This window comes from Apium graveolens, chromosome 6 (genome assembly GCF_009905375.1).
Source record: "Apium graveolens cultivar Ventura chromosome 6, ASM990537v1, whole genome shotgun sequence".
In the NCBI taxonomy this organism is placed as follows: domain Eukaryota; kingdom Viridiplantae; phylum Streptophyta; class Magnoliopsida; order Apiales; family Apiaceae; genus Apium; species Apium graveolens.
This window is the reverse complement of record NC_133652.1, coordinates 69264938-69337026: the sequence shown is the minus strand read 5'-3', so window position 1 is coordinate 69337026 and position 72089 is coordinate 69264938. Positions and strand designations below refer to the sequence as shown.

The 72089-nt window shown below is 36.4% G+C and overlaps 3 protein-coding genes and 1 pseudogene across 4 annotated transcripts; 1 reads left to right on the top strand and 3 right to left on the bottom strand.

The window, feature by feature from the left end:
• The first annotated feature begins 28839 nt into the window (after window positions 1-28839).
• On the top strand, window positions 28840-32581 carry LOC141663562 (putative inactive ATP-dependent zinc metalloprotease FTSHI 1, chloroplastic). Of its 2 annotated transcripts, XM_074469344.1 has the most exons (5): window positions 28840-28969; window positions 30104-30223; window positions 31201-31396; window positions 31941-32055; window positions 32259-32581. In XM_074469344.1, exons 1-5 carry the CDS (start codon window positions 28941-28943, stop codon window positions 32279-32281), a joined length of 483 nt encoding a protein of 160 aa, XP_074325445.1. In that variant the 5' UTR covers window positions 28840-28940; the 3' UTR covers window positions 32282-32581. The 2 variants fall into 2 exon arrangements, with proteins under 2 accessions (XP_074325445.1, XP_074325444.1); XM_074469343.1 differs by lacking the exon at window positions 31941-32055.
• Window positions 32582-38091: 5510 nt separating this feature from the next.
• Window positions 38092-40242, bottom strand: LOC141665218 (uncharacterized). Its single transcript, XM_074471196.1, has 3 exons — window positions 39787-40242; window positions 38516-39735; window positions 38092-38434 (listed from the first exon to the last, which is right to left on the bottom strand). Exons 1-3 carry the CDS (start codon window positions 40240-40242, stop codon window positions 38092-38094), a joined length of 2019 nt encoding a protein of 672 aa, XP_074327297.1.
• A 6862-nt stretch (window positions 40243-47104) lies between these two features.
• On the bottom strand, window positions 47105-48898 carry LOC141668497 (transcription factor bHLH87-like). The gene is made up of 3 exons (XM_074475385.1): window positions 48686-48898; window positions 48444-48575; window positions 47105-48354 (listed from the first exon to the last, which is right to left on the bottom strand). Exon 3 carries the CDS (start codon window positions 48333-48335, stop codon window positions 47127-47129), a length of 1209 nt encoding a protein of 402 aa, XP_074331486.1. The 5' UTR covers window positions 48336-48354; window positions 48444-48575; window positions 48686-48898; the 3' UTR covers window positions 47105-47126.
• Window positions 48899-49935: 1037 nt separating this feature from the next.
• LOC141665217 (uncharacterized) lies at window positions 49936-64679 on the bottom strand (annotated as a pseudogene).
• Window positions 64680-72089: the final 7410 nt, after the last annotated feature.

Below are 72089 nucleotides of genomic sequence, written 5' to 3'. Positions count from 1 at the left end.
ATTTAAATATGTAATTGTGGAAGTATTAATTAAATAAAATATGTGTCATGGTTTTGGCAGAAGTATGTTGATATATACTATTTGTCTGTGATTTATTGGTGTAAAGGATTGGAATGTGTAGTTAAAGATTGAGTTATATTGTTCTGTATTATTTTTAAAGGTGATTTTATTATAGTTTTAAATCCGTAAATATTTGGATTGTCTCTAAAATTAGTTTTATGATTTTATAATTTCAATAATTATTTTTGAGATTTTACAAAATTTAAAAATTAATATTTTATCAATTATTTAATCCTGAATGATTTTCTGATTACATTTAATTGTAAAATCCGTATTTAATTTTAGAATTTTTCAAAAATCACAAAATTCATATTTTTCTAAGTTTATAATATTCTGAGAATTTTAAAATTATTTTGGTAATTTTCGGGATTAATTTCACCCGCGCGTTGTTTCGTTAATTATTAAAAAGTGGGTATAAAGTGCACATCGAAAATGGTTTTAAAATTTTGAAAGTTACGTTTTTATAAACTTCGGGATATTTCTAACATTTTAAGACTATTTCCGTGATTTTCTGAAATTGTTTTACGTGCAGCTCGGATCGTTAATTGTTAAATGCGGGTACGAGTTGCATTTCGAAAATGCTTTAAAATTTTGGAATTTTATCCTATTAGTTTCGAAATTCTTTTAGGAAATTTTAGTAGTATTTTTGGTTCATTCTGATTAATATTTATTTGCAAGTTATGCCGTTAAGTTATTAAAATCGATCCATAATTGGGCTTCCAATCGGGGAAACGGGACACTTGTTTTATTCTGAAAGATCAGGCAGATACGTGGCAAAATTTCTACATCTCATTTTTTTTCTTATTTATTTCATTTTACTTCCTCCCTATCTCTTCCATGGCATTAACATCAATTTCCCCTCTCGGTTTTCCGATTCTATATCTCTCGAATCTCGTTGTTCTTTCTCTGCTTCCCCGGAATTACTGCGTTTCGATCTCTCTTGTTTCCCTGGTTGCAACACCTCCGCCGCTGCTTATTTCCGGTTGGGTTCTAGTCATCGCCTTGGATTTTAATTTCTGTTTGCTTTGCTAATATATATATACACGTACGTATATGTGTACGCCTGTGTGTATGTATTGTGATGCCTGGGTTCTATTTTTTTGATTTGCCACTTGCTCTGTTCTGATTCCGGCGACCCTGTTACCGCTGTCGCGCGTGTATGCGCGTGCTGGTGGCGCGTGTATAGGTCAGTCGGTGGTCTGGATTGTTGGATTGCTGCTGCGATTCTGTTATGCATAATCTGATTGAATTATTGGATATTATTGCAGGGAATTAATTGATAAATATTTATGAAATATATATGTTCCGTGTGGGTTAAATTTTCAGTTATCGGTAGAATTTATTCGGAAACCCGAATATTTTTAGGCACTAATAAATTTTACCGCCGTCGGCGATGAGCCTTGGCGAGCCGACGGTGGATAGTGATGAATCATTTCTGAGTCCTAATTTAATAAACAAATGTAAAATGCGAATAATAATTAATAGTAGTGTTGAATTGGTGTTTGGGAAATTATAGATGTTGGTTGTTATGATTATGAATTGTTGTGGTAAATTGACGTCGATTGTATTCGACGGGTAGTCCGATAAATGAAGGAAACGCTGCCCGATTTCCGGAAAACTATGTAAATACGGGAACGTATCCGATGATTATCGGGATGTCGAGTGACTATATATATATGTGTATGTGTTTTATACGAACTTGGTTACATGATGTGATGAAATATTTTGCCAAATCGATAACCCTGACTTCGTAAAATAAAGAGTATATGTATTTCCCGAAAACGAACACCGAACCGATTTTTCGAGATTGTGAACCCTACTTGTTGTGTGTATTATTATAATATAAATAATTATGAGTCGGGTTTGAATATCGCTGGGTAAAATTGGTATCGAGGATATGTCAAGCATACCTAAACGTCTAACGTAGGGTATTTCAACCCTGTAGGTTATAGTCGGAAACCTAGAAGTGGACGGGACTAGAGATGACCTAGTAGTCAGTCGACGAGCTCAGTAGAGTTTCAACAGAAAAACTTGAGTATCAAAGTCGAATCCAATGGGATCTAGTGGATAGACAATAAAGCCTGAGCGACAGAGTCCGCTCAGAGTCGATCAGTAATAGTTGTAAAGCCCTATAAGGCAAGTACTTCTGAACTTTTCTTCAAGATATATCTCAAATATTTTTGAACTGTTTCATAATATGTCGCTATTATTCAAAATAACTCATGTTTTATATTGCAAGTATTCTAAACTATTTACCCTTGAACCCTGATTTTCTTGATCTTGAGCCATAAGCCTTATTCTTTGTAAACCATCCTTTGTTGATCCTCAGATACCAAATCACACAAATGTGATACTACTCCCCAAATGTATAAATACCAAACACCAAACACTAGAACAAAATTGTTTGAAAACACAGAAACTTTTATACTCCAACCACTCTTTATAACATCAAAGAACTATACCTTAAAAAATCACTATTTGTCTAATACCTGATTCTTTTACAGATTAAGAGCCGTTTCTTTTAAATACCCTGATATACCCTTGTGATATCCACGAGTTTCCTTACATTTTATTCAAATGTTTAATCATCATTGATTATGATCTTGTGTTATCGAATTATATTATTTATCATATTGAACTGCTTTAGGATTGGATAGTTTTTATATATGTGGACCAGATTCGTGGTCAGACCATACCAATGGTCAAGTTAGGCCAATGTGTGTCTTGGATCCAGCAATTAGAGCAGTACTGTGTGCTTTGCTCGGGGTTAGTGCGTGACTGATCAGCAGCCTAACCTTGGTTTTAAAACTTAAAATGAATATCCAATTCTAATGATTGTTTAACAATGAACTTGATTCCTCTGAATCATCTCGTTTGATCATTGATTAATCTCAATTTTTGTCATGGTGACTTGCTGAGCTAGTTAGCTCACTCTTGCGAATCTTTTTATGTATTCTACAGTTAAAGAAGGATACAGTTGATAGCGAGGTTTCCCGGTTCAATGAACGAGCTAGGACCCCAGATTGAGTTGGATCGAGCTAGCAGGAGCTTATTGCGGTAGTGAGATAGTAGGATTGTAAGAATAATTACATTATCAGTTGTAAATTAAATTAGTTGGGATTTGGTACATTGTAATAAAAGTTAAGGTTGTGGCTTGTTTTCATACTTTAACCTGTTGCGATCCGTGGTTATGTAAAGCAGGGTCATTGTAAATAATATTTCTTATACAGGTTTTTATATGGTGTATTTGTCGTGGACCCCAAACCTCTTACCCGGGTTTGGAGGGCGTCACAGGTTGGTATTAGAGCTACAGGTTATAAGTCATTAAAACAAGCCTAGATTGTCGGGATTGGGTAGAGGGTTAGGATTAGGAATAGGAAATAGAAAGATAAGACGTTGTGAGGTTGAGTGCGATTTTATAGTAGGTCTCCGGTGCAGTTCATAGTGCGATTTGGGATTCTTAGCTTGCGACGTGATTTCCAGACAATGGCAATGCCAGATCCCGATTTCCCTGTATTGTTTGATCGTTTGGAGCTTTCTGTTCGAGGATCGGCATCTTCTCTCAGATTTGATTTACATCTTGTTCCTCCGTCAGTATTAATAGTACTACCTTTTGTTATGACAGTTGCACCTTTTCAAGTTATTCTACGCTATTCTACCACCTCTTGATACGAGACTACCTATTTAAGAACCTCCATCTGTTTATTCTTGTTTTACTAGACATTCGGCTGTAAGTGTATCTCATCCATTTACCCTACATCCTGTTCTATACCCTAGTTTAAAACTTGTCCTATGAAGCAATAGTACCTACTAGGATGGATTTGAGAGCTGCAATAAATGGTGAGCACCTGAGATATAGATAAAGGTGAGAAGAAGATTAGAAAGAAGATTTAAGTGTTTCGGAGGATAGTTGCTACCATATTAAAAGAAGCCATTAGTGACCAAGCCACTCGTGATTAGTTGTGGGATGGATTAGATGAATTTTGAAAAGCTAGAGAGAAAAGTATAAATCTGGAATTTTTGTAAAATTAAATGATGGTGCTATGATAAATGCGATATGTAAAGTAGTGATGTGATGTGATATGAGGAAATTTTGTTTTATGAACTAGACTTGTTGACTATTGGATAACCTGTTATACTTAACGACTGCAAAGTTAATGACGGGAGCATTACCAGTATGGAAGTTTTGATATGAAGCTACGAATACGATAACACGCAACGACAATTGAAGTGATCGTTGATTAAGGAAGGCAAATGGACCTAATAAAGGAGAGAAGGTAGATTGAAGTGAGTGGACCTTTACATGATCGTTCCTTTAATTTGGTACCTTATTATAGGTCGAAAGGACAACAACCAACTCATATAGTAAGGACAACCAAATTTATGATTTTCAAAATTTTAACAAGTTTTCGAAAAAGATTTTTTTCCTTACAAAATTTCTAAAAGCCTTTTTGAATAAAAATAAGTTTTAAACATTGGTTGTCAAGTTACTACTTGAGTTTCTTATTTGTCAAAAGACTCGGATTAGTTGGAAGGATACTTATTTTAGATTTAGTATTGTTAATTCAGAAGACAAAGTGATCTGTGATTATGAAGAAGTTGGTTATTCCTAACAGAAAGGTACTATTGTTTGATAAGAGTAACAACAGAATCAGCGTACGGAGCAATTACTCATCCAACTATAGGACTATCCAAGTTCAAAGAATTCATTGATCAAACAGAAGCCAGAGTATGACTGAAGGAGATTGAGAAGATTTCCAGATTTTCCTAAAAGAAGAATATTATTAACAAAAGGATCACTATGTTGAATGATTCGGGGTTATTCTAAATTGAAAGAGGAAACTCGAGGTTATCTGGTAGGGACACCATTATGATCAAATTGTTAAAGTATTCTACGTATAGGTGCGATGTTAAAGACGCAAGACCTAAAGTGTAAGGATCTACCATAATGCTTAGTTTGCGAAGGCATTCCAGCGTACTTTCTAAAGTTGACATATGACACAATTGGGATATGATCGAACACGCTCGAAAGATGAATATAAGTGAAATGTGGATGGTGACCAATGGTATCGTTCTTGTCTTCAATATTACATCGTATATTCCTTTTTAATTCCTTAAAATGTATGAACTTCTTTTCTTAATAAACTCCTTATGATGATACCAAAAAGGAGGATATTGCATTCCTCTCAAATTTAATTGTTCCCCTCAAGTTTTGCTCCCTGATTGGGACAAACAGTGTTATGGTGAGACGCTTTGTTGGGATATCGAAGAGTCGGGTGGGACGTCATCTAATCATGTGTTGTATGCCATATGGTATGAAAGACGGGCCATCTTAAGTACCAATGTGGTTGTCTTATTCATATCCAAATCATCACTTCTTCTTTCTTTCCAACTCTAAGTTTATTAAAACCGTGAATCCTTCTAGTTGTTCTGTCGTACTGTTGTTCTTTGCGAAAAGTTTTTTTTCAAGTAAAAATGAACGTATTCTGAACCAAGCGGGCAAAGTTCCATCTACCTCTCATGCATGGAAAGGAAACAAGGGCATATGGAGAGGATTGCAAACCACTAGCCCCAGTCAGGGATACACTAAGAGTCAAGAGAATCTACTCCAATAAGGAATACGTCTCCGAGAACGAGAATTTGCGATTTTCTTGTGAAATATGTTATTTAGAATACAGATGTGGTGATATGAATGATTATTGCGGATACCTTATGCGTTAAATTATTAAAAAATATGAGAGCAACTTGATCGTTTATCTCTCAAGGTGTTGTTAATAAGATGAACTACCATGTTGGATTGATAAGATTACGACTAAATGGCTAGTAAATCAAGAACGTGTAATTTTTAAATAAGTAAGTACCAATGGTGGATTTGAGATTAGAATAGATTAACTATTTAAGCGTGATGCCCAGATAGACCATCGTGATAGAAGATAGTTCCGAAGATGCCAAATGAGAAAATGATGAGGTTTAGAGGACGAAGGAAGGTAAAGAACTTGTTAACAATGATTTAAGTTAAGAGGTTACAGTAACCAAGACGTAAGCGCTATGGCGACTATAAATAAAATCCAGGAGCACACAGAACTTGAAGATTTTATAGTTTCAAGGTATGTTTCCAGATGAGTTATCAACATTTCCTCCAGATAGGGAAATGAAGCTCGCGATTGACTTAGCACCTGAGACGAAGCCAGTAACCAAGGCCTTACACAAAATGGCACCAGTTAAAATGAGGAAGTTAGCAAAGTAGATGCAAGAGATGTTCGAAGAAGAAACGATTAGATCCAGCATATCCTATAAGGTGCACCGGTACTAATTGTTAATAAGAAAAGGGAAGTGTGAGATTATGCGTCGACTAGAGAAAGCTCAATAAGTTTATTATCAAGAGTAAGTATCAGTTACCTCGAACTAATGATTTATTTGATCAGTTGAAAGAAGCAGAGTATTTTCTAAGATAATTTAAGCTTTGGATTTTATCAATTGGAGATTGAACCTATGAACATATCAAGGATAATTTCCAGAACTAAGTACTGTTGCTATAAAATTCTAGTGAGGTCATTTGGATTAACCAATATACCAGTAATATTTGAACTTGATGGACAGAATCTTTAAGGAATATCTGGATAAGTTGTAGTTGTGATACTTAAAGTCAACGGAGGACCGTGCAAAGTATTAAATGATAACTGGGAAGTTGGAAAAGAAAGAAGTTGTATAAAGTAAAGTTCTTAGCATAAATAGTCAATGTGGAGAAGATCAAAAGAGATTCAGCAGAAATTAAAGTTACTATAAATGAAAATAGACCAGAAACACCAACAAAAGTAAGAAGTTTTATCGTGGCCGGTTACTATCGAAAATTTGTGAAAGATTTCTTGAAAGTTGCAACATCTTGGACGAAGCTAACCAGGAAGAGCAAAAAGTTAATATGAAGTAGAGAAGGGTGAAGAAAGTTTTACGGAGTTAAATGAAAGAATCGTTACAACATCTGCTTTATCATTTTGAAAGTACTAAGGAAATTTGGTAGTTTACAGTGATGTTTCTCATAAGGGAGTAGGATGTGTGTTGATGCAGCACAATAAAGTTATTGTATATGCACCCAGACAACCGAAACCTTATGAGCAGAAGTATCCTACTCATAATCGGGACGAACAGTAATAATATTTGTTTTGAAAGATTGGGAAACATGATATGTATGGAGAAAGGTGTAAGATCTATACGGACCATAAGAGATTGAAATATGTATTCACGAGGAAAAGCAAATAAAGTGGCTAGCGATAAGCAAAAAGGAGAGAACGAACATAGAGACTACACCAGAAGAATTAACTATAGAATTCTAGAAGTTAGAATTGGAAGCTAAAGTTCATAGTCCAAAAGGAAGAAAGATGGATAGTGTGACCTTTCAGTTGAAGTTGTGAAGGAAAAGATAAGATGTCAAAAGAAGATAATGAATTACGATGTTAGTAGTTAGTAAAAGGAAATTTATGCGCCCAGGAGAACGATCACGATATCCCCAGGTTTTCTTCCAGCACTTGGATGTTATAAGTAAAAGGGTTAAGAACTGAGATCCCACGGGAAATTCACAATATAAAGAATTTTATTTACTGAAGAAATGCCAAGACATGCGAGAATTTAAAGAAAAATAGTGATAACCAAGTACAAGAAGGAAATTTCAAAATGGATTAAGAAGTGATGGATATGTTAAAGAATTAAGACGAAGTATCGGAGGCCTAGTGGACAAGGAAGACCAAAGAGTGGTTTTACAAGAAGCGAATCGTAAGATGTACCAGTAATGTTGATAAAGAAAAGGAATGAAATTATGAGATTATGTACGGCTTATCGGGAGTTTAACAAAATAGCGAATAAGAAAAAGTGACCCCTATAAAGAAATAATTACTTACAAGACCTAATTCAAGAAGTATGTTACGTTTCGGGGATTAATTTAAGATCCGACTTGAGAACATATCAGAGATTACGATTAAAGTGAGTTATGAACATTGCAAGCTCTGGTGATATTAGGTGAAATAACAAGTGTATCAGTTGTCTATAAGGAATTAAGGAACATGTTGTATTAGGAGTATTCAGATAAGTGAATTGTATTTAATGATAACATCTTTAGCTATTCGGGGAACTATACGTTGAGTCTTCAAGAATGAAATTTTGAATAAGGTTAACAAAAGATTCTGAATTAATCCATTAACAACTACTTAAGCAAAGCCGTATGATAACAGATGCCTGATGCTGACAGAAAGGATTGGATGTAATTAAGATCACCGAGGAGTTAATAAATGAATTGGAAAGAGTGGAATCTAAAATCCAAATACTTAAAGGTGATAATACGTGAATCTATGAGATTACTTTGCAGCCCTAACTGATGAAAAAGAGTAAGAGATATTTAAATGTTTGGAAACCAAGTTAAAAATGAGCACCGCCTATCATACTTAAACGGAAAGTCAAAGTACGGAAGTGATTCAGGAAATATAAAGTATGTTGAGAGGTTGAATGTTAAGAAAAACTGGGATGATCATTTATCATCAATGTCAGCTTTAGAATGCTACTTTACTAAGCCTTATATGGACGCAAGTGTAGGTCCCCACTTTATTGACATAAAGTGGGAGAAGGAAGTCGTCAATTCCTAAGTTAATTCAGCACACTAAGGGTGTAGTGATATTGATTGAAATTGTATCGAGAAAGAGTATGAATATAGAAATAGGGCCAGTAGTGTTAGTAAAAGTGTCGTCATGAAAGAGATTGGATAAGTTTGAGTAGAAGGGACAAGTTAAGTCCTAAATTTAGTAAACAATTCAAGGTATTGATAAAAATAGATAAAGTTGTTCTTGAATTGATGTTACCATCACACTAGTATGTACATATAATATGTTCTGTGTGTCAATATTAAGGTGATAAATATTTGATTCGAATCAAGTATGAAAGGCATATGTCATAGCCTACTCGTTTATTCGAGTATTTAACTCAACTCAAATAAGAATGTAATAAGTAAATAGTGGATCAAGCATCAGAGAGATCTCACAAAGTAACATCTATCAAAGAATAAAGGAACATTGTTCATCTGCAGACTTGAAGATTCACTGGAAGAAGTTCAAGAATTTGATCATGCCTCAGTGATATAAATCAAGATCGTGGATTTAATCAAGTGACAGAGATCTCGTCAAGGTATCATTTATTACAAGGATTCAATCAGAACAACAAAGTCAAGACATGAAGAAACGTCACGAAAGTTAGTCACTCATGAACCAGACAGTACATCGAGTGTCAGCATTGAAGTGGCGGAATTGATTCATAAGTCTCAGTGACTTTCAGAAGATTGTCAGAAGAATGGATGCTGCTCAGGGTTAGTATTAATTCTCTATTAATTAATTAAGTCATATAATTTAATTAAGAAAATAAATTATATCTGTAAGGATTAATTTATTGTTTAATTGAATTAAATTGATTAATTAATTTAGAATTAATATTAAGGATTTTCAGAATGTTAATTGATTAAAATCTGTGATAATTCTAAGTAAGACAACTGATTGTACTAGTATGACAATCGGTATGACAATTGATAGTCATACCGAATGTCATGCTAATTCAGTTGATTGTATTGATAGAATTATTATTTAGATTAAAATCGATTATTAATTCAGTAAAACAATTTCATTTGAACTAATATGACAATCGGTATGACAATCAATAGTCATACCGAAAGTCTTGCTAGTTCATTTTAATTGTCTTGCTAGCTCTAATAGATTGTCTCACCGAAAGTCTTTCAAGCTAAAAAGGATTGTCATTCCAGTTCTTTTTCTCTCGGTTGGATTGTTAAATAGAAGCAGAAGCAGCAATTCACAATATCAATCAATCATACAGAACAAGAGAACACAGCAGAGAACAAAAGAAAAATATTTCATCATCCATCTGCTTATTCAAGATCAAATATTCTAGTTTGTTAATGTTAAATCCAAACCACTAGAATTACTTATCTTGTTCTTGTATATCTATCTAGCGGATTAAAATCCCTAGAACTTAATCTCAAATCGCTTTTAGCATTTGATCTTTTAATTACAAAAATAGAAAAAGTTCATGTCGAATTTATTCTAAATTTGTAATAATTGATTTGAGATTAATCCCTTGTAACCGATACCGTAGTTGTAACACCTTTCAAGTTTAATAAAAGTTTTATTTAACTTGAATTTGTTTCACAATTTTATTCCGTATTTTATTTGAAGAAACGGTATTGTTTGCATTCAACCCCCCCTTCTACAAACAAATTGGGACCTAACAATTGGTATCAGAGCCTTCTGATTAACGTACAAATCAAGATCCTAGACTTTTGTGTTTCTTTCACTTCTTGAATTTTTATTCACTCAAAAATTCATAATGACTACACAAAAAGTTGGAACCGTTAAAATTCCACTTTTCGATAAAGAAAATTATGTGATGTGGAAGAAGAAGATGCTACTGTTTTTACAGGTTGCTAATCCCAAATATTTGCAAGTGTTGAAGAAGGGTCCAAAAATTCCTATGGTTATTGAACCAGAGGTAATAGAGAATGATGTGGTGATCACCAAAGCGAGAACTTATGTGAAGGATCCTGAGGACTTCTCTCCTGCTGAAATAGAAGATGCTTCCCTGGATGCTAGCCTTCAATTAATCTTAGTAGATTCCCTTAATCCCCTAATGAACAGACATGTGATGAATTGTAAAGATTCTAAACATATCTGGGAAACTATTGAGATTATTAATGAAGGCACAGAGGAAGTTAGGGAGAACAAACTAGAAATCCTAACCTCTGAGTATGAATACTTTAAATCCAATCCAGGAGAAGGAATCACTGAAGTGTTTGAGAGGTACAATGCATTGATCAACAACCTGAACATTAATGGTAAATACTATTCCATCAGGGAGGTCAATAAAAAGTTCCTTTTAACACTGCCAACTCATCTCGAACATAGAATCACTGCCATAAGAGAAGCAAGAGATCTGAGTGAGATTTCTTTGGAAAGGCTATATGGTGTGTTAAAGACTTATGAGTTGGAGCAGATTCAGCAGAAGGAAGTTTACGGGAAAGGAAGAGTGGTCAGCACGTCTACTGCTCTGGTAGCTGATGAACAACAACAACAACCACTATATCAACAACAATCTCAACAGTCAGATAGAATGGTACAGTCTTCCAAGGTTGAAGATAATGTGATAGTAGCAGAATTTGATTCTCCTACTACAAATCAATCAGGAGATGATTATTATTCCTTGGAAGAACTGGAGCAATTGGAGGATGAGTCAATGGCCCTGATTGTCAAGAGATTCTCAAATGTCAGATTCAAAAGGAATCCCAAGTTCAAGTACAAGTCCAACTACAACAGATTCCAGAAAGGTGGATCTTCATCCTCTAACACCAGCAGTGGTGGGTATAAAACAGGGATGGTTGATCGAAGCACCATTCGATGCTTCAACTGTAATGAGTTGGGACACTTTGCCACAGAATGCAGGAAGCCAAAACAAGCAAGGAAGAACTCTTACGATTCTAATCAGAAGAGTAAATCTGAAAGGGCGTACCTGGCAAAGGGAAGAAGCTGGGATGATACTGACAGTGAAGATGAAGAAGTTGGGAATCTTGCTCTCATGGCTAGTGATGCAAGCACCTCATCGTCAAGAAAAGAGGTAAAACTTTCTGATGCTGAAATGGTTTATCATCTAAGAGGTAACTTAGATTGTGCTCGTCGTGATAATGAATTGTTAAATCAACAAATCAAAGACCTTGAGAAAGAGGTCAATGAATTAAGACTTGTGCACATTAATCAAGATAAACTTAAAGACCAAGTATCTTTTCTAGAGAATAGAGTTGACTGTTATAGACAACTCGAAACTATTCTCAAAGACAAGATCACCGGTCTTGAGGCTAAGGTTAAAGCTTACTTTAATTCTTGTTCGAAGTCCAAAGAGTTTTACAATAAGCAAGCTGTTAATCAAACACATGGAATAGGTTATGATTACAATGCTGCTATTGGAAAATTAGGCATAAACTCCCCTCCTCATGTATGTGCTAAAGGCAGGGAAGTACCACATGTGCTTAAGGGTGTTGATGAACCCCTCTATAAGGAATCAATTGCTGAACCGTTTGATGAGACCTCTTTTATTATTCAAGAAGAAATCCGTGCTGAAGATAATGCTAATGGGAAAGCTGTCTCCAAGTCAAGTGTGTCAAAAGTTCCAGTCAAGGTTGTGAAAGCAACTGAGACTAACTCAGACATACATGAGTTGGATAACACAAATGCCATGTCTACCATGCATAAGTTGCCTATTGTTAATCCTTCTCATAAAGCATGTGGTGTTCCTGATTGTATGTCTTGTGCTTTTAATCTGTTGTTTGCTTATTTTAATGGTAAGCATGCTTCTAATGATAAGACTACTCCTCGTCAGCATGTGAATAATAGAAAGCATGATAGGTCTAAGACTGCTAGTCCTCCTAAAGCTAGAAAGGAGACATTTGTGCCTAAGCCTAAACATAAATCTGATAAGGCTGTTTTAAAGGTCAAATGTTCAGTCATTGAGAATGTTGAGAATAGTGAAATTAAGAATGTTGTTTTGCCTGATAAAGGCCAATTTTACAAGTATGCCGGACCCAGCCAAACTTGGGTTCCGAAGAAGTTCTAATCCATTTGTATTGCAGGGCATTAAACAGGTACAACCGGTAGTGTGGATTCTTGACAGTGGATCGTCAAGACATATGACTGGAGATAGAGCCCTGCTATCAAATGTGGTTGAGAAAGCTGGCCCAGTGGTTACCTTTGGAGATAACAGCAAAGGTTTAACGGAGGGATATGGCTGTTTGCAAGCTGGAAATGTTATCATTGAAAATGTATATCTTGTGCAAGGACTTGAACACAATCTGCTTAGCATTAGTCAGTTCTGTGACAACGGCTACAATGTTTTATTCGACAAGCTGAAGTGTCAGATTCTGCACAAGAAAAGTGAAAAACCCTCCTTAATGGGAATACGGAAAGGAAATCTGTTCGTAGCTGACATGAACTCTGGAAGCAATCTTGAAGTCAATTGTTTCAATGCAAAAGCATCGTCAAATGAGAGTTGGCTATGGCACAAGAGACTTTCCCATCTCAATTTCAAGACAATGAATTCTCTTGTCAAAAGAGAATTGGTAAGAGGTCTGCCTCAGCTGGAATTCTCTCCAGAAGGACTATGTGAGGCTTGCCAGAAAGGAAAGTCAAAGAAAGCAAGTCACAAAGGCACTGACACATCTTCCATAACTGGTGTTCTGCAATTATTGCACATGGATTTATTTGGTCCAGTTAATATTCTTTCTATGTCAAAGAAGTGTTACTGTCTTGTGATAGTTGATGACTATTCCAAGTATACGTGGGTTTTATTTCTTCACTCTAAGGATGAAACACCACAAGTTGTGATTGATCATATCAAGATGATTGAGTTAGATTCTAACGTCCCTGTTAGAGCAATAAGGTCAGATAATGGAACAGAATTCAAGAATGCACTTCTAAATGGATTCTGTACAGACAAAGGGATTACCAGACAATTTTCAGCTCCTAGAACCCCTCAGCAAAATGGAGTGGTAGAAAGGAAGAATCGTACATTGATTGAAGCTGCAAGAACGATGTTAAATGAATCAGGTCTTCCAATGTACTTTTGGGCTGAAGCTGTCAATACTGCATGTTATACTCAGAATCGAACTCTAATCAACAAAGACTTCATGAAAACTCCTTATGAGATTTTGAATGAACAGAAACCTTCTATCAAATACTTTCATGTATTTGGTGCCAGATGCTTCGTGCTCAAGGATGGAGATGATCGTCGTGGTAAGTTCGAGGCAAAGGCATATGAGGGTATTTTTGTTGGATATGGAAGAAGATCATATAGAGTGTATATCATTGATCAACACAAAGTAACTGAAAGTGTCAATGTTACATTTGATGACACTAAACTCCCTAGTATCCAAACTGAAGATCCTTCTGAGAAACTGAAGTTTGATGATACGTCAGATTCAGAGTCAGAACATGGTCAAGAACCTGAGGTTGTTGCTGTTGAAGAACCTGTTAATCCTGATAATACTCAAGGTAATAGTGATGGAAACTCTGGAAACAATGGAGATACCACTGCTACTGACGGAGAATCTTCAAGTCAACATGGCAACAACTCAGGGGGAGATGCTGAAGGATCATCTAGTAGGACACAACATCACAATGAATTTCAAGGCGAATCATCAAGATCAAATCTTCCAAGACAGACTGTCTGGAATAAAGCTCACCCTTTTGAGTTGATTATTGGTGATCCAGATGTTGGAGTCAGAACTTGACGTGCTACTCAAAATGAGTGTCTGTTCTCAGGATTTCTTTCTGAGATGGAACCTAAGAAAATTGAAGAAGCACTGACTGATCCAGATTGGGTGATTGCTATGCAAGATGAACTCAATCAGTTTGAAAGTCAACAAGTCTGGAAACTGGTACCTAGGCCTGTACACAAGAAAGCTGTTGGTACAAGGTGGGTATTCAGGAATAAACTAGATGAAGATGGTGTGGTTACAAGAAACAAGGCAAGACTGGTAGCTAAAGGGTATTCTCAAGCTGAAGGTATTGATTATGATGAAACCTATGCTCCAGTGGCTAGACTTGAGGCCATCAGGATATTTCTGGCATTCGCAGCATTTTCAAACTTTAAAGTTTATCAAATGGATGTCAAGAGCGCCTTTCTGAATGGAAAGCTGGATGAAGAGGTATATGTAGAGCAACCTCCTGGTTTTGAAGATCCAGATCATATGGATTTTGTCTTCTTTCTTTTCAAGGCTATCTATGGGCTAAAACAGTCACCAAGAAAATGGTATGACACTCTCTCTGAATTTCTTATTGAAAATAGCTTTATTAGAGGTGTCATAGACAAAACTCTCTTTTCTAAAAAAACATAAGAATGATACTATATTAGTCCAAGTCTATGTGGATGATATAATATTTGGGTCTACTAATGATAATCTCTGTAAGAGATTTGCTAAGTTAATGCACAGCAAGTTTGAAATGAGCATGATGGGAGAGCTGAAGTTCTTTCTTGGATTACAAGTAAATCAAAGGTTAGATGGAACATTTATTTGTCAATCCAAGTATCTCAAGGAACTCCTCAAAAGATACAATCTAGAGGATTCTGCATCAGCAAGGACTCCATCAACTACAGCTGTCAAGCTTGGACCATGTGAAAACTCCATTAAGGTAGATGTCACAAGCTACAGAGGTATGATTGGCTCGTTACTCTATCTTACTGCAAGTAGACCAGATATTATGTATGCTACATGTTTATGTGCAAGGTTCCAAGCGGATCCTAGAGATATTCATCTCGTTGCTGTTAAACGAATCTTAAGATATCTTAAGGGAACACCAAATCTAGGTATTTGGTACCCTAAAGAATCTGGTTTTAACCTTGTCGGATATACAGATTCAGATTATGCAGGAAGTGTTGTTGATAGGAAAAGCACCTCAGGAAGTTGTCAATTCTTAGGAAGCAGGCTAGTCTCATGGTACAGCAAGAAACAGCAAACAGTTTCCAACTCAACGGCCGAGGCTGAATATATTGCTGCTGGAAGCTGCTGTGCTCAGATCTTGTGGATTAGGAACCAACTACGAGACTATGGCTCTGTATTGAACAAGATTCCTATTTTATGTGACAATACAAGTGCAATAGCCATCACCAACAACCCTGTGCAGCACTCGAGGACAAAGCACATTGACATCAGGTATCATTTTATTAGAGAGCACGTCATGAATGGTACTGTTGAACTATTTTTTGTTCCAACAGAAGAACAAATAGCAGATATTTTCACTAAACCACTTGACGAATCCACATTTACCAGATTAGTTGGTAAATTGGGCATGTTAAATAGTTTTAGTGATTAACTTAATTAATATCTGGAATCTGTTCTTGAATGAATTTACAAATGAATTTTTCATAAATGAAAAATTCATTTGCAAATTTATTTTATCATTTTATCATATTTCTTGCTTATTTCTATGTAATATATATTATCTTATCTATGTTATTTACTCTACTTGTTAATTTAAAATATCTCAGAATATTTTATTTCCTCTAAAGATATTTTTCTATGAATTTTATTTGCTAAAATTCAACAGAAATCTATTTTTGGAATAAAAATAATTAATTCTGAAATATTGTCTTTGTCTCTGTGAAAATTTTAAGTGTTTATTTCAGTTGTACTATTTTGAAATATAGCTTCAGTACATAATTAGAGGTCTGTACATATTTATTTTGTTTTTCTACTGCAAAGACAATCGGCAAGACAATTAAAATTGTCTTGCTGAAAATCATTTCAGTAAACATGTAAATATAAATCTGTTAATGCTTATTTTATCTTATTCTAGAAAGACAATCGGCAAGACAATTAAAATTGTCTTGCTGAAAGTCATTTTAGTAATAATGATTGCTTATTTTAAAAATCAGATTAATTTTATAACTGGCAAGACAATCGGTATGACTATTGATTGTCATGCCAGTAATAAAATTAATATCAGAATTATATTGTTTTATTTTGTACTGGTATGACAATCGGTATGACTATCAGATTGTCATACCAGTTATTTATTTTTATTTGTTTCTTTTCCTTCTTTTGCCTGGTATGACAATCGGTATGACAATCCCGGATTGTCATACCAGCTGTTATATAAAGGCTGTTGCTGTTTTGTTTTAACCCATTTCAACATAGCAGTTCATTTCAAAAAAATTTGAACAGTTTTTCACTCCCATTTTCTCTCTTCTCTCTCCTCGAACAAACAAAAAAAAAAACAGTCACCATATTTCCTTGCTCGAGTTTTCACTCAGCAAACTTAATCATCACTTTAGTGATATATACTTACAAGTATATATATAAAGAGATGCTGTTGAATTTTTCTTAAATAAAAATTATTATAAAAAACGCAAAAACAAATTAAAATCAGTTTGCCCCTTCAAATTCCATTTGTGTTATTGAATTTGAACTTTTAATTTTAATTTTAATTTCTTATTTGTGTCTTTTGATTTGTCAAAACTGTGTTAGTGATTTAAGAATTTTAACGAGATACATTTCTGTCTAAATTTTTCGATTATAATTAATTTAATTCGAATTATTAAATTAATTTAATTAATTTGAATTTTCTTAAAAATATTCTTAAAATTCTGAAAAGCTTGTGTCTTATTATTATTCTTTAAAAAAATGGCTCTCAATTTCCAAATTGTCGCGCATAATCAGGTTGGTTATTTTAATCCGGAAAAATGTGATGTTGAAAAATTTAAGCCTTGGATTAGATTTTTAAATGATCATTCGATTGTTAGCTCTGCTATTAAATCAAATGTGATTTTAAACGTCGATCTACTTAGACTGATTTGCACAACTTCTACTGTGGCCGATGATTCAAAATCTTTCTCATTCACCATCGCAAACACACAGTATGTAGTTGATGAAACAGTCGTCAATCGTGCGTTAAATTTTCCACTAGACAATTTCTGTAATTTACCCTCTGAAAATGATATCACAAATTTTTTCAATGCCATTCACTATCAGGGGGTGATCAATTTAACCAAACTTTCTAAATCAAATTTGGTGTCTGAATGGGATATATTCTTCGATACACTTTCCAAAGTGTTTGCCAACTGCACAAAATCTAATTTTCATAACATTACTTCCACCCTGCAGTATATTGGTCTTGCGGTTGTTTTCAATCAAAGGATCAATTTTGGCAAACTACTTTTTCCCATTCTCTTGAGACGTCTAACTTCTGCTTTACGTGATCATTCTACAAATCGTAGGGTATCATGTTACTATGCTCGTTTTCTTATGCTTATAGCAGATCATCTACTCACCCCTGAACACAAAGCACTTTTTGCTAACTCTGCTGTAACCGAACCCCCACCAGTTAGCAAAAAGATTTACACTCGTCAAGACACAACCTTCAAATTTATGCAAGTACCAGTACTTGTATCTGCTTTCATGGCCAATTATATTCCCTTACCTATTTTTAATCTACCCGGCCATGAACAGCAACCTCAACCTCCAGTGGTACAAGCCACCCAGACTCTTCCATTACAGGTAGTAATTCCTCTCTCTCACTCTCTTCCTACTTCTGTTAACAGACCCTCAGTGGTTGATAGGGCTGACCATGAAGTTGTAGAATCACAGCTTCAATCCCAGGTCATAGAGCCAAACACAGAGTCTCATTCTATCTCAACCTTTCCCCCACTGTCTAAAATGTTACCCAGAAGATTACTAGGAAGTAGTACAATGTCAAATATGAGTGAACCCTCAGCTCTGCCTCCTCCTAAGAAAAGAAAAACCTATTCTGAGGCATCTGAAAGCCCATCCTTGTCCTCCCAACAGGACATGGACTTTGAAATGGCCAATGAACAGTCACTAGAGGCATTCTCTCAACAGGATGCATCTATTGAAATTCGCCATAGGGCCATGGCATCTTGTACTGAGTCAAGCACAATTCCATTACTCACAATGGAACCATACACTTCCCCAGATAATACTCAGGACACACAGCGAGGAGTGCACGTAGAGTCGGTTATAGTGCCTGCCATAGTTACGGCAGAAGAGCAGTCACATGCTTCAGAGGGAAAATCTGACTCTCCGCCATCTTTAATAGAGTCATTTTCTCCCCTCCCAGATCCAACAACTCTGGCTCCCTTATGGGATTCTCCACTCGCAGATTTATCTGGAGAAAGTGGAGGGCAACTCGGTCAATCTATCCCTGAAGCAATTCAGACATCTATTCCAAAAGATTTGATAGCATTGACTGAGGATCGGGACTCGCGAATTCCCATTGCACCACCACTGACCTCTCTTGAAGAGGCTAGGGTGATTTTTAATGCAGGTACACAAGAACAGCAATTGGAAGACTCCTCACGAGCAATCATATTGAGAGAAACACATGCACGTGAGATGAGTGAACCAAACACGAGTGAACTTCAGGTGAGAGCACACACAGACACTGATACTGTCAACCTGTTAGCTCAGATTGCTGCCCTGAAAGAAGAACTTGCTAAAAGTCAAGCTGAAGCTCAAGCATTCAAAGCACAAGTGGTTGAACGGTCTTCTTCTTCCACCTCTGTCGACAATCAGCTTGCAATCATAAGGAATGACATCTCAGATTTAAAAACTACTGTAATACCAAAGCTCAATTCTATTCAGGACACTCCAAATTTATCAGCTGATGACATATCCAACTTCTGCTCCCTACATACAAGAATGACTTCTCTTGAAGACCTCGTTGAGATGAATCATTCACTGGACAACTCAAGATTTCTAAAGATAGAGACGGGCATGGAACATCTAAATGAAGGCATGAAGCACTTATATTACATGATCAAGAATTCTCATTGCCCTAATGAAGAACAAAGAGCTTATTTTGAAGGACCGTCTGGTGGAGGATCAGGCTCTGGAAGTGGTGGAGGTTTCAAAGGAAAGTCAGCAGAGGATCCCTCAACTAAGGGGGAGAAGAAAGGGAGTAGTTTCAAAGGGAAAGAAAAAGATACTTCTGCTGGAGATAAAGGAAAGGCTGATGATGCCTACTACAGTGGAGAACAGGATGACTTCGATATTTTTGACATTCCCACTGAACCAGTTCAGGAAGATAAAGATGGGTTATTTGAAGCTGAAGAAGAAAGTGATTTTGAAGATTGGGAAGAAGAAGATACAGTGGATCCTAGGTTTGAGAAAGAATTTCAGAAAGAGCAGTCAGAGATGCAAAGAAAAGAAGCTGAACTCAAGAAGGTCTCACAGATCATTGATAGGAGAAAAGACATACAAAGAACAGAAACTCTTCAAAAGCAACGTCTTCATGACATTAAAGCTCAAGAAAGGAGAAGAGATGTCAGACTAAAGATTGGTGAAAAGTGGGATGAAGCTAGGAGAGTACTCGATATGCCTCAGCTATGCACTAACAATGATAGGCAGTTCTTACATCTTCTTGACAAGCTGGAAATCTCAAATCCTAACAATGACATGTACATGAATGCTATCAAGACTGAAGTCTCAAGGATCACAGCTGCTTTTGATAGATCCCTAAATGAGATGAGCATTTTTGTATATTGTCAGAGTGAAGGATCATTCAAGGTGTCACTTCATCTATTTGAGAATCGTTCGTTGTCAGAGATTTGGGTTCTTTTAAACAAAGTGAAAAGAAGCTCAGAGTTGAATGAAGTTCTTCGGGAAAGGCTTAAAGAGTTTGCCAGCAGGGCTAGTCCTCAAGTGGTCAACAATCCTCATCAAGTGAGATTCTTTAAGTCTGATTGTCTTCAAATCTGTCAGCTAGATGTACAATCTCTTAAAGACTACTCAGCTAAGCATCTGGTCTGGATGGAACATCATTTGAGAACTGCTGGATATTCATCCATGTTGAAGACTCAAGCTGCTGACTTGATTCAAGCTTATTGTGAAAAGAATGTTAAAAGGTACAATCAACTCAAGAATAAGCTGAAGTCAGTTGGAATTCAACCAGTCAGACCTGCAAGCTTCACTTCAGAAAAAGATCGTATCTTTGACAAGGAATTGCTTCAAGATTTAGAAGAAGGTGAAGTCAGAAGAGAAGACAACTAAAGTCAATTAGCTCAAAACTCAATGTAATATGATTAGAGCGTTATGAATCAAGATAGACTAATATAGTTATATGTTCAGGCTAGAGGAACATCTATCTTGTATTCACTTGTAAATTTCATTTGGAATCTGGAAAATGTTAAATATAATCCAGAACTTTTCTGCTATTTACTTTACATTACTGTTTATATCTTTTTCTTATTTGTTAGTTGAGTTATCCTCTAGGTATTTGTTGTTATTGTCTAACAAGCAAATAGGGGGAGATTGAAAGGCATATGTCATAGCCTACTCGTTTATTCGAGTATTTAACTCAACTCAAATAAGAATGTAATAAGTAAATAGTGGATCAAGCATCAGAGAGATCTCACAAAGTAACATCTGTCAAAGAATAAAGGAACATTGTTCATCTGCAGACTTGAAGATTCACTGGAAGAAGTTCAAGAATTTGATCATGCCTCAGTGATATAAATCAAGATCGTGGATTTAATCAAGTGACAGAGATCTCGTCAAGGTATCATTTATTACAAGGATTCAATCAGAACAACAAAGTCAAGACATGAAGAAACGTCACGAAAGTTAGTCACTCATGAACCAGACAGTACATCGAGTGTCAGCATTGAAGTGGCGGAATTGATTCATAAGTCTCAGTGACTTTCAGAAGATTGTCAGAAGAATGGATGCTGCTCAGGGTTAGTATTAATTCTCTATTAATTAATTAAGTCATATAATTTAATTAAGAAAATAAATTATATCTGCAAGGATTAATTTATTGTTTAATTGAATTAAATTGATTAATTAATTTAGAATTAATATTAAGGATTTTCAGAATGTTAATTGATTAAAATCTGTGATAATTCTAAGTAAGACAACTGATTGTACTAGTATGACAATCGGTATGACAATTGATAGTCATACCGAATGTCATGCTAATTCAGTTGATTGTATTGATAGAATTATTATTTAGATTAAAATCGATTATTAATTCAGTAAAACAATTTCATTTGAACTAATATGACAATCGGTATGACAATCAATAGTCATACCGAAAGTCTTGCTAGTTCATTTTAATTGTCTTGCTAGCTCTAATAGATTGTCTCACCGAAAGTCTTTCAAGCTAAAAAGGATTGTCATTCCAGTTCTTTTTCTCTCGGTTGGATTGTTAAATAGAAGCAGAAGCAGCAATTCACAATATCAATCAATCATACAGAACAAGAGAACACAGCAGAGAACAAAAGAAAAATATTTCATCATCCATCTGCTTATTCAAGATCAAATATTCTAGTTTGTTAATGTTAAATCCAAACCACTAGAATTACTTATCTTGTTCTTGTATATCTATCTAGCGGATTAAAATCCCTAGAACTTAATCTCAAATCGCTTTTAGCATTTGATCTTTTAATTACAAAAATAGAAAAAGTTCATGTCGAATTTATTCTAAATTTGTAATAATTGATTTGAGATTAATCCCTTGTAACCGATACCGTAGTTGTAACACCTTTCAAGTTTAATAAAAGTTTTATTTAACTTGAATTTTGTTTCACAATTTTATTCCGCATTTTATTTGAAGAAACGGTATTGTTTGCATTCAACCCCCCCTTCTACAAACAAATTGGGACCTAACAAAGTAATTGATTAGGAGCTAATGGGCTCTTATCCAAGTTTGTTCTGCATATAGTGATCGATCTAAATTCTTTATCGTTAAAGGCGAGTCCTTGAAAATGAGGATATATCTATAATAAGTACATTTGAAATCCTCGAGTAGAAGAGTCTACCTGGAAACTAAAGTCAGGTATGCTTGACAAATATCCTCACTTATTTAGTTAGACCATATTCTGAGGACAGAATCTTTTTAAGGGGGAAGGATATAACGACTCGTGTATTTTTGAATTTTTTAAATATGAAATTGTGGAAGTATTAATTAAATAAAATGTGTGTCATGGTTTTGGCAGAAGTATGTTGATATATACTATTTGTCTGTGATTTATTGGTGTAAAGGATTGGAATGTGTAGTTAAAGATTGAGTTATATTGTTCTGTATTATTTTTAAAGGTGATTTTATTACAGTTTTAAATCCATAAATATTTGGATTGTCTCTAAAATTAGTTTCATGATTTTATAATTTCAATAATTATTTTTGGGATTTTACAAAATTTAAAAATCAATATTTTATCAATTATTTAATTCTGTATGATTTTCTGATTACATTTAATTGTAAAATCCATATTTAATTCCAGAATTTTTCAAAAATCACAAATTCATATTTTTCTAAGTTTATAATATTTCTAGAGAATTTTAAAATTATTTTGGTAATTTTCGGGATTAATTTCACCCGCGCGTTGTTTCGTTAATTATTAAAAAGTGGGTATAAAGTGCACTTCGAAAATGGTTTTAAAATTTTGAAAGTTACGTTTTTATAAATTTCGGGATATTTCTAACATTTTAAGTCTATTTCCGTGATTTTCTGAAATTGTTTTACGTGCAGCTCGGATCGTTAATTGTTAAATGCGGGTACGAGTTGCATTTCGAAAATGCTTTAAAATTTTGGAATTTTATCCTATTAGTTTCAGAATTCTTTTAGGAAATTTTAGTAGTATTTTGGGGTCATTCTGATTAATATTTATTTGCAAGTTATGCCGTTAAGTGAATAAAATCGATCCATAATTGGGCTTCCACTCGGGGAAACGGGACACGTGTTTTATTCTGAAAGATCAGGCAGATACGTGGCAAAATTTCTAAATCTTATTATTTTTCTTATTTATTTCATTTTACTTCCTCCCTATCTCTTCCATGGCAGTAACATCAATTTCCCCTCTCGGTTTTCCGATTCTATATCTCTCGAATCTCGTTGTTCTCTCTCTGATCCCCCGGAATTACTGCGTTTCGATCTCTCTCTTGTTTCCCTGGTTGCAACGCCGTCGCCGCTGCTTATTTCCGTTTGGGTTCCAGTCATCGCCTTGGGTTTTAATTTCTGTTTGCTTTGCTAATATATATATACACGTACGTATATGAGTACGCCTGTGTGTATGTATTGTGATGCCGGGTTCTGTTTTTTTGATTTGCCACTTGCTCTGTTCTGATTCCGGCGACCTTGCACCGCTACCGCGCGTGCTGGTGGCGCGTGTATAGGTCAGTCGGTGGTCTGGATTGTTGGATTGCTGTTGCGATTCTGTTACGCATAATCTGATTAAATTATTGGATATTATTGCAGGGAATTAATTGATAAATATTTATGAAATATATATGTTCCGTGCGGGTTAAATTTTCAGTTATCGGTAGAATTTATTCGGAAACCCGAATATTTTTGGGCACTAATAAATTTTACCGCCATCGGCTCATCCCCGACGGCGGATAGTGATGAATCATTTCTGAGTCCTAATTTAATAAACAAATGTAAAATTCGAATAATAATTAATAGTAGTGTTGAATTGGTGTTTGGGAAATTATAGATGTCGGTTGTTGTGATTATGAATTGTTGTGGTAAATTGACGTCGATTGTATTCGACGGGTAGTCCGATAAACGAAGGAAACGCTGCCCGATTTTCGGAAAACTGAACTATGTAAATACGGGAACGTATCCGATGACTATCGGGACGTCGAGTGACTATATATATATATATATGTGTGTGTGTTTTATACAAACTTGGTTTTATGATGTGATGAAATATTTTTCCAAATCGATAACCCTGACTTCGTAAAATAAAGAGTATATGTATTTCCCGAAAACGAACACCAAACCGATTTTTCGAGATTGTGAACCCTACTTGTTGCGTGTGTTATTATAATATAAATAATTACGAGTCGGGTTTGAATATCATTGGGTAAAATTGGTATCGAGGATATGTCAAGCATACCTAAACGTCTAACGTAGGGTATTTCAACCCTGTAGGTTATAGTCGGAAACCTAGAAGTGGACGATGGACTAGAGATGACCTAATAGTAAGTCGACGAGCTCAGTAGAGTTTCAACAAAAAAACTTGAGTATCAAAGTCGAATTCAATGGGATCTAGTGGATAGACAATAAATCCTAAGCGACAGAGTCGGCTCAGAGTCGATCAGTAATAGTTGTAAAGCCCTGTAAGGCAAGTACTTCTGAACTTTTCTTCAAGATATATCGCAAATATTTTCGAACTGTTTCATAATATGTCGCTATTATTCAAAATAACTCCTGTTTTATATTGCAAGTATTCTAAATTATTTACCCTTGAACCCTGATTTTCTTGATCTTGAGCCATAAGCCTTATTCTTTGTAAACCATCCTTTGTTGATCCTCAGATACCAACTCATACAAATGTGATACTACTCCCCAAATGTATAACTACCAAACACCAAACACTAGAACAAAATTGTTTGAAAACACAGAAACTTTTATACTCCAACCACTCTTTATAACATCAAAGAACTATACCTTGAAAAATCAATATTTATCTAATACCTGATTCTTTTACAGATTGATAGCCGTTTCTTTTACATACCCTGATATACCCTTGTGATATCCATGAGTTTCCTTACGTTTTATTCAAATGTTTAATCATCATTGATTATGATCTTATGTTATCAAATTATATTATTTATCATATTGAACTGCTTTAGGATTGGATAGTTTTTATATATGTGGACCAGATTCGTGGCCAGACCATAACAATGGTCAAGTTAGGCCAATATGTGCCTTGGATCCAGTAATTAGAGCAGTGTTGTGTGCTTTACTCGGGGTTAGTGCGTGACTGATCAGCAGCCTAACCTTGGTTTTAAAACTTAAAATGAATATCCAATTCTAATGATTGTTTAACAATGAACTTGATTCCTCTGAATCATCTCGTTTGATCATTGATTAACCTCAATTATTGTCATGGTGACTTGTTGAGCTAGTTAGCTCACTCTTGCGAATCTTTTTATGTATTCTACAGTTCTATAGTTAAAGAATGATACAATTGATAGCGAGGTTTCCCGGTTCAATGAACGAGCTAGGACCCCAGATTGAGTTGGATCGAGCTAGCAGGAGCTTATTGCGGTAGTGAGATAGTAAGATTGTACGAATAATTCCATTATCAGTTGTAAATTAAATTAGTTGGGATTTCGTGCGTTGTAATAAAAGTTAAGGTTGTGGCTTGTTTTCAAACTTTAACCTGTTGCGATCCGTGGTTATGTAAAGCAGGGTCATTGCAAATAATATTTCTTATACAGGTTTTTATATGGTGTATTTGTTGTGGACCCCAAACCTCTGACCCGGGTTTGGAGGGCGTCACATAGAGGGTGTGTCCTCTCCTCGTTCATTGCAGCCTAAAACCAAATTCTTCCTCTTTTCTGCCCCAATTCAATTCCAAATAACCCGTTCCTGACCCGACATGACCCAATGCCAAATTTTGGGTATAACAACTACCCCCCAAATTTCATACACAGTTAAAAATAAAGTTGGAATTTTTATCCTTAGAAATATCAGCGAAATTTGGCTTAAAATCCCAGGACATGTCTTTGGAGGAGGACGCATCTTTCCAACCACTTTATAGCTATTGCGTTACAGCTGTTGCACACGTCATCATGTCCTCTCCTCTGTAAATACCCCAAAATAAAACCCACATCATCACTTTACTCTCTCAACAACCGTCGTCGCCGTCGTTCAAGCAGAAATTTCAAGTTCAAAAATCTGGTGATTGAACCGGCCATTCTTTGAGTTTTTACAGTCGATCAAACCTCCAAGTTCCAAGGTACACGAATCTTCTTTTATTTCTTCATTTCGTTGAGTCAATCTACCGTAATAAGCAAAAAATCGTCCATATTCCTCCTTTTTACTTTACTGTTCTTCATTTTTCTTTGTATGTATATATGTATGTATATAATGAATCCCCATATTTTGCTCTTTTCATTTTTTAATCACATGTTTCTAGGGTTTTACTTAAATTTCCCCCAAATTAACCAACAATCGATTAGAATTCTGCTGCATTTCAGTTCTTGTGGACGCGTCTACCTCTTAGGGCACGTCCTATTATTTGTTTATTGCATAATTTTTCTGTCATAAACTAAGTTGTTTCAGCAAGAATGGAGTAGACGTGCGACGCGTCATACACAATATTTTTCTAAACCTTTAGCTAATTTCCTGCGATAGATTCTCTAGGACACGTCCTCGCACAAAATCCCATATTTCCACTCTCTTTCTTCTTTTCCTTATGCCCATACGTATCTTTGCTTTTATATATTTTTAGTGTCTTCTTTTCCTTTAGTCATGGGCGCGTCTTCAAAATCTTTTTCCTTCTTATTTCAGCTGGAGGACGCATTTTCATCCTCTCCATTTCATCCATTCAAGGCTTTCAACACACGCCTTGGGCTTGATTCTCCACCTCCCCTTACTTTCGATCCTGAACTTCCTGAGCATCATTGGACATATTCCTTTCTTGAAGCAGAAGCTCGTGCCTTCGAATCTCTCAAATTAAAGACTTCAATCATGTCAAATTCGAGTTCTGAATCTATGGACAACGTTCCTCTAAGTACAAGGATTGGCAAGAAGAAACTTAAACGTAAGAGAACTTCCCAAACTTCATGCAGCTCAGCGATGCAAGATTGGACCGATGATGAGATCATTCCCCCTTCAATTAAATCTCAACGTAGAATCGTCTCTAACGAGGACGCGTCACCTTATACTCAGGACGCACCTCATGTTCAAGACGCGTCTCCTATTCAGGACGCGCCTTCTCCTCACAGTGAGAGTGAGTTTGAGAAAAGAGCTCCCGAGCCTGAAAAATACCCTATCTATCCTCAACAATCTGTCTCTCCACTTGAGCATTGGGAGCCAATTGATGTAGAGCTTGATTTCGATTGTAAAGAGCTCGAGGATCTCCCTGAGGCAGAGAAAAATGTCTGGAGAAAGAAAGAGAATAAGCTAGCTTGCGTTGGCATGAAATCTACAGCAACAGACCTGGAGATCGGATGGACAATAAAATATTACGACATGGAGGGCATCTGGGCGCGTCCTATTCGAAAGATGAGGCCCCATATTTTTAACATGGAAAATATGAGAATCCCTGGGATGGTTCATACTCCAAAACTCATTTATTTGGGTGTGGGCGCGCCCTTGCACCCGTACATTAAGAAAATTTTAAAATGGTACGACGTTGCTCCAGTTCAATTGTCCCCAAACTCATACAAGTTAGCCTGGGCCTTATATATTATGTACCACAACTTGGGATTGGGCGCACCCTCCATGAAGGAGTTCAACTAATTTTTTAGCATCAGGCACTACGCCATAGATGGCCTATCGCAATGGTTTAATCACGCGTGTTACAAAATTATGTTACCTTAGGTATGCTCATCTTATCCTACCGCAACCTAGTGTTTTTGATGTTACCACAGCCTTCATAACAGGTTACTATAACTTCAAAGTGTTACATACGGTAACATGTGAAAACTTATGTTACAATAGGGTGTTAATGGATAAAAAAGTAATATTTTACAAACAATTAAATTTATATAATTATCTAACTTCAAAATTAATCAATTTTGATAACATAATTAAGCAGTAATTTGAATATTAACTAAGATTGATAAAATAAGTTATTTTGTTAAATTTTATAAACTGTACTAACTAGTAACTGATAATTTTTTTATTATTAAAAAATTTGAACACAATTTAAAATTAAAAGTTTAATAAAAAAATTTAGCAACGTTGGGCTCTCTTTGGGCTCTCGATCAGGACTAAAGTAGGCTCAAGAGTTTTGGAGAAGTGGTAGTTTTTTGGACTGACCTGGGTAAAATTTTAGAAAAGTCAAAATTTAAAATTTTTAATATAAAATTTTAAAAATAATAAAAATTTAAAATATTATAATTCTCTTTCATTCTTATACGAGTATTGATGTATACATTTTTAAAAATAAAATTTATTATAATATAAATATACAGATTTATGTAAGTAATAAAATACATAGCTAATTTTTTTCTAAAATAATGTTTTCGATATTATTTACTATAATTATAAATTATAAATTATATACTTTTTCTGGAGACTTGAAATTTGTAAAAGCGGGCAAAATTTATAAAAAAATTCAAACAGAGCGCCCTTTTTTTGATAAAAGCCGCTCAACCCACTTTCTATCTCGTCATTACACTCTCTTCCTCTTCTCCCTCTCCGGTACTCTTTCTAAAATTCTCTGTCTCTCTCTCTCTTAAACCTCTCTCTCATACATATACATAGCCTCTGTTTAAATCTCTTCATCTAAAGTAATTTTTCTTCTTCAAATTAGGGTTTTTTCAATATAGTTTGGTAAGGGCTCTTCTAATTAGGGGTTTTTTATTTTCAGTTCATATGACTCGATTTCTTCGCTTAAACTTCAGGTAATTCATGTTTCTCTTTGATTTTAGGGCTTCTTTAATTTGAATTTTAAATTTTGAGTTTCATTTGGAGTTTCATAAATTTGAATCTAGTAAGACCTGGATATTTATATTTTGGATTGTGCTGTATTTCGGAGAGTGTAGTTATTGAAATCTCAAAACGGGAGTATTTTATCTATAAAAGTAGTGGAGTTGTGAAAGAAGATTGTTATATACCTTTAGTAACATATAACTTCACCTTTTGTGTCTATGCTCACCAAATTAACATTCGGGGAAGGGGATGCTCGTGGTTCACTGCCTTATTGCTGATTGATTTTGCATCTTAATATGTTTTATGCTAAGCATTAATTAGGAAAGTGTTGTATGTGTTGAAGTGTCACTTGACTCGCTTCTTTGTGTTGTTATTTGATTTGTACAGGTTTGATGTTTATTTTTGGTGAGAGAATTATTGTAATTCTTATTAGGGAGATTGTTCTCTATTGTATACTTTAACTAAATATATGTTTAAAAATTTATACTCAACTCAGTTCGCTTGTATTCAGGCTGATAGCCGAGGAGTTGCACAGCTGCTGGAAAGCATAGTTTTTGTCATTGATTATGTTTTACCCTTGGCTCCAGGGATTCCTCAAGCTTTTGTTAAAGAGCTTGAGCAAGATTTGAAACAAATGATTGTCCATATTTCAATTTTGTTTTGTTTTTTGATCTGATCCGTTAATTTTGTCACATTTTTTACTTTTTATTTAGTTTATTAGTTGAGGCTTTTGTTTCATCTTTTGTGATATGTTCCAGTATTAATTATAGTTTTTGCCTCTTGTGATGTGTGATCAAAAATTAGTCTTTGATTAAGTGATGTTTGAGTTTGGTAAAATGTTTTTGTTATTCGAGCGATAATTTTGCAGCGGAGAAAGTTTGTAGTAGCCAAAATGATCTACCGACCTTGATATTTACCTAAATGATTGATGAGTAGGTGTTTATGCAGTTGGTTTTTGTTGGATTATGTGGTTCTGTTGTTGGATGTGGAGAGATGTGTTTGGTGTAGATTGATTTGATGTTTAAACTTCTCCACTAAATTTATAGAACAGATGTTGCATTTTTTCTCTAAACTTTAAAGTATATCTAACATTTTGCTTACTTTAGGGGGAGCAAAGATGGGGATGTCTGTGTAGTTGAGGTAAAAAAGATGAAAATCTGCCATTGGAGTAAGAGGCTTCACTCGGGCTCTTCAATTGCATCACTGGAATTCTGCCCCAATGAAAGGTAAATTATGGATTGACAAATTGGAGCGAGTTTTGTTAATTAAAGAAATTAAGGTTAAATTTAGGCTCCTAATCAAATTATATATATAAGTATGCGTATTCTTAATCTAGAATAGCTAGATTTAGGTATGTTTTTTGGTGTTTGTTATCTTTCTTCTACCTATAAGAGTCTCAGTTGCAATATATCATGGAAAGAGCTCAATTCTATTTCATCTTTGTACCACAATTTTTTGATAGAAACATGGCTTGAAAAGTTGAAATACATATTATACTTCAGATTTTGTGTCTACTATTCTTTTCGAGAAATCCTAGCCAGTCACTATCTACTATTTTTAATGATTCCATCAATGCGGAAATTGAGTTTATCGATCCTGCAATTTTGGCAGTAGGTAAAGGCAGACTTCCTCGTGGGCTTAATATCCCTGGTTTAGACATAAGGTCAAATTGTCCTACTCAGATGAGTAATTATGAGAATGAGGCAATATTACAGTTATTAATGCAAAGATCTCAAAAACTTCTCTAATTAATGTTACAATCTTGCTAATTGCCATAATATCTTTTTACATTTTTGCTAGAGACTTGAATAATTATCTAGTTGAGACATATACAAAAACCAGGTTATAATTCAAGGTCACTAATTTTTTAACCCTTTTTGATGTGTCATAGACTCATAGTCATTGTTATACAACATTCGATGTGTATGGCCAACAATGGGTCCCAGTTCTCACCATCATCACAACTTTTTTTGGCACAGATTTGCTTCCTGTAGATAATTCCATATTCTTATTACATCTGTAAATATTGTGATTGCAGAACACTTGATTATATGTATTTTTGTTAAAATAATAAGAAGTTGTTTCCAAACGGATTTATATTTAAACAAGATATAAATCATTAAGGCTTATACTTTTCTGATTAACTTTATATTTGGCAGCATCTTGTGATTATCTTTGATTTTTATCATTTTCTAATAACTAGGCGGCAAGGAACGTTCACTGATTCTAAGGACCAGCTTTACAATGCAGCTACTGAAGGAACGGAAACTATTTTGAATCAGCTACTTATGGAGCTCAATGGCTTTGATACAGGAAATGGTGTCATAATTTTAGGTGCTACAAATCGGAAAGATTTATTAGATCCCGCACTTCTTCAACCTGGTCATTTTGATCGTAAGGTATGCATTCGCTTAAAGAATTACTCCCTTCTATTTAAGAAATAAGCAGTTGTGACTTGGGTTTTTTGAATGGAGTCCAAGGTCCTATGCTAAAAAAAATACATATACACGCTAATTTAATTGGTTACATTTTTGTATTCAAATTTAAATTAAATTCTTAATTTAGTCGAATTATACACAAAGAAGAAATATTATATACATGTATGTGAAGGAAGTCAGGACCGGCACCACATTTATTTTGGACAGGAAACTATGATCTACTTTAAAACAAGTACTTCTCCCTTTCAATTATATATTTCTACTCCAAAACTGTATGGCCAATAAGGCATGTGTCTTATCTAGTTTTATATTTATTTCCCAGCTTTTTAAAATGGACCGGTCTCTTGCTTATTATGGTTTAATGTAGATGATTCCTAATAAATGATAATGCATGGATATCGTTTCTGCTTTATACACTCTTTTAACTTGCTAGTTTAGATGCAGTGTTTTCAGTTTTCATACATTACTTGGGTAACACGATTGCCATTTATTTTCTATCTCATAGATTAAAATTAGTACTCCCACTGTTAAAGGAATACTTGAAATTTTTAAAGTTCATGCACGGAAAGTGAAACTGTCCAAGTCTGTGGATATGTCTACTTATGCACAAAACCTACCTGGTATTCTACTTTGAACTTTCGGCGATTCAATTCTACTTTTAAACTTCAATTATTACAAATTACTCTATAAATTTCACTGGCATTGTTTTCTAACTTATTCTTTAAATTGTCCACTTATCATTATTATCTTCTCACTTAACTTTTTTCAATATTATAATATCTATTAGAAAATTAAATATATACTAATATGGTGTATTTTGAAGGTTTATCTGTTCAGTGTGTTTAGTTGGATGGATCAGTTGGCATGGGTACTTAAAAAAATAGCCGAGGCAAATCCAGGAATCACAATCAATCTTGAAGATTTCTGTACAACCAGCGATGACGACAACCTCACACCAGTTACTGGAGGCACTGATCTTTAGATTTCAGATGTGTATTTTTTTACATATCTTTTTTTACATACTCCAAATGTTATCGTACTAGATTTTAGATGTTTAATGATTGTCCTAGACTATAGAGTAAGTACCTGTTTTTTGGATTCTGTGGAGTTGATGGTGAATTGTGTGAAAACTGAAGTAGTATTTGGTGGGGGTTTGTGAAAACTGATTTGAAGTTTGGTTTGAATTGTTTATTTTGTCGATTTGTATGAAAAACAGGTTTTATGGCATGTTCAATTTGCAAACCAATCCTGTGAATTTTTTTTGAAAATATGTTACATTAGGTACTTAAATGTTACAAACAAATTGGTATAAAAATACAAACCATTATTGTTATAATACGCATCAAAGGTAACATCAAAGTATGTCTATAGTATCACATTATGTATGTTACCTTTGCGCTTAGAATTTACAAAAAAATTGGGCCCACCTGTGGGGCCCACTGGTGGACCCCATTTTTTTTGAAAATTCTAAGCCCAAAGGTAACATACATATTGTGATACTATAGACATAGATTGATGTTACCTTTGATAGCTATTGTAACACAAATGTGAATGTTATACCAGGGCAAAAGTAATGTTACCTTGGGGGCCAAAGGTAACTCGAAAAAAAAGCAACTTAATTTTTATGTTATCTTAGGCCTTTTTCTGGCTGTGGTAACACTTTTTTGGGTATGTTATAACATTTTCATGGTGTTTCTGTAGGCCATTTATGGTGTAGTGAGGAAGTCCATCCCTAGTTACCATTTCTTTGTTGTCAACAAGTGGCTAAATAACAAGGGCTTCAATAAAGGAAGGTGAGTTACGAGAGAGACTGGAAAGAGCCATTTTTCTATATTTATGATTTTAAGAGAGCTCGTATACGCTTCAATTTGGATCCAAGTAAGTGTTGCTTCCAGGACGCGTCCTATTATTCAGGACGCATCTCCTATTTCACCAAGCCTTTTCTTTTTCTTTCTGATAACTCTCATCTTTCCTTCCTTAGATAAAAGAACTCAAAAGGAACTAACTGGAAAGAGGAAAAAGAGAGTAGAAAAAAGTATTGATGTATGCTGAAAAACATTTCAATCTCAAGGAAATGATTATATAAGCCAATCTGAAAAAGGTTGGAGCCTTATCCTCGAGAGTGGGTTCCATTTGTAAGTTTCACGAGTTTTATAATGGAAAGCCCGTTCTCACAGCTTCTGAAAAAATTAGAGGACTCAATGCCACAGAACTGGTCCAACTTGACATTAGCAGACAAATAGACTTAGAACAGGGTAAGATAGGATGTGTCATTAAATTAGGACACGTCATACATGTACTTATACATGCATAGTCTGATACATATATAAATATATTTTCAAAGCCCATAGATTTGCATTTGACGCGTCATAGCTTTAGGACACGTCTTCTTACTATGTATGTAGTCCTGATGTTCACGTAAAGCTGTTCCATTTTCTGCAAAATTTTATGATGCTTTTAATTGTTGTAAACTTGTTAACCATACTTTTCTTGTAATAAATGGAATGTGCCATGTACTTCCGGTCCTTATTCTATCTCATAAGCGTATAATTTTCCATAATTCACATAGGGCGCGTCGATATATCCAGGACGCATCCAATATTCGAATTTTGTCAAAGTCGTAACATGCTCACTTGTCATTTTCCATATTGCTACAACTTTTATCATCAGCAGGGCGCGTCCTCTTTTCTGGGCACGTCCAAGACTAATTTTTACTATATCATTTCACATATATGACTTCTCTTCCTAAGGGATTTGTTATTGGTGCCTCCAGAAGGCTGAAGACTGGGAGGAGCAAGCCGGCTGCTGCAAAAAATGATCTCAAAGCTAAAGATCCTCCAGCCACCGCAGCCCCTTCTCCTCCACCAAAAATCATCGATACAACTGTGGTGAACATTTTAGACAGCACGCGCCCCCTAAACGCCAGAAGACTATCCCGGATGATCAGTCATTCGTCCTCAGATATCTGGGCGCGTTCTTTTCTGGAACTTTTTTCGAAGAGGAGGTAAGGGTTGGACCTTCAGGACCGAAGAGCAGACTGAGCAAGCCATGGTTAGGGCTGTAGCACTCCACTTGCATGCGAGATTGAATGCTAATATGGCCGCCAGACTGAGGGCGCGTCTTGCTTCCACTGACACTGCCAAAAGCAAGGCTGAGGATAAAATCAAAACTCTGGAAAAAAGCATTACCTTCCTTGCCCAGACAAAGGATGCAAAGATTCTTGAGCTGGAATTGGAGAAGGCGTATCTTAATGGTCATATTACTTCCATGGAGAAGGCTGTTGATGAGGTGGTTGCTGTAAACTCCAAAATGCAGCTAGATTTGGACCTTTTGAATGATGACAGAGATCATGGTTGGAAGGAGGAGAACAAGCTGGTGTACCAGAATGAGTTCACAACTGGCTTTGAGGAATGGTGTTATGGGATCATAGCAAATGTCCCAGAATACACCTTTTCCAAATTTGATGAAGATACCCAAAAATGGGTGAATGATTTCACGGTCAGAGCTGCAGATTCCATTAAGAACAAAAGGATCATCCTAGGCTTGAAAGAGGATGACGCGTCTCCTGTGCCTTCTCCACCCCAAGCTCAACCTCCACCTTATCCTCCAAAAGATCAAGACAAACAGCAGGACGCGCCTCCTACTTAGGACACGTCTTAGTTTATTAATGAAGTTTCTTGGACAATTTAAGGGTGCAGGTCCCTTTAAGCCTTGCAGTTTGTAATCTTATGACTTGTCATTTCTGGATTTTACTGGTACTTGAATTATTTTCATACATATTTTGCTTCCCTGGTTATCTCGTCTACAGGGTTATTCAGCAAGTCACATAATGGGGCATCTTTAGCCTAAGACGCGTCTTTTTTCTTAAGATCACCTCTAGGATCTCCTTTGAAATGAGGAAGCGTCTTCATTTCTCTTGCATCCTAACTTCTCTTATATATAAATCATGTTAATGTTATCCCTTAACATTGTAGACTAAGGATTATATTATGAGGGCGCGTCCTTTTCAGGAAGTATCTGCCTTACTCATCTATCTTGCGCCTTTGTATTGGACGCGTCCTGATTACAATTGTATCCAGTTTTTCCGTAGTTTTTTCTTGCATGTAAATCTTTAATCTTGTAAGCTAAAAGTTTATCATGTAAGGTCGCGTCCTTGTATTAGGAGGCGTTCACCTTATTTGTTAGTTTGATTCAAGCGCCATAACCTATCAACATCTTGTGGGCGCGCCATCTTATTTTTCTTACAAACATCACTGCAAAATTCTTTAGAGGGCGCGTCCTGCCTTGAAAACGCGTCAAGGTATATTATATTAGTCCTTGTATTTTTCAATAATATTAACTAACAACAATCATCAAGCCTTGAATAAATTTTCAAAGTCTTTATTAATAATGTGCTCCAGTGTCAAAAGTGCACCGGTCCCATGGCTACAATGCTCTGTGGGGAATTTATTTGAAAATACGAGATCCTTCAACTAATTCTAAGGTAAGATAATACATGAACCACCCCCTAGGCTAGGAGGAGTTTCATTGGTTCTAGTATATGATTCGGGCACAAACCCACTAATATCTACCAAGAAATATAAAACATAATATGTAAGGGGCCAAAGCCGCACCTTACTAATAATACTTTCGGAGATGCTCCGCATTTCATGCTTGTGGAATCAACTTCCCTTCCAGGTCTTCAAGGTGATAAGTCCATTTACACAAGATTGCCTTTATCTTTTATGGTCCTTCCCAATTAGCTCCAAACACTCCATGTTGGGGATTCATTGTGTTTAACATCACTTTCCTGAGCACCAAATCTCCTACCTTTAGCAACTGTCCCTGTACTTTCTTGTTGTAGTACCTTGCAGCATGCTGCTGATATACCGCAAGCCTTAACTGGGAATTCTCCCTCGTTTCTTCCAAAAGATCCAAGTGGAGCCTCTGATTAATTTCCGCATCTTCCTCCGTGTAATGATCTCTACGAAGCGATCATGAACCAACTTCCACAGGAACCATAGTTTCGTATCCGTAAGTGAGCATAAACGGAGACTCTCCCGTAGTAGATCTTGGAGTAGTATTGTAAAACCATAACACTTTTGGGAGTTGTTCGGGCCAATTCCCTTTGTGCTCCTCCAGTTTGGTCTTGAGGGTATGCTTTAATATTTTTATTTACAACCTCTGTTTGCCCATTACTCTGCGGATGATAGACTGCCGCGAACTCCTTCTTAATCTTCAAATCCTCACAAAACTGTCGTAATTCCTTGCTATCAAACTGCTTCATATTATCAGAGACAAGCTTAAAAGGTATCCTGAACCTACACAAAATGAATTTGAAGACAAAGACTTTGATTTTCTTTGCGGTGATGGTCACCAGCGGCATAGCTTCTGCCCACTTAGTAAAGTAATCAACCGCAACCACTGCATACTTGACATCTCCCTTAGCCTTAGGTAACTCTCCAATAAGATTAATTCCCCACATGGAAAATGCCCATTGACTCACCATAGGTGTCAAGAGCGTTGCTGGCATAGATGAGTAATTCACAAAACGTTGGCAGCGATCGCATGCTCTAACAAAATTCGCAGCATCCTCCTTCATCGTAGGCCAATAATAACCTTGGCGTAAAACTTTTATCGCCAACGAGTTACCCCCTGAGTGATTGCCACTAATTCCTTCATATACTTTCTTCAAGATGTAATTTCCCTCTTCTTCATCGACACATCTGAGCAGCGGTTGATTGAACCCTCTTTTATATAAAACTTCATCATACACCACATACCTCACAACCTGATAGCGGAGTCGTCGAGCCTTTAATTTATCCTCAGGGAGTATTCCCTTGCGAATATAGGCAAGGATGGGCGTCATCCAGGTTTCTTTAGGAGCCTCATCTACTTGCATTACTTCGACCTCTGGAATACTAGGAATTTCTTAGAGTTCCAAGGGTATAGATCCCAACAACACGGCCTCCTGCTGGGATCCCATTTTTACCAGAGCATCTGTGTTGCTGTTCTTTTCTCGCGGTACACATTCCAGTCTGACCTACCTGAACTTCCGAATTAGCCACTGCGTGCACCTTAAGTATAGTTCTGTTAGCGGTCCTTGAGCTTGAAATCCCCCATTCACTTAGTTTACCCCTAACTCTGAGTAACTCTGGTCCCGGTGCTTCATATTCCGCATCATTATTCGTAGCATAGAACTTAAAGTGGATCACGCTCATCATGTGATGGCCTTCTGGAGATAGAAGCACTATACCCACGCCTGCTCCTCCATTGTTAACTACTCCATCCACATGCAAAATCCACCAGGGATGTGGAAACTTTTCTAAAACTTCTTCAGGATGAGATGAATGCAATGCCACCAGAGCCTTATCATCAACTTCAGAATGAAATTCTAATAAGAAATCAGCTAGGGCATGCCTTTTGATTATTGTGCGAGGCATGTATTCCAAGTCAAACTGTCCCAACTCCACAACCCATTTCAACATCCTTCCCGATGATTCTGGTTTGTGAAGGACTTGTCGTAGAGGATATGTTGTACGGATTTCAATTTTATGCGCTTGGAAATATGGGCGCAGCTTCCTTGAGGCGAGGGTTAAAGCATAAACCAGCTTTTCCATACTCATATAGCGAGTCTCAACATCATACAACCGCTTACTCACATAATACACTGGTGACTACTGCGCATCCTCTTCTCTCACCAATACTGCGCTGATTGAATACTCCGAAACTGCAAGGTATAGTATCAAAGACTCCACATCCAACAGTTTTGACAGTATGAGAGGGTTCCCCGGTTGCTCATTGATCCTCCTAAAAGATTCCTCACATTCTGGTGTCCACACAAAGTCTTTCCCTACCACTTTAATCGCTTTACAGAATTCCTTACATCTGTCGGATGATTTAGAAACAAATCGATTCAACGCAGCGATTCTTCCGGTTAAGCTTTGCACATGCTTTACACTTGTGGTAGACTTCATGTCTAGCAGTGCCTTGATCTTTGCAGGGTTGGCTTCAATTCCCCTATGATTGACAATGAACCCGAGAAACTTGCCTGACTCAACACCGAATACGCACTTTTATGGATTTAACTTCTTGTGAAACCTCCTTAGAATGTTAAACATCTCCATCAGGTGCTTGATATAATCATTCGCTTCCTTCGATTTAACCAACATATCATCTACATATACCTCCATGGTCCTTCCAATCTGATTTTTGAACATCATGTTCACCAACCGTTGGTAAGTCGCGCCTGCATTGATTAATCCAAATGGCATCCCAATATAATAATATAACCCTCTATCAGTGATGAGAGATGTATGCTCCTGATCGGGGTCGTACATTGAAATTTGATTATAACCGGAGTATGCATCCATGAAGCTTAACAAGGCATGCCATGTTGTCACATCGACTAGCTGATCAATTCTTGGGAGTGGAAAACTATCCTTCGGGCAGGCTTTATTAAGATCTGTGAAATCTCCATACGTCCTCCACTTCTCATTCGGTTTTTTCATAAGCACTGGATTTGCTAGCCACTCAGGGTATAAAGATTCCTTAATTAACCCAACTTCCAACAGTTGATCTACCTCCTCCTTCAATGCTATCGCCCTTTCTCCGCTCACTGGGCGACGCTTTTGTCGCACCCCTGTGTAGTTAGGGAAGATGTTCAAATGATGACATATTACTCCCGGGTTGATCCCAATCATATCTGAATGACTCCATGCAAAGATGTCGAGATTTTTAAACAAAAAACGGGTGAGCCTTTCTCTCATCTCATAAATTAACTGCGATCCCACTTTCAAAATCTTTCTTGGATCATCTCTATCGATTGGAACAGATATTATGTCCTCAGATGGCCCCGTTTTCTCAGCAAGAATAGGGATCTTAGGATCCAGATCGAAATTAAAGTCCCGGGGGTCTTCCACTTCCATTCTTGCACTTGAGGGCGCGTCCATACAGCTAGGAGCATCCACCTCAGGACAAGGCATAGTTTCATGCATTGCAGGTGTGGAGGATGCGTCCTCAGGTAGAGGAACATTATTATTTGACATTATGAACATGGAGGGTACGTCCTTCTTTTGAGGAACATCAACCTCACGCTCATTTTCACTCTCCAAGGGTGTGTCTTGTCTTTGAGGAGCCTCTACTTTGGGATTACTTTTCAGGCTTTGTAAGATCTCACTCCTTCCTTCCAACTTTTCTCCATTGATTTTCCTGTGCACAATATTTCCTTCATGATCCACCATGACTTCTTTCATACTGCGAATCCTCAAAACATTCCCCAGTACCAAAGCAGGAGCATTGGTTACATGAGTTTCTTCTTCCTATGGATCCCCCACAAAATAATGGGCGTGAACCTTTCCATTTGGTTTCACCTGAATGTCCGTCGCATCTTCAACGGGAAGACCCTTTCCTTCATACCTTCTCCTGCGAAATTCCTTAACAACCTTATGGTAGCAGTCACAAGATTCATATTTCGACCCTCTCAGACCGCCTACTCTGTTAGGCATTGGAAACTTTATCATCAAATGATGTATAGAGGCTATCACCCTGAACGCTCGCAACCAAGGTCTACCCACCATCACATTGTGCGCGGACTTCTGATCCAGCACTTTGAAGTCTATCATTTGAGTAACAGACAGAACTCCTTCCCCAAGCGTGATAGGAAGTCTAACCGAACCCATAAACCTTACTGCTTCTCTAGTAAAACCGTAGACGTGTGCATCTTCAAAATTCATGTCACCATCTGGAAAACCCAATTTCTTGTACGTGCTGTAATACAAGATGTTCGCAGAGCTTCCGTTATCCAAGAAGACCTGATGCACGTTCATCGTCCCAATAAGCATAGTTATAACCAACACGTCGTTATGAGGATAATGTACCCATCTTGACTCTCTTTCCCTGAACATAATATCAGCAGATTCCCCTTTAAATATTTTCAGAGGTCTATCCTCCAAGCTATGAATGTTGGTGAGTGGTAGGTGTCGTGCCTATCTAGCATTTCTCTCCAACGCCCGATTACTATCACCAACAAATGGATGTCCTCCGAAAATTGCCCTAATACTCCCACCTCTTTGGAATTTAACTTCAGCCAGCTTCTCACCAATGTCTGCTTGTGGGGGATGCCTTTCATCTTTCCCATTATCTTCATTTCCTCTATATCGCTTCACCTTGTCAATCCACTCTCCCAGATACCCAGCCTTGATCAACTCCCGAATCTCATCTTTTAAGTGACGACATTTGTGGGTATCGTGACTGGTAGACTCATGATACTCATAATATTTTTCCTTCTCTTTACTCTGCCATGAGGTCAAGCATTCCGGTTTCTTGAAGATCCCCCTATCCTTGTTTAATTCAAAGATGTGATCAATGGATACCGCTAAAGGAGTATAGTTTCTTACCCTCTTCTCATAATTTAACGGTGGATTCCACTCTCTCCGCATGCTTGCGGCATTCACCCTATATGGACTCCGAGCATTTCACCGGTATCCAAGACTCGCAGACCTGTCTCTTCTCTTAGTTTTCCCCTTTGAGTTGTTGGTATTATCATTCTTTTTGTTCTTGGCAAGCAATTGCTCAATTGTCTTGAAGGACTCAGCCTGCGCAAGTACATCAGCTAACGACACAGGGGTTTTCCCTTGCAAGTGTTTCCAGAAATATGTTTCTATACGCAGTCCAGCTATAAGAAGTATTTTCAGTATCTCGTCAGTTGCGCCTCTCACCAAGGTAGACTCGGCATTGAACCTTTTGAAGTATGAGGTCAAGCTTTCCCCTTCCTTCGGTTTCACGTTGGCCAGTGTGATAACAAGAGGCGTCTACTTCACCGCAGCTTGGAACTGAGTTAAAAACAAGGTTTTCATTTGTTCCCATGATGTGATACTCCCCGGGCCAAGTTTTTGGAACCACTGTTGAGCACCTTCTCTAAAAGTAGCCGCCAAAAGACGGCACCGTGCCAAGTCAGGTACCTGATATACGTCAATTTCAATGTTAAAGCATCCCAAGAATTCCACGGGGTCGGAGTTTCCATGAAAGCGCACGCGTCCCTTACAACAGCACAAAAAGGGGACGTGGCTTGCGCAGTTGCTGTAACCCTACCTCCTTCAAGATGATTGAGCAACCTATTGAGATCATTCACATTAAATGTTCCTACTTCAGGAATGGTTTGAACGTTGAGATGTTGGGGTTGCTCCACAACTTGTTGTTGTTCCCCTTGGTTACCCCCAGGTGTACCAGTAGATCTTGTCACCCCTCGCCCTGAGGTTGTGGCCGTGGTACATTGCCATCTTCATTATGAATATTATCTTATGCACGAGGTTCCTCCTGGCCACGTCTCGATATCTCATTGTTATTTTGCAACCTTTCTTAAATTCGGAAGTCGTCCCGGTCATGGGGACGCGTCCTGGATCCATTGTCCGTAGCACTGTGGGAAGCTATAGGAACAATGACAAGGGATTCTTCAGTGGAGAGTGCGCCCTCTCATCTCCCATCCTTCCCCGTTCATTCCTTTGATAGCCTCAGCCATAATTTTTTAGCCTTCCACGTGGAGGGGCACGCTCATGTTCGCGGTGCCGCACCCTATCATCTCTTGGATATGTGGGGGCACACGCGTTGTATCACGAGGCCTCGCTTCTCTAACGTTTCTTTTCTTTTTCCATTCCAGCAACAATATTCTCAAATCATCATTTTCCAACCTTATGCCAAATCTCCTCTTCAAGGTTGAAAAATCTCTTATTTCCTCATCTTGGTTCTGGATATTCTCCGCACAGCAACGCTCGTCCACCGTGCGTCCGGACTTATGCGGATGCGGGATAACCTGATTGACGATGTGAGGCCTCTCTCTTCCATCAGTATCCTCATCGATAAGCTCCACAATAGGATCAACGTCATCAAAGTATTCCAAGCATCATGGAGTGATTCACAGGTTTCCTCCATTGGCCTGGCCGTGAACATCTTGGGTATCTCCTTCAACCACGGGAGCCTTCCCCACGGCGTGGCCATGGCGGGGAAAATGACGACCCCCCTTATTTTGTGATGCTCCACCGTGCTCAGCCTCGAGTTAAAATTGTTCATAGTGTCCGCCATGCGATACAGCTGCTCCAAGATATCAGCATTGCTGATGAGAACTGGTGGCGTTCCTCCCACATCTGGAGCTCGTGGAGGATCCACTATATTTCTGGGAATGTAGGGTTCATGGCGAGTGTAGCCTCCCTCGCCCTCTCCTTCAGATCTGCTATCACTTTCATCGTAAGAACTTCCATCATGATTGTAAGACATCTTTTCCTCCCAAAACTATGATCTTATTTATTCCCCCTCCTTCTAGCGCCAATTTGTTGACGGAGGAATCTGGTAATAACAAAATTTGAGGTTTCTCACCGGAATTAAGATCTACGATGGTGGTTCTTCGCCGTAAAATCAAGCGGTGTGTGGTGGTTGTATGTTGATTGGTGGCTGAGATTGATTAGGGTAAGTGGTGGCTCCTTTTTAGCTCTCAACTTCTTACCCCTCTCAATGTGCCTACGTACCCTTTATATAGGGATCAAGCCGGACGTAGTTCTTGGGGAACAAGAAATCTAATAGGCTTAGACTTCTTATTCCTAGGCCCGGTAGAAGCCCTTCCAGAATCCATCTTCCGCTAGCTTTAGGAATGTCCAACTATGAGGCCCAACCGCGAAGGCCCAAGGCTCATCCATAATCATGGTACTTCACGGATAATGCATCTCCCTGCGTAAGGATAACACCCCGCTACAGTTATCTCCCTTGATTTACGGACGCATGTATAGCCACGGTTCTCCCCAAATGTCGGACGCGTCCCTATCCTCCGAATGAGGATAACCCACCAGATAGCAGGACAGGTGATCCCAAGCTCTTGGGTGCAAACTGCAGGATGATTCCAAAGTTCTCCAACGAGGACACATGTTGAATACAAGAACAGAGTTCCCAAAGCACACACCAAAGTTAACCCCACATCCCCAACGAGGACACCCGTTGAATACAGGAGGAGGCCTTCAGTAAAAACAATCTCCATTCATCTTTCCATGCTTGCTCTGTTCTCAAGATATCCTTGTTTGCCTTGTACTATTAAATATGAATGATATAATATTTTGCAATGTGTCTAGTTTTTATTAATTAAATTATTTCGAATGTATTAGTTTGTGTTATACAACCATTAGTTGTTTGATTCTTCCTAACTTAACAGTTTCATGCATTGGTTCTTTGCATTGATCAAAGAGTGCACATTGGTCGCTCCATTAAATGGTTAATACTTTGAATTTTGTAACTCTAAAACTTTTAATATCTCTTGACTACATTACATTCACCCAAACACTACTTATGCCTATTTAAACAGGGTAATCTTTTTCATCTTGCAGACACAAAATACTAATTATAGTAGTTACAAAATGGCTTACAAACTATGTGGCATGGGTGTGTTTTACAGGACTGAGTTCAAGACTAGCGTTGGAGGTGTGCTAAAAAAGAATGGGATGGGGGTTCGAGGGGTTGGGGGATGATTGGCTTGGCTAACCCTATGACTGCTGAGTTTTGGGTCATATACTATGGCCTAAAGATGGCATGGGAGCGTGAAAAAACAAGTTTTGTACTTTTCAGCGAGAATATGCGTGCACTTGGACGCATCAACAACACTGATCATGATTATGTTATGGTTGCTTTGGTGGATATGATCACCATGCTTCTTGAGGAGAACCGGACTCACGTCGAGCTCCAACATATCTGTGCAGATGTCAATGGTGGTGCAAATTCCATGGAAACTCATTTCCTTAATATTGACGGGGGAGTCGCCGAGATGCCTGAACCATCAGCAGCCATCAGCCATCTCGTTTAATCAACTAAGACAGAGGATGCCTTGTCTTTTTCATTATTAATTTATTAGTTTTTCTTTACGTAAATAAAATTTGCGTCCATATCTTCATATCTAATTTGGTTTTAATTTGTCTTTTATATTGCTATAGCTAAATTATGTAATTACATGTAATTGAACTCACATATACCTTCATTCCATTACATTAAAAATGTTACAGAGGAAAAAAGGGACAGTAGTACATTCTCTTCACATTATAAGGTACAAACGGCAAGAATGCATAAACACCAAGTTAAAGAAAATGACTAACATCAACCTAAACAAAAGACTGAACATCAAACTAAAACCAAACAATTTAAACTCTATCATCGGAGTCGAAATCTTGAACACTGTCAGACGTAACAGAGGAAAGGGAAGTATTCATCATCACAGTAAATACAATGAACATTGCAACCTCTATGAAATCTTGCTTTGTTTTAAAATTACTTTTCTCGACTTCATGGTTTGCAATCATTCTGTCTATGTTAAGCCTGTACGAGCGAATTGTACTTGAATTACGCTCTTGCAACTCCTTAATAGCAGCTACATCAATGATGGATTAATGCACTTCAAGAACCCATACGATTATTGCCCACATTCTAGAAATCACATACCTACATTCTCGCCCCACCAACGCGTTTTCATCATACTCATTCTCTCACCGTCACAGAGAAGGCCTGGTATGTCTTTTTCATTAGCCATTTAACACTTTGGCGTAAGCCTAATTTAGACTTTAGGTTAATCAAAAAAGATAAAAAAAAAAAAAAGGAGAGAAAAAATTAGAGGAAGGAAAAGGAGGGGAACAGAAGGACATTAGCAATTGTGCTTTTAGCACAAACAAAAAGGTCGTCCGAGGAGAACTAACGGTAAACCCCATTTTGCAGCAAATCTGATAATTAAGCCACACGACTTACAATTTCCTTAGTTGGGTCACACAATTTGCAGAAAATAAATAGTTAAGGTACACACTTTGTAGTTTACATTTTAGTAAATTAGGATTTTAGTTTCACTTTCAATAAAAAACTGTAATTCCGTAAATGTATCTAACACGAAAGTTTAATTTTTAATATACTATTGAAATTGAAATGCATTCTTAAACGGGTGAAAAATAATAATTTGTTCTAATATAATAGTCGTTTTGACTTTTAATACTTATGTAGTTCTAATATAATAGTCGTTTTAACTTTTAACAATTATTTAAAGAAGTAAAAAAAATGGTATTTTCATGCATTGTTTATAACTTTTCCCAAAATAAAATTCAATTATTTATATTTTTATTAAAAAAAATTAAAAAAAACAAAATACGAAATGCATTGATGTTATATCACAGTCATGGACGCATATTTAGTACTGTAATGAAGAAACCACTTGCTCACCAGTCACAAGTAGTTGCACCATCGCCCTCCACACTCAAAAAGAAGAAGAAGAGAGAATATATCATCGTATTGCAATTATTATATGTAAGCTGTAGGTAGTAACAACTAAACAATAAAGATTTTGTCCGTGTGAGACCCAACCTAATTAATTGGAATATTTGCACAGAGATGTTGCTTATGGGGCTCCCTATCTAGCCATCTCTCTATTATTTCTCAGCACCTTGAAACTGGGTATCAGAGTTTACTCCTTTAGACCCACTGCCACCGGTCTCTTTCTACAACTTGAAGAAAATTAAGGACCCTCGATCGATCTCTATATACATCTACTTATAAAAATGATTAGTGTACAATGTACTATGATTATCTGGTTATCCACTCCAGACAGCAACATATATTATCGAAAATCAACATTTACTTTTCTATTACGTGTGAAGATAAAATTACATGCCCGCGATGTAGGACGCTTGCAAGTTACCTCAACTCCAATAATAACAACTTGGTCGAAACAACATATTTTAAGCAATTTTATTTAAAAAAAACCCAGATACTCTATCCTGAAATTATTCGTCTAACAGAAGTTTCTATATTTAGTAAACCTCCGACGCACTTCTGATCCTCTTGCGTCCATTATTACAACCAAAATGCATGTGTGCGCATCTAATATAAAGTACTTTATCCTCAACGACAATGTAGAAACTCGTGGCTTCATTAGTAGTACTCCATAAACACTAATTTAACATGTAATGTTGTGTAAGGATTAGTTTAATGTCTAATACCGTAGCCGGCCAAAAGGAGAAGATTAAAACGAACAAGTGAAGGTCGATGGAGCACATGTGACTGAGGAATATTAGAGTCCTAATTTTCAAAATTTAGTGGAGATTTTCGAGGGGCACGCTCATAATCTGGATTGAATCAAGAAAACAGGACCACTGACTTCAATGGCTACAACAGAATCTATGTGTCCTCCACTTGCATTGCTTAGCTCCCATCAGATTAATTAATTAGAATTCTCAGAGAAAATGTTAGACCTTTTTAATTTACAAAGTACGTTTAAAAAGTTTTTGTCTCTTAATCCCTCTGATCTTACTAATCATACATGTTATAATTACAGATAAAAGAGTGTATCAGCAAGATCTTCCTGATTCAACTAAAATCATGATTGTGTACATTGTTTCTTAATTTTAAATTTGGTTGTTTTATATGCAAAAAGTACAAACAATACATAATGATGAAAAAACTTTATATATATCTTACTCCCTCCGTCTCTCCTCATTCCTTACATTGGGGTTGGGCACCGAGGTTAAGAAAAAGTGTAAATTAAAGAGAGGGACGGAGGGAGTATGATAAAGCAGCTCAGTTGACTTTAGAGTTGATCTTTGATGATGAATCCATGATTACGAGTTATTAAATTATATGTGGGGAAAAAGAAAATAAGAAGAAAGTTTCTGAAAGTAGGATTCATTTTGTGGCCTACTGGATTTGGTTAAGGTTTTGGGAAGGAGAAATTATGGGTGGTTTGCATGGGAAATGAGTGGTTGAAGGGGAATACAGAATGTTGAGGAAAAGGATAGAATTGAGTAGTGGTGATAGGACAATTTAGAAAATCAAATTTGTGGCCATGTGATTCCAATGCTTTAACTTGTGACCTGAGAAATTTTAAATAATTTGCAGCCTCATCTAGCATTGATGCTGTGTCCATCTTGTTTCCACCAGGAATCAGCCTTTGCAAAACCCTGATTTTCTCGCTTATTCTTTCCCTTCTTTGCCTCGCTGCAACTGTTTGTGGATCACTTGATATTTTCACATTCTTTCTCTTTGGCTTCTCAGCACCCTCCGGTTCTTCCATGTTCACTGGCCTAAAGGCCGCTGCTCTGTATATCATCTCCTTCATTTGTGCAATTGCCTCCGAGTCTGGCTCCTCATCGTTGTTAGATGAATCATGAAGCTGTTGAAAGTTGATGTTTGATGAACTCCGGTGCTCCAATCTTGGTTTTTTTAGTTTTGGCTGATCTTTGGATATGGGTCCAGAAAATTGATTATTCCCTTTTGTAGAACATTGAGAAATGGCTTCATTTGTTTCACTGATAAGGCTGCTACTGCTGCAGTGTCTAGCTTTGGATTTGGATGTGATGTTTTCTGAGTCTGCAGAAGGCATGGAACCAAGGTTCCATAACTTCTTGCAATCGGAGAAAAGGATGGAATTAATGTCATCATCTTCGAGTGATGTATCCGTATTGCTATTTGTTGCAGTTTGCAAGCAATCAAGCGACTCAAAAGATGAAGTGTTTGTTGAAGCTGTAGCCTTGCCATCAACATATTGCGGCTGGCCAAATACTGGAATACCTATATCAGCAATTAGGCCACTAAAAGGGTCCATTATTTGAGGCCCTGGTGAAGAAAAAAATTCTGCAGTACTGGAGGCTACTCCATAAGAACAAGACTTGGCCAGCAACTTCTCAGCAGCTAATCTTAAGGCTTCTTGGCTCCGCAAATAGTCAAAGCTTGCTACTTGTTGAACCATTTGATTTGATATCTGCTTTGAATTTGGACAAGTGAGTTCATGTGATGACTCAATATTCGAACCATTATTTACAGTAGCAAAGTTTTTGCCCATATCATTTATCTGATTGCTCCAGGGGAATGCTGCACTTGATACAGCCGGAGATGAGCACTCCCAACTCAAGTTATCCATGGAATTCTAGTTTGTATTCCTATAAAGAACAGATCACAACACTAGTTATCATCATAATTGTGCAAATTAATGATTAAAACAAGAAATGAGAAAGTGAAATAAAATTACCAGATAACAAGTGTAGTTGAATAACGTCTGCTTGGAAATATTGAACACAAAAAAAAATGGTTGGATTATTAAGGCTTTAGCTTCAGCCTTAATGTCAACTTGGATACAATCCACTTGGTAGCAGCTGTGATCCTGATCATGAAGAAACAGAAACATTGGTAACGTCAGTTGAACAACTAAATGTTGAGTAGTTTGCAGTTAAAACAGGAAGATTGAATTATATGCAACAAAATATAACTTACAGTGAGATAAGCAAAACATGCAGAATGCACTTGGGATGTGTGTGTTAAAGCTGCCAATGTGGAGTAAACTTGAAGTGTTAGGAGTTGGGGAGTATATGATTGCTGAAACTAGAGGGATTTTATTATTGTATTAGCCAAGATCTGGGGTGGTAATAATACTGTATTGAATAGTATTTGAATGTATTGGGAAAGAGATCAAATTTATAGGCCAGATTCAGCCACCAGGATTCGTGTCCGTGTACCTTAACATTGATGTGGCAGTACACGCGTGTATATGTAATAGAAACATTTAATCCTACGCGGTTTTATTTTATACAAGCATTAGATACTTGATGCATATTTTGGAAAATCTTGGCATTAGCTTTTACATTCTATTGCAGGATTAACATTGCATGCTCCAGCTTTGGTGAATAGGAGATTTTAATCATACGATGATATACATTTGTTTTAGACATCATTTCTAAAGTGGTGTGTTGAAAAAAAAAATTAGCTACTCAAATTAAAGTAGTGCACGGAAAAATATTAAATGCACCGAAAAAAAATGACATTTTGAAAGTTTCCTAATTATCTTTATTTATAAATATGACATGGATAAAAATTCACTATTTGTTGTGTCATATTATTTAGGATAATTTTTTTTTTAAAAATAACTAGCTTACCGAGCAGTTTTAGTTTTGTTAAAAATACGGCTCCACCACAGCTTACAAATTTGGTGAAATTTTTATTGTGAAATCATATTGATTGGCTTTTAAATTTTGATTCAAATAAAAAAAATTTATCAAAATAGTGTAAAAGTAAAATTTTGAAGATGTTCCTATAATTTGTAAACCAATTAGTGTTACACTTTAAGTGTACGTTTATGAAATTTTAAAATAAGTAACTTATGATTTAAATCAAATAAGTCACTGATAAGTAATAAGCTAATAAATGCTTATAAATTATAGAAGTGTTTGGATAATTTAACTTATAAGTCAGAATTTTTTTTATTTAAATAAACTAAAATAAATAATTTTTAAATATAATTATCTTAATTTATATATTTTAAGTTTGATTAACATTTAAAAAAATATATTTTAAAACTAAAATTGATAAAAAAAATGAAAAATAAAAAATAAGTTGAGCTAACATTCAACTTATCAACTTATGAGCTTATAAGTTATAAATTCAACTTTATAAGTTGGGTCGATAAATAAATACTCTAATACTGGTTTTAAGGCAATAAGTTGGCTTATAAGATTTGGCCGTAAAAAGAAGTTTTCAATTACACTAGCATTATGTGCAAATGGGTTGGGGAACATGAAAGACCTTGCAGTTAGCTAAGCTGTCTAATCCATGTGGCATTTGATAACTTTCAGCAGCTGCACAGTAGCTAAGTTAACTGTTGAAGTGAGCATGCCTGTATACATTTACCTGCCGAGTTTAAGATTACGAACAATCTTCTACTCTAATTTGAAGTCATTATTTTCTTTCTATTCAATATGAAGCAGCAAATAAAGATGGGGGCTAGGTAGCCGACTATGAACAACTCACTCACCAAGGTGGTCCCTGCATATATCTATTTGGGTTCCCACACGTGAAATAAGGCTTCCAATTCACAAGTGGCACAACATGAATGGAATTACAAGTGACGAGATTACGATTTCCCACATGGGGAGAGTTCTGACCGCAGTTTCACAGATAATCAAACGATTCACTCAAATTGATCAAGGGGACCATTCTTCCCTTGCTCACTTCCTACACTGTCTTCTTCCTTCTGTCCCTAATTCATCTGCATACCGATATCTCACCCCCTTCGGCATTTACTGTCTCAATTTTCTGTTATTCTCATTGCTGGATTTGTATGCCGGTCTCAGGTCATGACTAACCACAAACTACAAAAGGGAGATAAACCAAAATGTTATCATCTGCAATTCTTCCTCATATTATATATTTATTTATCACAGGCAAACCAATACTATATATCTACATTCTAGATGGCTCAAAACCGCCCTTTGTCCATGATCCAGTATTGAGATAAAACATTAATCATTTATTCAAATTAACAGCTTAATGTATTATGTAGCTAACTAAGCTTATTTCCATATACTAGCAGGGATGCGAGATGGAACATAATATGGAACTTGAAGCAATGTTCAGAATTCGGATAATGAAAGGCATTTTAAAAAATGTGGGAAGGGCATGCCATGCCAGCACAGAAAATGATGGGATGCAATAAGTTACGGGTTTTAACAGGGATGGCAAAGGTCCTGGCTTTCAGATGCATGAACAGTAGGGCAAAGTTGTGTCTTATTCTGTATTATTAATTAGCTGCGACACTAGAGGGCGAAAAAAAACAGGTGGGACGGATGAGGTTCTGACCATCTCTTCCAGAATGACTGGTCCTTTTCCCAAGCAAATTCTAGAACTAAATCTACAAATGGAAATGGCAGTCTATCTGTAGCAATAATCCTATATTTCTCAAATATAGCTCAACATGGTCATGACAATGACTGCAAGGGTCTGGTATACAAGCACCTTCATTTTGCAATAGTTTCAGATCAACAAAGCTTTACTTACACAATCAGTAGATACCTACTTGTCGTGACAACATTTGTCTGTCCTACATCCTAGGCAAAGTAGTTATATGTAGGGAAACTGCAATTAGATGTTGCTGTTGGAACAAACAGCATTTAAGTTTTTACATATTAAGTTTAACCAACTTTGTAATAGTTGTATTGGCAAAGTGGAGGCTTCAACTTTGTTAGAAATTGGAGAAGCAAAATGCCAAGATCTTTCAGGGTCCTACGAGCAGAACTGTTAGAAACTGTTAAAACATATTTATCCTTCCTCTTAAGATGGCTTCTGCTTTCCTGACCTGTTTTACAGGTCCTACAATGAATACCTATGTCATATGATTGTACATGAAATGGAATCGGTATTGTTGGACATATTACTAATACAATCCATAATTTTTCATTCTGTATATTAAAGCATGCATTATTAGCTTCTGTACTTGCATACTACGGACTTATGCTTTAATCAGGACAGTCAGTGTAATTGGCTAAAGAGAGACCCCACCTTTCGATGAGAGGGCGTCTTACGGTTCTCTTTATTACAAAGTGGAATTCTCATGCTCTATTGATATAATTTTTAAACTAATGGCTATAGTTCTAACCAATGTGGCTATCGACTCCCACCCGATAAAAGGGGATCAACTTGATTTAAACTTGTTTTTCCACTCGAACAAGCGTTTTGTTCGACAAGGAACTCTTGTCTATTAGACTTTCAATTCCCACTCGAAGCATTTTGTCTCAAGATGTCTAATGTTTTCATGTTCCTATCCTGGAACCTTTATGTTTGAACTAAAGATACATATTTAGGAGTACATACTTAAATACAGTGCCAGAACCCGGACTAGAAAGAAATCAGGGTAAACTGTAAAGTAATCTAATAATGAAATATCCATCAAACTATTTATTTTTTTTTGCGTAAATTTCTAATTCAGCCAGGATAAAATCTTTTTTTTACTATTATTTTCGGAAGTTAGCCGGGTGCCAGGCTGCTCCCCCCCCCCCCCTCCTCGGGTTCATTGCAAACTTGACAGTTAATATAAATAATTTTAAAAAATATATTGGTAATATTATGTTGACCTCAGCATAGATTGAATATCTAATATCAACTTATCAATTACCGATATAAATATTACCAATATATATTTTAAATATCAACTTATCAATTATTGAGTTGCTCGAACTCTATAAGTTCGACAATCTCGTGAACAAAACTCGAAATTTATTCGTTAATTACCCAATTTAACCCGAAACACAATTCCTGGACTTGTTAAGTTTTAAGCTTGGCTTAAAGAAAAAGCTTGAACTACTAGCTCGATAATTAAAAAGTAAACTAGGTTCAATTCACATTCCTATATAAGTTTGGTTAGGAGGGTTGACCTCATTTCAAATACTAGATGCATGTATGTTCTTTTGCAAACTAACCTTGTCCGGTGGTCCCTTGGTGCCTCCAATTATAATTGCAGCACTGCAAAGGCATCCAAACCAATTAATTAGACTAACTTTTTTTCGTAAAAAAAAACAAAATTAGAAGATGTTATGTGTGTGTGTGTGGAGAAGAGAGAGAGAGAGAGAGACTCACAGGACTCTTTGATTGACAGGATTGACGATCCATTTCTTCCAATGACATATCCCATACTTCCAGAAGGAACATCAAACACTGATATGATCTCCTCTTCTGGAGCATTCTCTCCCTCAATGAGGCTAGCTGTCAAAGCAATCAAACCTTAAAATTACCATTGCAGTTGTGTACACAACCTTGCCTGACTCAGAATTTTATACCATCATCAAAATAAAATTATGCGGATATAAATGCCGGTAGTTGCATGTAACACTAACACGTATACAAAAGATAAAACATAGCCAAATTGGGAGTAGTATCTAAGATTGTTGTTTCACAAGTGAAATTGGAAGACTGAAATTAACAGAACTACTCTGTGAAAATTATGCATCCATCTATTTAACAGTTTTGTAATGCACTCTGCATCTTCCCAATCCCTGTGCCTTAATTATGTGCTATACTTGATTGGAGGTCTGAGTACCACCAATTTTGATCTTCTAAAATTCCAGATTATCTAAAAATAACTAAAATCTTTTAATTCCACAGTCATATTCATCCAATATTGTCTACAATAGGTATATTGTAGTGTTACCATTCTGATGAATACCCAGTTTAGTAGTAGCAATATTGACCATGTAAAAGATATTGACAACACATTTTCCTCTATATCTATCAGTGTTGTAGCTTTTCGCATCAATATATACTCGCTGGGAAAGAGTTCTTACACCATAGACTGGGAGACGGCATACCATACCATATACTCGCTGGGAAAGATATTATTTCTTAAACTTTCTAAGGTTGATTTATTATCATGCGGTTAAGTGAATTCTTATTAACTTTATATAATAAGAAGGGAATTTTCTGACCACTTTGAACAATCCAACAATATCTTTAAAACGCATCAAGAACCAGTCCAATCTAGTACTATCAGTCACTGACACCAGTATTTCCAGAATCAAGTATGTGCGAATAGAACTGTTGTTGGTCCTAATCTAAAAACGGGATACATTCAACTGAACCATAATTTTTTTTGGATTCGTTGAGTGAAATGCTCTTAGCTTATACAAACAATTTATTTATGGATACAGTAGTCTGACTGAATTAGGAAACTATGGAAATATAAATAACATTATAAGGGTAAATTGCAGTTTGCATCCCCTAAAGATTTTACTTGCACATGAATGACCAAATGCAAGGTAGAAAGGACACCTGGCATAGATGGAACAGGTGGCCAATCTTCATTCATTATTATTGATGCAGAAACAGCGAGAAAAAAGAGCCCCGCAAACAGCAAGTTGCCACAAGGACTTTTCATTCAATTGTTCCATCATATTGTAGTATATGTAAGGGAGAAAGCGGACATCATCTGCAGCTGCCCTGACCATCAATGCGGACAAAGGTCTGTATTTCCAAAAATTAGGATCCTGGAGAGTGAAGAAGCATGCTAGATAAGCATAAAGATACATGTACATAACTGGAAAGGGGTAGGTATTAATATAAAAAGTTCTTAAATCAGGTCGTTTACATGTTGTACTACCAAAAATATAGTATGTGCATTCAGTGTGGTAGACTGGTTGTTCAGCGTCATCTTAACTCTGCTACAGAGAACGGGGGAGGGCACTGACCTACTGGGAAGGGGTAGAAAGATAATATTATTAAGGGAAACAGACAACTTTTGGGAGACCATTCTTAAAAGCTCATCTATACTAATTTAAATATAACTTCAAATATATAATATGTGAACTTGAGCTCAAAGGCATTCTTCTTTTTGTTGGTTCATAGTCCACACGGGGTTCTGGTCTTGTTTGTTACTTTATGTTCCGGAGTAAATTGATCCCTCGATCAAGTCCTAACTATAAATCTCTTAAGAGAAGAAGAGAAATCATTTTGATTCGAGGCGAAATCCTTCTCCGCCGTTACGGAGTTCTTCTGCTCTAATCTCCGAAATCGAAGGTCAGCTGACCGAGGAGTTAGTATTGATTCATGCAAAGATGCTCCTCTAAAGCTGGAATAAGGGATTGTCCACCTCACCGCCCCGCTGTTGGTAGTTTCAGTTAACCATGAAAAAAAAATCTTAAAGCTAATAATGAGAACTGTTATATCTACTACTAAATAATATTCTATATTTTAATATCTGTATTACTACTAAATGTCTAAGTTTTGAATCCCGTCATAACTTTTTGTCAGAATATTAGAATGTAACTTAATATTAGAATTATTTATTTACATTAGAAATATATATAATATAATTACTACAATCATATTATATTACTCCCTCTGTCCCTAAAAACGTTTCCCATTTGTGTTGGACACGTTTGCCAATGCACACTTTTGATTGTTAATATTTTTAATTTCATAGAAGTATTAAATATAAAAATTTCACTGTATTAAAGTATTCATAAATACGAATCCAACAAGATCACTCATGACTATATTTGCTTTTATAGATTAGATGTAAATTAGTAGTCAATCGCTTACCGTGAACAGTGTAAAAAGTCAAAATGGGAAACGTATTAAGGGACGGAGGGAGTATAAGATATTAAAGAAGACCATGAAGTCGTGCATCGCACAGTATGAAGTTAGTTTTCATTTGATTCAGACATGCTAAATAACTAAACTATGTCTAGAAAACTGATGCAATATATAAAGGTAAGTGATGAGTATGAATTCAATACAAAACCGATCAACAAATCCACTAGGAACTAAACTATGTCTATTAAACTGATGCAATATATGAAGGTAAGTGATAAATATGAATTCAATACAAAACAATCAACAAATCCACTAGGAAGTCGCAGAAAGATTTTTTGCTGACCTCTCGTAAAAGGGTCCGCACTTCTTTCTTTTCAACATATGATATACCTACAAAGTTCCAAGCTCAAAATTAATAAGTTGGGAAAGGCATACAAAAAAATACAGCCAAGCATCAAGTGGCATGAGGTGTTTGCTTCTGATTACTGCAAGTCTATAACAAATACTAACAGACAACATGAGACTAGAACTTCTGTTTACACATTGATACAAGGCCTATATAGCGAAATATCTCTTCTACGCTCTTTTTGTCGATTTGACCCCTGGTAAAGGCCCAACCTTCCGTCCCATAAAGTAGTATTGGCCTAATACCATTTCTGTTTAACGTTCATTTTCTTTGTGGGATATTTACATCAAATAGAACCATAACTGCACTTCTCCATTTCAACCAATGTGCTTGTATTCTACAATATATGCCACAATCTCTATCTCCATCCTTTTGCAGTATAGGTCCTAGGACTAGACGACTAGTAGATGTGTGCTTAACTACTTTAAATCTCCAATAAAAAAAAAGATGTTTGATAACATAAGTTCCAGAAAAATACTTTGGCCGATAATAAGAGATAGGGTTGTAGGTATCTTAATTCTTATTAGAATTTAGAAGTGCGAGCGAACAAACAAATTAGACATTTAGTTTCAGTGAAATCTACCAAACAAAGAAGACATTTAGTTTCAGTGAAATCTACCAAACAAAGAAGACAAAAAGTCCCACGTGCTCTACAAAATAAGTACACCACAAAACTGCAAAAGTTTTGATGATCAAAAGGCTCCTCACACCAAACAATACCAATCATTTATAAATTCCAACTTTGTAACAAGGCTCTGCCTCAGAAGTATTAACTTCACATTTTCAATCCTCAAGTGTTGAAGAACCTTTTCACAAGAAATTAATCACTTCAAAAATTTGAAACTAGAAAATTCCTAAAATGTCCAAGTTCACGTTATCAAAACATTTTCCAGCATGATGCAACAAAAGCATGAGGACTCCCTACGTTCATTTTTCATCTACGAATATGAAACACATAATAGGGTGAAGTCAATCACCATTATACTACCAACACAGTGAAAAAAAAATTTGGTTGAAGTACTAATTTTGTACCACAATAATGTGGATCGCCAAGGAGGCGAAGAAAAGAAATATAATCTTTTACTGCATTTCCTGAGTTACATTGCTTCTCTATCAGATAATAAGCAACCTGCAGATATAGGAGAAAAATGAAGGGATCAACACACCCCATGATAATAAAAATCTTCATTATTGGGTCAGAACATGCAACTATAATCAGCAACAATGCAGCATCATGTCTAAATAACAAGTTATCTTACCCTACAATTTAAAATGATGTCCAAGAGGGGAAGGAAACGACAGAAGATATACCTCAAAGTGCAAATAAGAGACTTGTACCTGGGTGTCAACGACATTATGTAGCTTGATGCCAAATTGAAAAAACAATATCTGCATTGGGCTCACAATATTCAGATACACAAATAAAGGGATAACCAATATTAAAATGTAGGATCACAGAATCTCTTGAGACCTCACTATCATGTTTGCAGTCATGAATAACTTGTTATGTAGCGAGACTCAAGAGCAGGTTTACAGGCTTCCATTAGTACTTTTCCACCTTGAATAACATCGATTAGATATATTGCATCTATAAAAGCAAGCTGTAGAAAGGCAACGGTGATAGGCTCCTGAGTTCTGGATCGAGTTACGGGACCTTTTACCGTGAAGTCTTGGTCGATTCTTTCCCTTAAGGGGGTGTTATTCTTATTCTTCCTACCTCTCCCTATGTTTGCTTAATTACAAAGAATAGGAAAATACTGAGAGCTCAGTTAGAGAGAGCTCACACACTGATCTCATTTGATATTTGATAAGGAATATTTTTTTCCCTTTTCTTATTTCTCAATGAACCTTTAAATACTTACAAGGAAAAAGCTAATAATCAGCAGCTACTAGCAATAATTCCGCTTCTAACAAATAGCCTGAAAATCTGCATCAATTAGCAATAAATCTGCTACTTTTATGAAGCTAGAAATCTGTAACTAAAAATCTGCAATCAAACAGAATCTTCTCCCATAATTCTAGCTTACTTGTTTTGACTGCGTCTCTTGTAATAATGACGAAAAGGAACCACTGGACACTTTGTTGTTGACCAGGTGTATTACTTGTAACATTACTCCTTTCCTCCAAAAAGCGTTTGACCTCAAGCGCGAATGTTGGATATTGTTTCTCAATAAGTTGAGCTGATTCCCTTGACGCTTCAGAAGGAGATAAGCCATCCCAATGAATTAGAATATGATACTCTCCTGCAATAATCTTTTTGTCCAGTACAGCTTTTGGGCTTGGCAGAACTTCCCCTTGGTGAATATCTGGATACGTAGGTGATGTCTCATCAATAGATCCTTGAATTTTTTTTAAACAGGAGACATGAAAAACTGGGTGTATTTTGACTGCTTGAGGAAGTTGAAGACGATAAGCTACAGTCCCAATTTTTGCTTGTATGGTAAATGGGCCATAATATCGAGGAGAGAGTTTTTTGTTCCTGTTAGACGCTAGAGATAGTTGCCGATAAGGTTGTAACTTCAGCAACACCAGATCACCGACTTCAAAGTGCACTTCCCTGTGAGATTTATCATAGTTATTCTTCATGATATCTTGGGCTTGCAATAGTCTATCACGAATTCCCGATACAATCTGGTCTCGAATTTTGAGTTCCTGCTCCACAGCTTCCACTCGACTTAGCCCAGAACAATAATTTAGAAGGCGAGGTGGTGCTCTCCCATAAACGACTTCAAAAGGAGTTGTTTTCAGAGAAGAATGATAGCTAGTATTATAGCAATACTCAGCCCAAGAAATCCATTGCATCCACTTGCGGGGCTGATCACTGGTAAAACAGCGTAAGTAGACTTCAATGGTGCGATTAACGACTTCTGTTTGTCCGTCACTCTGTGGGTGATAGGCTGAACTAAAAGTTAACTTTGTTCCACTCAATTTGAAGAGTTCTGTCCAAAAGGAGCTTGTAAAAATGACATCTCTATCACTCACAATTGTTTCTGGCAGGCCATGCAACTTGAATATATGATCGAAAAACATTTTTGCCACTGAGATTGCAGAATATGGGTGAGACATGGGAATAAAGTGTGCATACTTTGAAAAGCGATCCACTACGACTAGCAAAACATATTTCCCAAATGAAGGTGGCAAGGCATCAATGAAATCCATTGAAATATCAGCCCATACTTGCAAGGGAACTTGCAAAGGTTGTAGCAAACCAGCTGGTTGTAAATGCTCAGATTTGTTCTTTTGACAAATTGCACAACACCTGATGAAATCTTGGATATTTTTCTTCATTCCAGACCAATAAAAGTCAGATGCTATGCGAAATAGAGTCTTTTGGTATCCTTCGTGGCCTTGGTTATGCAGCGCTGAAATAACAACTTGGATGAGAGGGGAATTAGAATCCAAATATGCTCTCTTTTTGTAGAATATCAGTCCATTATTATATGACCATTGTGGTGGTAATTTTCCCAACTTGATATTGTTGATAATGGACTGCAATGGTTGGGTAGTTTCTACCTCCTCCATCAAGGCTTTGAAAAGTTCTAGTTGTGGCCCAGAAATTGCTGCAATCAGTCCGACATTGTCATCTCTTCGCGACAAGGCATCTGCCACTCGATTCTCCCTGCCTGCCTTATACTCCACTTGAAAATCGTAACCCAAGAGTTTGCTTATCCAGTGTTGTTGAGGGGATGTACTGATTCGTTGATCAAGTAGATACTTGAGACTGAAATGATCTGTACGGATTATGAATTTTCTTCCCCATAAATAAGGTCTCCAATGTCGAATAGCTTGTGAAAGCGCAATGAGTTCCTTTTCATAAGTCGGGAGCTTGATGTGTCATTGAGCCATTGGTTTGCTGTAAAAGGCAATGGGTCTGCCTTCTTGTTGTAACACCGCCCCCATTCCATAATCAGAAGCATCACATTCAACAGAAAAGTCTTTTTCAAAATTGGGTAATGCCAATACCGGGGTCGTTGTCATGGCACGCTTTAAGTGTTCAAATGCAGCCATTGATTCTCTAGTCCAAGTGAAGGAGTTCTTCCGCAACATATTGGTTAAAGGTGCTGCAATCAAGCCATAATTATGTACGAACTTTCTGTAGTAACCGGTTAGGCCGAGGAATCCTCTAAGAGCTCGAATAGTTGTTGGTTTAGGCCATTGAGTCATAGCCTCAATCTTTTCAGCATCTGCCATCACTCCCTCTGCTGATATAATATGGTCGAGATAAGAGATCTTAGATTGAGCCAATGAGCATTTAGATTCCTTTAAAAATAACTCATTTTGTTGTAAGATAGAAAAAACCATTCGTAAATGGTTTAAATGGTCAGCCCATGTGCGGCTATAGACGAGTATGTAGTCGAAGAAAACAAGAACAAACTTACGAAGATAAGGCTGGAATACTTCATTCATTAAAGCTTGGAATGTAGAGGGCGCATTGGTAAGTCCAAATGGCAACACCAGAAACTCAAAATGCCCATGATGCGTCCGAAATGCTGTTTTCTCCACATCAGGTAGGTGCATGCGAACTTGGTGGTATCCAGATTTTAAATCCAGCTTTGAGAAGTATGTTGAGCCGTATAATTCTTCGAGAAGTTCATCAATGACTGGGATTGGGAATTTATCCTTAATTGTTTGAGCATTCAAGGCACGATAATCAACACAAAATCGCCACGAATTGTCCGCCTTCTTAACAAGCAAAACTGGAGATGAATAAGGAGAATTGCTTGGTCTGATTATTCCCTGTTTTAGCATCTCTTCGCACTGCACTTCAATTTCATCTTTCTGCATATGTGGGTAGCGGTAAGGTCTCACCACTACTGGGCCTGATCCGGATTCCAGTGATATTATGTGATCACATGCACGAGGAGGGGGTAGACCAACTGGTGTCTTAAATATGCCATGAAATTCTGAGCACAATTGCTTCAAATTCAGCTCTCGTTCCGCTTCTAATTTCATAGTTGAGAGAGATGGTTCTGACTTTTGAGCGGGATCCATAAGACCATGCAACTCTACTTGTTTACCGTTCCAATTAAATTTCATCTTCATTGTTGCAAAATCCCAACATATTGGCCCCAATGTCTTGAGCCAATTGACACCTAATACAGCACCAAACCCACATAAAGGAAGTAAAAATAAATCAAAAGAAAATTTTTGATTACCCACTTGTATTGGAAGCTCTCTGCAAAATCCCAGGCTATTCAATTTCTATCCATTTGCTACCATGACTCGAAGGTTTTCCTTGGGTTCAACTTTGATTTGAAGCTGATGCATTAGAGATTCGTTCACAAAACTATGAGTAGATCCTGAATCAATGAGGACCACCAAGGGGTGCCCATTTATGCTTCCCTCTACTTGCATCATCTGATTGTTCAGTGTTTCTGAAATTGCGTGGAATGAGATTTTTGGGTCAGTTTCTGGTACACCTTCCTCGTCAAAACCTTCTAACCAAAACAACCGTTTACACTTGTGTCCAACTTCATATTGTTCATCACAGTTAAAACACAATCCCTTAGACCTGCGTTCCTCCATTTCTACTCGCGAGAGCCTTTTAATAAAAGGAGTTTTAGGACCTCCTGCACCATAAAAAGTGACATGACTTTTACGAGGTTGGGCAACATCTTCCTTCCCCTTTCCAGTACGCCGCTCATAAAGTCGGGCCAGGCTCATGGCTGTGGTCAAATCTGGTGGGTTGTGAAGCTCAACTTCAACTGCTATGGCTTCCCTCAAACCGCTAATGAATATCTCTTTCTCCTGTTCAGTGGTCAGAGATGTGGTTTGCGCAGAAAGTCTTTCAAATTGCCTCTGATATGCCTCAACCGTTTCTGTCTGTTTTAATTTAGATAGCTCTCCCAGTTTACTACTTCTGATTGGAGGCCCAAACCTCAAGTGACATTGGTTCTTGAAATCATCCCAAGATATATTTGGTCGATCTCTTTTTAGCTTCAGATACCACAATTGTGCATCTCCTTCAAGGTGGAACGAAGCCAGCACTACCTTGTCCTCTTCTATAGTCCTCTGATGGTGAAAAAAGTTATCGCAGCAGCTTAGCCACACCAACGGATCAACAGTGCCATCATAACGAGGAAAATCTAGTTTTGTATATCTAGCCACGAAGTTGTTTCCATCTGTGTTGGTCTTGTCAGATTGATTTCTGGGTTCTCGAGGTGTTCGTTGGGAGCTTCCTCCAGTTGATTCTCGGTCATGTCCACGAGAATGCACGGTCTTCGCAAGTTGTTCCAGTTGAGCAGTCATGTGCTGATGTCTTGCTTGGTTGGCTGCTTGCTCTGATTTGTAGACATTAAGGAATTCCTCAAATTGTTGTTGCAAAGTGCGTTGTTCCCCCATAACTACTGGCTCTGATACCAATTTGATAGGCGCCTGAGTTCTGGATCGAGTTACGGGACCTTTTACCGTGAAGTCTTGGTCGATTCTTTCCCTTAAGGGGGTGTTATTCTTATTCTTCCTACCTCTCCCTATGTTTGCTTAATTGCAAAGAATAGGAAAATACTGAGAGCTCAGTTAGAGAGAGCTCACTGATCTCATTTGATATTTGATAAGAAATATTTTTTTCCCTTTTCTTATTTCTCAATGAACCTTTAAATACTTACAAGGAAAAAGCTAATAATCAGCAGCTACTAGCAATAATTCCGCTTCTAACAAATAGCCTGAAAATCTGCATCAATTAGCAATAAATCTGCTACTTTTATGAAGCTAGAAATCTGTAACTAAAAATCTGCAATCAAACATAATCTTCTCCCATAATTCTAGCTTGCTTGTTTTGACTGCGTCTCTTGTAATAATGACGAAAAGGAACCACCTGGACACTTTGTTGTTGACCAGGTGTATTACTTGTAACAAACGGCTACATATCATTTAACTTTACCTGTTAGATATTTAAAATTTGGAATTTTAACTCAAATCAGATATATCGAAACAAAACATAGCTACATAAGTTTGTTTAGAAGTTGAAGATATCAATTACAAATGGCAAAACAGAGTTTATTAAGTCGGTAAGTGTTAAAAGTGACTTTGCTAGTTTAAACGTATTTTATTTTTAAATGAAACAGATGAACCTTTCGGATTCTAAGCATTTCAAAAGAAAGACGGTCTTTTAAAGAAATCTATGAACTAGTATTACAAGTGAACCAATTTTATGTTGTAATTCTGCATAGTAGAAGGAAGACAGTAATTCTCTAGCCTTAAATGACAGTTAAGGTAAACATGGAAAACCTTTCTATTATATGTTACAAATATACTTTATATCTGTAAGATAAATTCATACTATTCCTTATAATAACAACTTGTCTGGTGGCTGATTGTTTTGTATGTTATCCCATTTGTACATAATAAAAGAAGATACAGATTACTGAGGGAAACCAAGATATCATCCTAAGACCTCTATATTACAAGCTTATGGAAGTATCAGTATATAAGGTCTTTAACATTCTTTCAAATGGAGATTAGTACATTCTTTCTCAGTTTGTCGGTGCATATATATAAAATCATAAATATGCAAGTATCTTCAGAAGTAAATACTCTACTCGTGGAATATATACACATATTAAATTGTCTTACATAAAAAGATGATAATTCCATACCTGTGGATTATCAAAATTGACAGTAGTAAAAGTCCATTAAATGAAAATGAAGAATACTCAGTGAACTATGTGAAAGTTTATATAAAAGAGAATCTAAAATAGGCAAAAGACCTGCATGATGGAATGTGTTCCATAGCGACAGAGATCAACACCCTCACAATCAAATCCAACGATAAAATTGTCTCTTAGCAGAGGGATACAGAAATTCGGATGGGAGTTGAGATGCATGGGTGACTAGATGAATCTGTGCTGAAGAAAGAAGGTCTTCTGGGTTTTTACCACCTGTAAGGATACAAGGCGGTAACTATTAGCAAACACAAACCACTGATGTATAAGTTATTTATGTCGTCCCCACTCTGTGTCCAGCTTTTATAGCATAAGCCATATACAGGTGCGAAAACAAAATTTAGATTAAAAATAAAATGAAGGGCATAGTTCTACTCCGGGAAAAGGAAGTAACTTATATGGTACCCTTAAAGAACTATGATCACAGTTTAAAGAGAACGTAATATTCTTAATCCGCTTGAAAAAAAAGTAAAGCAATTAAACAGTATAAAGTTAACAGTTTTATAACAATGGAACTTGACGAGTAAATAGACGATTCCAGGTTAGGGCATAGCAAAAGTAGCTCCCAAAGCTATTTAAGAATATTTGGAGCAAAAATGTTTATTAAGTATTCTCACGATTCTTACGGAAGACGAGCAAGTGTAGTATTCCAGAAACATCTTGGTGTCAAATAAGCAAAAGTTTGCAGATAACCTCAATGTGCCAAGTAACTGACCATTGTAAGGCATATCTAGCATAAGCTCAATAATTTAAGAAAAACTAATAACAGTGCTTTAAATTCAAGTGTCTGATAATATTGCAACATTAAAAGGGAAGTATTTACTAGCCCATGATAATTAAATAAATGTATAACCCCCCCCCCCCCCCCCAACTGTGTATAAATTCAAATGTCTACAGAGCAAATCATACTTTGCCTACACTCTGAAAAAAACAGTAAAGCTCAAGGTTTACGACTTTACGCAGTCAAGCCCTTGCGTTTTATTATCAAGAGACTGGTTCCAGGGTTTGAACATGTGACCTAACAGATAACAATTTAGGCCAAGCACAACTTATTAGAATAATTACAAACAAGTGAAAGGGAGAGTTAAACAAATCAAAAACACAAACACAGAGTGAGACAATTAGTACAAAATAAGGGACTAGAATCAAAGTACAGAAAGCTATAGCAAAAGAACAAAATTACAAAACCCATCTCAAACAAGTGACACTGATGAAAATACATCAGAAACACATAAATTTAGGAAATACTAATAGTAAGTGAAAAAGGAAAAGACCTGTGGTCTGTGGAGGCAGGGAGAGGAATGCATGTCTGGGTGGGAAATATACTCGCAATCGCAAACGCCATTTTATTTATCACTAGCTAACTAATAAACATCAACAGCAAACTTATTATTAGCCTTCTATTATCTTCATGAAAGAGAGAGAGAGAGAGAGAGAGTACTTCTCAGACCATGATGTTGTACAATTACCACATTTTCCCCCTAATCAAAAATACTACAACCCCTTCTGCTACTCCTGAGAAAAAAATAATTAGCCAAAATAAATGTCTCAAAACTCACACGTAAAAGAGAAAAAGAAAATCTACCCAGTACCTATTGGCTTTTGATGCAAGCTTCTTCTTTTTTTGTAAGGGGCTTTTTACGCATGCTTTGTTTATTTTTTTTTTTAAATATGACTTAATTGCAGTTAATTAGTCTCAACTATTTTTTTTTCACATAAAAATAGTTTAATTATGGAAATTAGTACGGGAGTGGCTTAATAGTAATTTTTTAAGCACACAATAGCGATTCGTCAATTGGGTTACACGGACATTAGAATATTAATGGTAAAAATGTAAATAAAAGTTTGAACAGCTATATACTTACAGAATACGGTTTGTATTTGTATATCCCTAAATTATTTTTGAAAAACTCCTAAAATTTAAACATGTATTTCAACTTGAGGGCAAATTAATAAGTTGAAATGAGTCTGATATTGAGAGCTCATTATCCTTCCAAACTTCATTCTCAATCGAATTTATTTAAGATTTATCAAGTCATAACAGATGTTGATCAGATTATTGTTGAGTTTGTGATCAAGAACATTGAGTATGAGATCATTATTGATGAGTTGGGTGGACGAGACCAAAAGTGGCAAGAGTGTTTGAGGAAAATATAATTTAAAGAGAGTTTGTTAGAGGTTTTGGAATCAAAAAGGTTGATTCTATTGAATGGGAATGATGTATTAGGATACAGAGTTGAGAGTTGGTACACTGATGAAAGAAAACACAAGAGTGGAGAAATGACATTTGAGAATTGCTTTCAGGTGGATAAAAATGAGGTCGGCACTCTTTTGGTAGCTCAAGAAATTTCGGTACATCCTTACAATAATTATAGGGATTTCCAATGGTGTGCCCAAGGGCACACAATAGTCACTAACTCCTATATAAATGGGCTCTTCTTATTGGTGGTTGAATAATAAATATTAGTGGCTGTAACGCCCCCAAATCCGGGGTCAGGAACCTGGGTCATCACACAATCCTTCAATCATGTGTAACCTGCATTAACTCGATAATCCGATAATCCAATAATTCCATATCACGGACCCCCAATCTCACACACTCACAAGTTATAGCCTTTGAAACGACATACAATAAGTATCATCTGTTATTAAAACTCAAATGTACTTTACAGGATCTCAAACAATTGTTCATAACCTCTACATGAAGTTACAATAATTACGACTGATATCTTATACATATCTGATACTCTGGCACACCTGAGACAAAGCTTCCAAGGATTCTCCCCATGACTGCAAGCGACTAAGTCCCACACCGCCATACTGGTTATCTGTTGTGTTGTGTCAATTAAAAGAAAGCAAGAGTGAGCTATAATGCCCAGCATAATAATGTACAGTGTGAAAATGACTGTATGATAAACTCACGTAAAATATCATATATGATAATTACGTTTTATTCAAAAATAGTTTTCCTTGGTGACACACACCTTCTCATGAAAACAATTCTTTAGTGAATTTTATTATCCTGCGAATACCTTAATGGTAAACCCAGCACCTAGGCTTGGGTTACGGTATTACATCACAATTCCAATTGGAAGAATAGGACATTCGTTGGAGCCACCGCATACGATGATCAGTCGTACTATGATAAAAGTAACCTTTTCTACTAGTAGAAGGACGACACCTTCGTATCCCAGTTATCACTCTTGCCGCATACGTGCTATGTGTCCTCATTTCGGGTATACACACACTTCGCAGGTCCTTAGGTACATATTGTACCGTCTCCTACGGTACCAGTAGTCTATCCAATACACGAAATACTTGGATCCTACCCCTCCCTTGTCCTTTAGGAAATCCTATCATATCTCGAGAACTCGAACCACATCGAAGTTCCCCCAAGCGTTTTGCTTGTTGATAGGCATAGCTTTACTCATATATATATATAGAGAGTAATTGGCAGTTTGTAACCCACTTTTATTTTCATTTTTGCGATTTGGGTCTACATTATTTTCTCTGTCAACACGCACCCCATAAAAATTAATTTCGCTTCTATTTGCACCCCAATGATGACTTTCCATCCAAGATAACCGTTAACTTTAACGGAAGCGGGGGCATTTCAGTAAATTACTAATTAAAATAGACGAAAATAAGAGTAATTGACACTTTGTAACCCATTTCTTTCGAAGTTTTTTCAAATCGGGTCTATATTATGTTTCCTTGCAAGTTGCACCTTTAACTTTGAATTTCGCTTTGTTTTACATCCCTGGACCGTTTTAATTTTTATATTAGGGGTAAAATCGGAATTTTTTGGTCTACAAGAATAAATCACCGGATCCTTTGATTTTTCAATCCAAACCTACAAATAAATACATGAATCCATTACAAATAACAAGTAAAAACTAATCCATTACAAATAACAAGTAAAAACTACCTGTAATATCAAATTTTATGAAAAATGCCCGGAAATCAAACCACCAATTCGAAATATGAATCCTATTATCGAGTTTAATTTTTATTTTAGCGGATATGAATCGGCATATTAAATATTCGATCCTGGATTCGATCTGATAAAAAAATCTAATTATAAATGGAGCGAATATTTAATAGGTCGGTCCATATTCGCTAAATAAAAAATTAAACTTGATTCTAGGATTCTTATTTCGAATTGGGGGTTTGATTTTCGGGCATTTTTCATGAAATTTGATATTACAAATATCTTTTGCTTGTTATTTGCAAATGGGGCTGAGCATTAGGTCGGTTTGGTCCAAAACCACACCGAACCGAATAGACCGAAAAACTGAATTATCATTTTTTTTCTTGGATCGAACCAGACTGAAATTTTATTATGGACCGGACCGGACCAACCAAATCCAAATAATTCGATTCGGCCCGGTTTTGGATCAAACGGACCGAGTTTTTTTAAAAAAAGAAAATTTTATTAAAAAATTCAAACCAAAAAATATGAAATCTAAAATATAATTAAAGTAAGGTGATATGTAGAGTTCTATGAGTGTACGAGTATAATTACAAATTAAAAACTATGATTATAATTTTTAGATATATGTAAATATATAATATAAAATTATAGTATTTATGATTTGGTCTATTCGGTCTATTCGGTCCGGACCGAAATATTTTTTAAAAGAATCGGTCCAAACCGAATTTTATTTCGGTCTATTTGGTCCGGACCGAATAGAACGAATTTCTGAAAAATCAGGACCGAACTGAATTAGTACAGTTTGGTTCGGTTTTTCGGTTCGATTTGCTCAGCCCTATTTACAATCGATTCATGTATTTATTTGTTGGTTTGGACTGGGAAATCTAAGGATCCGGCGATTTGTTCTTGGAAACCAGAAAGTTTTGATTTTAACCCTGATATAAAAGTTAAAAACGGTCTGGGGTGCAAAACAAAGCGAAATTTAAAGCTAAAGGTGCAACTTGCAAGGAAACATAATATAAACCCGAATTGAAAAAATGCCCAAAGAAATGGGTTACAAAGTGCCAAGTACTCTTATTTTTCTTCTGGTTTAATTAGTAATTTACTGAAATGCCCCCAATTCCGTTAAAGTTAACGGTCAACATGGATGGAAAGTCGTCAATGGGGTGCAAATAGAAGCGAAATTAATTTTATGGGGTGTAAGTTGACAGAGAAAATAATGTAGACCCAAATCGCAAAAATGAAAATAAAAGTGGGTTACAAACTGCCAATTACTCATATATATGTACTTACGAAAGTTTTCGGAGGAAGTACTAAGAATGTGAGTTGACCGTTGTCAACAGATAATTAAATAAGGGGAAGTTTCTTTTGAAACTATAATCCAAATATTTAAAATAAATCGAGATAATATCCTCCGACGATCTGAAATTATTCGAATGATTTTCCGAAAATCAGAAAGTATTTTGAATCAGATTCTATGATTTTTAAATCATAATTAAACCAATTAAATAACTAATGCTTAATAATCAGATATTAATCGTTGAATAATTAAATCTCGAATAATTATACTTTTAAAAGAATATTTGAAATAATAATCCTCAACTAATTTATGTTTAAGTAATATAATAATCTTTAATATTTAATCGAGTCTGAAATAATTATTCACCGGAGAATACTTCTCCCATAATAAATGAGTAGTAAATAGATGTTTATTATTCGAACGATAAAGTATAGTTGAGGGAATACGATCTTTGGAAATCATTTTAATAAAAGTTCGAGGTGTTTAGTATTTTGTAAGTGGACGTTGAGTCCTTTTAAAACGCACTACTATGTACTTTTAATCGTCCTATAGTATCACCGAGACGATTTTCGGGTTTATATTTTATAACACAAAACTGATCGACTCTCGTTCTTACGACTTATACATCACGCTCTATTATAGCGTTAATATTATAATTAAAACACCTCTGGAATACTTCCGGGTTTTCATCAATTTTTACTGAGCGATCCTCGGTCTAAAATATATACACGCTACTCGCTAGCATTAACGTTCTCAATTATAAACTCCTCTGGGATACCTCCGGGTTTTTATAAGCTTACACCGACCGACTCTCGGTCTAAATATAACATTTCGAACTCGGTATGAACATATACTAGAAATTATCAACAATTGAGTAATGTAATACATCTCAAACTTCGTAAAATAGTGTAAAGCAATCTCATGCATATATCACAGTTTTGTAAAATATTCACAACACAACAGTTCTTAAAAGGTAGGGTTTGAAAACTTGCCTGGGTATCTTGAGGTGGAGGATGCTCTAGGTTCCGCTCGGAAATCTGTAATCATAACACAAGTCATTTTGTTAGGTCCCGTTCTAATTTACGGCTACCCGCACTCATGCGCTCATCATTATGCACCCTCTCAACTTATATTACCCTTAATATTTCTTTAAGTCCTTATTCACATTATGGCCGCTTCCTTTTTCAAAGTATCTTAAGTCCATTTTCATTTTCGTCGTCGGCTCCGCCTATGGATTCTACAGTTTCTAATCGCGCGGTCTCGGCTCCGATATTTTTATAAAATTGAAAATTCATTATTTTCACTTGAAATCTTTATGGAAGTTAGGAAACTCAATTTACTACTCTCTGTAAAATTTTCATGATTTATTAATATTTTTAAGTCGATCCTTTATATTTTCAAAGTTCGTAATTCGTAGCAGTTTTTGTCGCGTAAATCACTTTTAATAAAATGGCCATAATTTTTTATCCGTAAATCGGAATCAAGCGATTCAAGCGCCTAAATGATCCTTTTAACATTGTATATCATAATAAAGGGTTATTTTTCAAGAAACTATTGTTTACATCTTCGGGACTTTCTGCAGAACTTAAAGTTACGTTTTATTCGTTTTAACGAGATTACATTTACGATCGGAGTTTCGTTTACGCCTTAGATATTTATACTACCACCACCAATAAACATATCATCATCAACAAACTAAATCCTCTCAAGAACATCATGTTCTTAAGGCAACAATAATCAACCTTAATTCTACTTAGCTAAACATCAAGATTTCAACAATACCGCCACTAAAACTAGGTTTACAACTACATACTAAAAGGATCTTGAAATTGAATCTTAAATAAAGTTGGGGTCAAAGATTTTTACCTTTCTTGAGAGCTTGAGATGTGTTCTTTATGATGGTGAAGTCTTGGGAGTGCTTAGTATAGTTTTTGGAACCTAAAACCACCATTGAAATCAAGAAACCAAAGAAGAGTTCATATTCACACTATTCATTATCAACTTTCTTGATTTTATTTCACCCATCAAACCTTGATAAAAAGAGCTCAAAGATTTATCTTACCTTAGTTTGGTTGATATGAAGCTTGAGAATTAATGGGAGGATTTATCCATGGCTAGAGCTTGAAGTTTTGATTTTGATTTCTTGGTTTTGAGAAGAAGGGTCGAATGGGAGGTTTTGGGGAGAGAAGGAGAGTTTGTATGCTTGCTTCTTGGTTGCTTCTTGGTTGCTTCTTGGAAATAATGCAAGTGGTATCTTGTATTGATTTTTATTCTCTAGTTTATATCCTAGGATTTGATTTATGTTGGCAAATCTTAGACAAAAACTAGCCAGCCTTTGGTAGATTACAAGCTAAGCCACTTGTTTAGCTCTCTAGCTCACTATTTGGTAGCCTTGGTTGATCATCCTACACCTTATCTCACTGTTTAATAAAGTAACCATGGTTAATTTCCTACCATGGTTAGTTAGTGCGTTACGTTTATTTAATCGTTTAGGCGTTCGCTCGGTCGCTTAAACGTTTTCATAATACTTTCTTGTAAATGGTTCGCGACGTAATTCCTTTCGTATTTATTCCTTATATTTTGAATTATCGTACTTGAATATAAATCCGTAGGGTTTTAAATTCGTAATTATATTATGATCCTCGTAATCCTCGATGATTCGTAAATATGGTCATTTTTCAAAGTTCGTTTTCTTCAAAAACTAATAGCGTTTACATACACTCATTTGGTACGTATAATCATATTATCAACTTCGAAACTCATTTTCTCATGCACAACATAGTGTGGGCTAAAAAGTTTTTCCCCGTCTGTCAGGGTTACTATTCATTAAACGTTTTACAAGGTCTCAAAAATTCAAGTTATTATATTACTATTCATAAAGGTCTTTTACCGATGTCAAAAATTTGGGTTCTTATAGTCTTCCCCCTTAAAAGGATTCCGTCCCGGAATCAGTTCAGAAACAGGTAGGGATATGCTTCTCGCATGACAACCTCGAGTTCTCACGTTAACCTTGCAGTATTTGATCTCTTCATAAAATTTCTACTCATCCATCCAATATATTTCCGGGTACTCGTCCTTGTAGTTTTATGACCTCTACACGTTACTCGACAAACGCTAAGTCTGGCTACGAGTTTATTAGCTCATTTTCAATCATATATTTGGTTTTGACGGTTAAATTTCCTAACCTCGATTCGTGGTACTCGTTATAAACTTGGTGACCGTTCGACGATGGTGCTAATTTATAAGTCAACTTTCTTAGTCCTTTAATTCTTCAACTGGTCCAATAAATCTTGGGTTCAACATTTCTTTCCCTTTCGAATCTCATCACTCCCTCCTTGGGAGGTACTTTCAACAATACTTGGTCCGTTACTTCGTACTTTCTGTCTTTATAGTTCTGGTCCGCATATCTCTATTGTTCATCCTCGGCTGCCACTAGCCGGGTTCTGATAAGTTCTAGGAATTCCTTTGGTCTGTTGACTCAACTATGGTCCAGTATCCTCCGCTTACCAATTTCTTCCCAA

What these genes read in the sequence shown, in the direction of transcription:
- LOC141665218 (XM_074471196.1), bottom strand. Translation starts at nt 40,242, where the DNA reads ATGAACGTGCATCAGGTCTTCTTGGATAACGGAAGCTCTGCGAACATC. An exon ending in AAGATGCGACGGACATTCAG is followed by an intron (nt 39,736 to 39,786) that starts GTGAAACCAAAT and finishes GGGGATCCATAG; the next exon opens with GAAGAAGAAACTCATGTAAC. An exon ending in ATGTTTAACATTCTAAGGAG is followed by an intron (nt 38,435 to 38,515) that starts GTTTCACAAGAA and finishes TGTCAATCATAG; the next exon opens with GGGAATTGAAGCCAACCCTG.
- LOC141668497 (XM_074475385.1), bottom strand. Translation starts at nt 48,335, where the DNA reads ATGGATAACTTGAGTTGGGAGTGCTCATCTCCGGCTGTATCAAGTGCA.
- LOC141663562 (XM_074469343.1), top strand. Translation starts at nt 28,941, where the DNA reads ATGACTCGATTTCTTCGCTTAAACTTCAG. An exon ending in TTTCTTCGCTTAAACTTCAG is followed by an intron (nt 28,970 to 30,103) that starts GTAATTCATGTT and finishes TGCTTACTTTAG; the next exon opens with GGGGAGCAAAGATGGGGATG. An exon ending in CTGGTCATTTTGATCGTAAG is followed by an intron (nt 31,397 to 32,258) that starts GTATGCATTCGC and finishes TGTATTTTGAAG; the next exon opens with GTTTATCTGTTCAGTGTGTT.